The following is a 72,089-nucleotide window of genomic DNA, read 5'->3' as shown; positions in this document are numbered from 1 at the left end:
TTGTTTCAAACTGAATACTTCTTCAATCTTGATGTCTTCACTCTCCTCCTTAATAAACGCCATCTTTATAATAGTTTCACGTGGATCTCAGTCGCTTCACCAGGAGTTTTTCCTGTGTATATAGACATATTGTTATGTTTAAGATGAGAATAATTAAAAGAAAGAAAAGTGTCTCAATAAGCCCCCTAGTTCAGTAGTCATTCAGAGTGAGAGTTAATGAGATAGTTCACCCAAAAATGAAAATTCTGTCATGATTTCCTCACCCTCATGTTGTTCCAAACCTGTATACGTTTCTTTCTTCTGCTGAACACAAAAATTATATTTAGAAGAATGTCGGAAACCAAACAGTTGGGGGGTTTTATCTCTCTCCATACTTTAGAAGTCAATGGGGTCCATTAACTGTTTGGTTAACCATATTCTTCAAAATATCTTCTTTTGTGTTCAGCAGAAGAAAGAAACTCATACAGATTTGGAACAACTTGAGGTTGAACAAAACACTCAAAAGTAGCACTGCAAATTAATAAAAGAACATATTATACAGCGACAGCTCGTATTTAGTTATAATGTTTGCTATTGGTTAGTAAAAGTTGACCTTACACATGGTCGCGTTTGTGTTCTTGTTGCATTTACACGGTTTTGACCAGCATGTGTCGTCAGCGTGCGGCGATTAAATCGCTTCAAAGGGGATTCATTTTGCAAAACAGTTAGTTCAGTTGACTCGGACTTCAGAAAAGATCCCTTTCTCTCATCAATACTTGACAGTAGCCAAAATCTTTTACGATATAGGGAGCGAAATGCGACGCACCTTTTCTGCCTATTTACTGTGCAAATGCTCTCTACACACAAAAATGCACTTCATTAAAGTATTGCATTATATTCAGTAATAATTCCCTCATTTTACATCACTAGTAAAAACTATGCATTTCCTGAAATATGGTTTTATCGATTTAAACACTTTAAATGCTGGAAAAACCAACCTTTTCTCAGCCGAAACAAAACAGCATAGGAGCGCGGCGCAACCTTACGACGTCATATCGCCAGACCAAAATAAGAGTCCTGCACGCACGCTGCTTTCTAACAGTACTTGTATGTATTTGCTTTCTTGCAATCTCTTGAATAATGAACATAGAAAGACAATAATAACATATCAGTTATATCAAATCAAATAGAAGAACGAACAAATACAATGAAAATAAAAATAAAAAACAGAACAAATGCGAATCTCTAAAATCAAATGATATACAATATATATATATATATATATATATATATATATATATATATATATATATATATATATATATATATATATATATATATATATATATATATATATATATATATTATCATGAGTTATATTCCAATATTAGTATTATTTTTATAGCAGGGTCAAAATCACCATAAAGTGCCTTTAAGACTTCACAATTTCCTAAATAAAATCGGAGATTTTCAATTTAACTTCATAATGTGTTGGATTAAGGAGACCGTAGGCTGCTAGAAATGCATATTGGTCAAGCTCCAGACCCTTTTTATAAATTAACTGCAAGCTGACAAATTTATACGAGAAAACCATACAACATGTCCACCCTGTCATGGACAAATTCAAACTATAATAAATACACTTTCAGTGTGTAGTTATTATAACAATTTAGATCTGCAGAAGGATGTCCCTTTCCCAACAAAACATTTTAGTTAATGGTAAAAGTCCTTTGATAATAATTAAATTACTGCCTAAATATGTATTGCTCAATATAATATGTGATAGATGCACTTTTTTCCCCCTAAATAAACTTTAAAACAATACTAACTGGCCTTCATTTGGTTTTGTTAACCTGTTAAAATAATTTGTTTATTTTCATTAAAGTTGAAGATAACAGGGTGGACAACAAGATGACAGGGTGGAACTTGACATGACAGGGTGGACAAATGCTTTAATGGGTGAACTAGAAGAGAACAGGAACATTAGAGAAACAACAGTAATAACAAGAAACCACTTAATTGTCACACTGTGCCCTTCCACATCCATGATGACACCTGGGTTAACACCATTGTGATAATTGACAACACACCACTCTCCGATGTGCTTTGACTCAATCACTTCTGGTGTCAGTTGAATATCTTGTGCCTTTCCACATGCGTTGGCCTTATCAGATGAAAGTGGAACATCAGTGCGAGTGACCTCCTGAAAATTAATGCAGGTGCAGTCCAAAAGAACCTGATGGATCTTCTCTGTGGCTCCCCTGTGCCCCCAGGGGCTCCTGGGAGCCTTCCAGGACATTGAACTCCAAGCTGGTGACCCCAAAATCCCAATAGGGTCACCTGTGGGGTTGTGGGGTGCTCATCCTGCTAAAATAAGTGAATTGGGATTATTCAGGGGGTGGCCCTTGGGGGCGTATTAAAATATCTTGTTTATACCATATGCATCAACAATATCAAGGACCCTTATATTTTAATTAATTTAAATCATTTGATATTTCCGATATTTCAATCTATAATCAAATATTTAAAATATATTAAACATTATTATATTTAAATAGTATTTACATTTCAAATATTCATATAATTTATATATTTATATTTAAACATTATTTTTGTTTAAAACACTCAATGTTTGAATTTTATGTCAATTCCATAGCATTTCTTGTTTTTACTTTATGCTTCAATGATACTCAGGACCCTTTATATTGTAAATTTTTTAAATCATATCATGTGTAAATAGCTAAATGTATATTAAATATTTAGAAATATGTTAATTAATATTCTATTCATTTATTTATTGTATTATATTTAAATAGTATTTTATTTTACTAAAAAGTATTTTTTTTATTTTAATCACTCATAAAAAAAACTTGTAAGTTTTACTGTGAATGACAAAAAAATGTCTTGTTCATACCATATGCATAAATTATATTCAGGACCCTTATATTTTAAGTCATTTAAATCATATTTAACGTATAATAAATTATTAAAAAATATATTAAACCTTTTGTTATTTTTAAAAATATCGTATTGTATTGCAATGTAATGCAATAAAATTACTAAGTTATTGTAAAACCTTATATGTCATTATTGTTATTTAATAGATATTTTTTGAGTCACTCATTCTTGGTATACTGTGAGTATAGCACAAATATCTAAGCAGGAATGTACACAGACATTAGAAAAAGTAAAATGTATGTTTATTTATATACATACTAGGGGTGGCACGGTTCAGGGAAAAAAAACGAACCGCTCGGTTCACTTGTCTCGGTTCGGAGCGTGTGGGTCGCACGGTTCGACGCATGCGCAATGTATCCTCGTGCCCGTATGTTACCTCAGACGGCGGGTGTCCTTTCTGAGCGAAATAAGAGGTGTGTGTGTGGACACATACAGTAAAAGAATAAAAGACATCAAAAGACAGTAAAAGTGGAGTGCTGCAGGTCCTGTCACGTGTAAAAATGGCAAGTGGGAAAGATAAGGAAGGCTGCCCGGAGTTGGAGGATGCGCCAGCATCACATTAAGTCCGGTGTGTGGAAACCTTTTGTATTTCATGTTACCTATGATGACGGAAATAAAAGAGTAGATAGAACTGTGACTGTGTGCAAGCATTGTGCAAAATGCATTCAATATGCTAATGGAAACACGTCTAATATGTCAGTTCATCTGAGAAGACATCGCGCCAATGTGTCGGTAGACAGCGCAAGCAGTCAGCCAGTTAGGAAACAACTTCTACTGTCCGCAGCATTTAAGCAACCTCTCAGTGATACGTCGGACAGGGCAATAGCCATAACTAAAGCATTTATAGCAAAAGATATGCAACCGTACAGCGTGATTGAGTGTGAAGGATTTCGTCAGCTGATGAAAGTACTCGAGCCGCGGTATAATATTCCATCCCCCCGACACTTCGGCACCACTGTAATTCCAAAACTGTATGACGAGACACGAGGAGAAATTGACAAAGAATTGTCCGACACAGCCCATGTAGCTCTCACTACAGATGGATGGATGTCCAGGGCCACTGAAAGTTACCTCACGGTGACCGCTCACTATATTACTTCGAAGTGGGAAATGAGAAGCTGCGTTTTGTAAACACGCCCCATTTGTGAAAGACATACCAGTGAGCATCTCTCCGAAATGCTGACAGACGCGGTGGCGGAATTGAAATTGGAGAGGGCCAATAGCACGATTCCTGTTACTACAGATAATGCTAAAAATATAGTGAATGCTATCGATTTAGCAGAGGGACTTGGGCCACAGATCGGGTGCTTCGCACACACAGTTAACCTTGCAGCCAAGAGTGCAATCTCACTAAACCAAGTATCCCTACTCCTGGGGAAGGTTAGGAAGGTGGTTAGCTTCTTTCACCGAAGCACAACAGCTGCCCATGCCCTGAAAACCAAGCAGGATATGCTGGAATTGCCTGTTCACAAACTAATACACGACGTAACAACTCGTTGGAACTCCACATATGACATGTTGGAACGTTATGTGGAGCAACAGGCTGCCATCTATTCTGCCCTGATGGACAAGGATATGAGGAAGAAAGTCAAGGACATTTCCTTGTTAACTGAAAGTTAGACAAAACTGGCAGAGGGCCTCATCAATTTTCTCAAACCTCTGAAGAATGTAATCACACTCATGAGCACAGAAACATCCCCCTCAGTTTCAATGATTATCCCACTGCAGAAGATGAAGATGATACTCAAATCCATGACACCAAGTGCAGAGGACAGTACCACCATCAGAGAAGCTAAGGCAGCCATCACTAAAGACCTTAAAGGCAGATACAATGACCCTGGTGTTCAGGATTATCTGCACAGAGCCACAGCACTGGATCCAAGGTTCAAGTTCCTGCCTTACCTGGAAGAAGCCTGTGTTCAGAAAATCTATGATGATCTCACCATGGACATTAAAAAGCAGGTAAGGTAAAGCAAGCAAGGTTTTTTTTACTTAAATTTAATGTATCATCAATTAAATTATCCTAATGATAAAATGCGTTTTTGTGTGTGTGTGTGTGTGGGGGGGGGGGGGGGGGGGTAAAGCATAATTAAGTTAAGCATATTTAATCTATTTGTGCCTTTGTAATATCTTTCTATTCCCCACTGCCCAGTAGAGAATAATTGTTTGCTGCCATGAGAGCTATTTGTTGTTATAAACATTTCCAAAATGGCTATTTTGTCATTTACTCATCAGGGTCAACACAGTGAAGCCCAAGCGGCCAGTTCATCCTCAGGAGTGGAGCCAGGGCCATCAGAGACCTCTCCTCCTCAGAAAAAATCTGCCATGGCAATGGTATTTGCAGATTTTTTTACAACAGAGGAAAGAAGCACAAAGCCTTTGTCAGACAATCATGAAGAGGTCACCTCATACAAGGCCACAGGCTGCATCTCTGTGGATGAAGACCCACTTGCATGGTGGAAGAGCAATGAGCATAAGTATCCTCATATTGCTAAGTTGGCCCAACGTAACCTCTCTGTCCAAGGTACATCTGTGCAAAGTGAGCGTGTTTTCTCAACGGCAGGGGACATAGTCACTGCAAGTAGGTCTCGCCTCTTGGCAGAAAATGTGGACAAACTTATATTTTTGCAGAAGAATATGAAAATTAAGTGAACAGAGCAGTGTTGTTTTTAAATGGTGCAGTTTTTTTTTTTTTGCAGTATATGCAACATTTTATATTGATAGCCAGCATTTTTGTTTTTAATATTTAAATATATACAGTGGCACTTTAAGTTTAGATAAGAACTCCAGTCATATGTTTCCAAATACTGCACTTTAATTTCAAGTGGAAAAAAAATTTCACTCTCAGGGAATAGAATCATTGTTGATACTGTTTTTGTGTTGAGCTGGTTGAACTTATGCTTCACTTTATGATTATGGCCTTTGCTATTGTTATAGTCTCATTATAGGCAATTATGTTTAATGTATTTTGACTTGTTTAAAAGACAGAGCTTTAGGAGTTCCTCTCTTTTTCTTTTAAAATATACAACTTTTGTAAGAGCTACACTGAAGTTTTCAGTTTGATAACTGCAAGTTAATTCTTCAGTTCAATCTTTGTGTGCTAAAAAGGCACATGCGTTCCTGTAGAGATGGCATTCCATATTCTCCTTTTTTTGCTAAATAAATGAAAAGCATGTCATCAATGTCTTCTCTCTTGCTGTATCAAAATCTCACCTGTCTTTCCTCAAAGATGCTCCCAATAATGATCTTAAAGTCAAGTCAAATTCAGTTTGTGCATGATTAAATGATATAATTTTTTTAATCCTGTATCCTAAATTGTGGATAATTAAGATACATATCATATGCTGAAGTAAATTTCTGGAGTGTTAACGATTAAAAGAAAAAACAACAACACGAACCGTACAGAACCGAAAACCGTGATCCTAAAACCGTGATACGAACCGAAGCGTGGGTTTTGTGAACCGTGCCACCCCTAAGACATACATATATGAACTAAATATATATAAATTATTTATTCAAAATAAAATAAACAACATACACATTTAGTCTCCTTGCCTGTTTTGTCTTTCCTGTCTTGACTTCTTCCATCCACTGTGCCACAGTCTTCCCAGAAACCTTTGCACAGAAGTGGACACCCCGGAACTGGCTGTGGCCAAATTCTTTGGTTTTTGACTGGGCACACTTTTGGCAAAGGAACTGCTGAGGTGTTTGCCGTTTCCTAGGGTTCAAACCTTCAGCCTCAGCTACTGCGGCTGCCTCTGCCAACTCCTTTCGCCGCCACGCTGTGGTTCTGGGCACTCTCTTGTCATTTGGTGCAGCTGGTGGAAGTGCTCCTACAACAGGTAGGGGCGCAGCACCAACAGGTATGGGTGTGGCTAGAGATGCAGAAGGTACAGGTGCCGCTGAAGAAGTATGTGAGGTAGCAGGTACAGATGCAGAGGCAGGTATTGAAGTAGTGGCAGAGTGGGCTGTGCCTGGAGGGACTTGAGGTCGAGCCCACTGGAGGAGGCTGGCCTCGAGAGCACGGTGCTGCCTGTCCGGATGCGTCCTGAGGCATTTCAAACTCAAAGGATGAGTGTCCATACTGGATGGCTTCCGGTAGTTTTGGCAGTACCGGCAGGAGCAGTTCAGGGGCCACCAAAGGAGCAGTAAAAGGCTCAATGTCCTGCTGCAACACCTCCCTCCCCTGAGGAAGACTCAGCTGCAGACAGACCCAGAGATTGTAGGGCCGCTGTCTGTTCCTGAAGGGGCTGCAGGTCATTGTCCTCAAGCTCCATAAATTCAATGGGCTCATCAAGTCATATGTCCTCAAACCCCTCATCACCTTCCAAATCACCCTGCAGGTCTTCATCCCGAATCCCATCTGGAATGTCAGGATCAGCAACTAAGTTTTCCTGAAATGCTCTGCTGGTTTGTAAATACAGGTATTCCACACCAATGAGCTCTCCTGTAGAAATAGTAGAAATACAGAGTGTCTCACATATATGTTTTAATAACACATGGGTAAAAAACAGCTAAAGTAAAATGTCTGCATGAACACAATACCTGTGTATTCACCGGGGCTGGTGTAAACCTGTGTCAGTTTCAGACCCAGAAGCTGCTGGCTCAGTGCATTACAGTACGGCAGCAGCGGGCATTTGTACTTGTACCTAAAAACTAATTCAGAAATTAATGGGAAAAAAACAAAAAAACAGTGCAAACACACACACACAAAAAAAAATGCTATTTTTGAGTAATGCAAACTTGGCATGAAGCGATTCAAGTGCAGGTGTAATGACTCTAGGGATGTTGAGCCACTTGAACAGTGGTACAAACGTAGAAGGACCCCTTCCTTGGTCACCTGTCCTGTCTTACTGTACAGCTGTACACCTGACGGGTCCTGGATACAGTCTATGTGGTGCTGCTGGGTCTGCCAGATCTCCTGCATCCTCTCCTGGTCAAGGAGCTTGATGCCCATGGTGTCTGTTGCCGCCCTGAAGTCTTTAAGCAGCTTTTCAATTAGCTGCTTGGTCTCCTGGGCCCCTCGAGTGCGGCGACGGCAATGCTTTGCCAGTTCTTTGGCGGTGGGCTGGCATCCTGTCAACCGCTTGGCCTCCTTTAGCCTCTCCACATCCGAAGCATCTCATTCGAAAATGCGAGCGGTGAGGCGTTTCATGAAGGGGCCATAAAGCGGGTGGACCTCTGCATGAAGTGCCACACATCATGCCTGACAATCAGCTGGACCCACTCAATAAACATTGCTGCCGCCTTTCCCGGTGGCAGAGCAACAGTCCCGGTCCACGTAGAGGACTTGGGGAGGAGCTTCTCCTCTCCGGTAGAGCTCCATGAGTCCAGAGCACATGGGGAGCAGGCCATGACCCTTTGTCTCGGTGAGGACACACATGAGGACCTGCCCAAACTCGTTACCCACATACGTGACCCATGCTGCTGTGCCAGCGGCCTCACCAGCAAGCTTCTTAGTGACCTGAAATAGGATGAAAAAAAGTATTAATATGGAAAGACCTGTTAGTTTACATTGAAAAAATATATAATTTTGTGACTGAAAAAAAACATAAGAAAAAAAGTTGATGTAGCCTACACATATCTCTACAAATGGTGATGTTATGAGCATGTGTCTTTTTACCTTTTTAGTGGAATCCATCTTCAGGATGGTTCCATAGATAGAAGTCACCCTGGCCTTTAGTTCCGGCAGCCATGTCAGTACGACTTTGGCGTAAACTGAAAGCAGCCATGACGGACAATGCACAGGTATCAGTTGACGGTGACAGTTGGGCTGTGTGCAAAGCAGCCTGTAATACCACAAGCGGTAAGGGACCCACAGGTACAGTCTGGCATGATAGAAGGAGTCAGGTGATGAAGGAGGCTGTGAATACAGAGGACAGGGCCCAGGAGGATGCCACCAGAGACGCAAGTTTAGTCAGCATCAGCCTCCCAGACTTGCCTCTGGTGAAAAGAGCCTTGCTGACCCACAGATGCTGCTCTTTGGGCAGGGTCTGTCTCCAGCCTTCAGGCAGCAGCAGCTGTAAGGGGAAGAAAAAAAGAAAAGGGAAATTAGAAACATAGTGGCACCATCAGTGTTATTTTCTATGATAACATTAATACAATTACTACTGCTAGATATTAGTACTAATATTTAACATTAGTATTGTGCTAAGATTAGAGATTGCAGCTGTGCGATGAATGATGCGATGACAAAAAGATGATGATAAAAAGGTAGATGCTCAAAGCTGAGCAGGTTGGTAAAATGGCAGCGAAAAAAAAGAAGAAAAAAAGCCATAGTCTAAAAAGGTGCCATTAAATTTGATTAAAAGCAGAAAAAAAGAAAGCCCCGTTAGCCGGCACAACAAGAAGATGTTATACACCTACCTTAATTGTTTCCAAAAAACCTCCATCTGAAGTTTGATAATACATAACAACAAAACAGGTTATATACAGGGCGTGCAGAATTATTAGGCACGTTGATTTTCTGATCATATTTTTTTTCCAGGCACATTTGACCAATTCCAAACCACAGTAACCCTAATAACTACTATTGATTTAGTATTTAATAATGTAGAAGTGATATATAATTGTTCATGAAGGCTGGAAATGAAAATCACCTTATATTCAGGTGTGCAGAATTATTAGGCATGTTTTCTTTTACAGATAAATTGAGCCAAAAAAGAGATTTAACTCAGACTGAAAAGTCAAAAAGTATTAAATGCCCATGAGAAGGATGCAATACTAATGCAATACTAGACATTGCAGTTAAGGCATGACCATTGGACAGTGAAATGCTCGTTGGGTCAGCAGGGTCAGACAAAAACATGTGGCGGAGAAAAGACACCTGTTAACTGCAAAAGAATTAAGAATTAAGGTGAAGAATTAAGGGTGAAACCATCAGGAACCCTTTAGTCTCCAGCGCCACCATTTTCCAGAGCTGCAACCTACCTGCAGTCTCCAGAAGTGCAAGGTGTCAGGATCTCAGAGACTTCAGTTAGGTAAAGAATAAATGGCCTAAAAAATGGCCTAATAATTCTGCACTCCCTGTAGTGTACATACGCACGGTATTCTTAAATTAACGTACAGATTTTACATGGTGTTTGGGGGGGGGGGGGGTGGCGGGGATGGGGACAATCAAACCGTGTCTATTGACTTTGTATTGCGTGAAGCGTCCTCCTTGTCATTTTTTACTTTTTTGTACATTTTTAACAAAAAAACAGAACAATCTATGTTCCAAATGATGCACTATACACTATGTACTCAACCATGTAGTGTATGAACTTTACATGGTTATTTTGTCATTCAACATCGGAATCTGGTAGTGCCTCCCCCTCCACTACGTAATTAAAGCTGCGACAGTTGAGTGCATGAAGTGTCCAACATTCCACACTTCATTTTTTCTGTTAATTTAGAGCATCATCCCGGTATTTAAAGTGCACTTTTTCTTATTGGACTTTTCAGTGTGAACACACTACTTACACTATTTATACTTAAAAACATTATAGAATAGTGGATACGTGTACGAATTGGGACGCACCTAATGTCTAAAACTGATATGTGACAAGGTGTACCGCTTTTACTTTGGAGGAGCAGGAATGGCAAGAGTAGGGGCTGGTGATGTATGAAACAATGAAAGACAATGTGAAATAAAAACAGTTAGTCTATGAAGCTTAAGTTTATGTGTAACAATCAGAATAAAGAGAATATAAAACTATGAAACACCATATGAAAGAAATATAAAGTTTATGAAGTGCACTAAGCATTATAAAGAGAGTGTGAAACTATGAAAAAAGAAAAACATAACATCTATGATGTATATAGTAATCAGAATCCATAATAACCTGAAAACAACCAGTAGTACAAAATGTGAAATTACAAACTGCCGCTAGAGTAGAATTCAGTACATTATGCAACTATGAAACACTTAAGCATATTACTTGATGAGGCCAGTGAGTTGTCCACAGGAGGCTGTGGGATCTCTGCTGAGGCTGCTACTGTCTCCGATTGACTCCAACCTGGTGGCGACTGCTGGGACCTAAGGTCGTCTTTCTTTCACGGCTCTCTGCCTCGCCCTTCTTGTCACAGTAGACAACTTAATAGTTTCCAAAATAAAGAGACTTTTATTTATGATTATGAAAGTGTCTTGATAGTTGAGGGGAGAAATTCTTTCAAAGTATTTTAACATAAGACTGCAACAGAACAAAAATAGTGAAAATAGTGAAGGGGTCTGAATTCCTGAATGCACTGTACAGTAAATCTTTACCTTCTTTCGGTTTGTGTAGCTGGCACTATAGACAACAATCAAACTAACTTTATATACTTCTTTTTTATTAGGGAAGGAAAGAATACCTTCTGAAATGGCACCCTTGCAGTTTATGGTATGTATGACAATCTTCTTTCTTCTTTAACTCCGTTATGTTTTCAACGCTGTTTGTTTGTCTGTAAGCATGATTACGCAAAAACTACCAGCCCAATTTTCATGAAAGGTGTACCATGGGCCAAGGAAGTACCCATGACATTTTAGAGCGGATCCAAAGCACTGGGCACAGTTTCACATTTGCCAACTTTGGCTCGTGTGGGTGTAGGAAGGAAGAAGACGGGGTCGGCGTGACTGGGACTGCGCTCTTTATTACTCAGAACACTTTCAAACATAAAGTACGCACAAGGGCGTTTAACTCGCGAATACTCAAATACTGTAGGTAACGTTTCACTCGGAATGAGCTTCGTTTCTCTGTGTAGAGGTAGGCAGCAACAGCAGTCCCGGTCTCTTTCTCTCGAGTCTTTCTCCCGCAGCTGCTTAAATGCGGTCTCTCCACGCCTGCAATCAGACACAGGTGTTATTCAACTGCACTTGACCTACTTAAGCTTGGAACATACTCTGCAAGAACAAAGAAATTTGTTCGTTTTCTCGAGGTGGCAAGAACAAGAACAAAGTTCGTTCCGGTGTGGTGCCGAATTCTGACCCCCTGCCAGATTATTACCCCCTAGTATTGGAAGGTTTAGGAGTAGGTGTGGGGGAGGGGTTAGGATTAGGGGTGGGGTTAGGATTAGGCAATCAGGTAGCGACTTCAACGAGGGGGGTAATAATTTGGCAGGGGGTCGAAATTCGGCACAACACCGGCCAGGACATTACATACTTCACGAGAAAAGCAGGTGCCGAACATCTCCGTTTCTCCGCATTAACCCCGCCCACTTTAAAATTCTGATCAATCACACAATAGTTCTCGGACACCCACAAGAAAAAAGTTCTGCTCAGACAATAGCTGTGTCCCAATTCAAGGGCTGCATCCTTTGAAGGCCGTGTCCTTTGAAGTGCGCGGCCGACGCAGCCTTCAAAGGACGCACCGAGACTCGTTTACAGTGGAAGGTATAGCGGATTGCGTCACCGCGGCGCGACGAAGACTGTCCCAATTCGTAGGTCCTTCGAAGGCTCCTTCAAAATACGGCCTGCAAATGCGCCCTTCTTTTCCCATGAAATGAAGGATAGTTGGATGGATGCTTCGCAGCCTTGCCTACCCCAGAATTCCTTGCGCGCCGCGACGTCAGACTTTTGAAGAGAAATTGCCAGATTACACTTTTAAATGCAAGTATTGGGTTTCAATTTCCTCCAGTAATCTAATGTATCTACTGATAAAAATAAAATGTTGACTAATATGTTACCAACATACGATTTTATATAGTTTATATTCTTTATTATGCACATAAATGGGCCGAGGTAAACATCTTTAGTTGTTTTGTTTTTAGGCAGTTGAATATAACTTTAAAGTCCAGTATAAATGTTCATTTCAGTTCTCTTCAACGGCAGCTGTCAACAGTTGCTAAATATTACAAATAATGTAACGAAATACATTTACTCTGTATTTGAGTATAATTGTGAAGTACCTCAGATTTTTATTCAACTTCATCTCAGAGGCAAATATTGTGGTTTTATGAAAAACTGACTTTTTACACATGGATATTACATTTTGATATAAGTTATCGTTTAAAAAAGAATCTAAAAATAAAATACACTAGAAATATGTCTTATAGATCAGAGATAGGCACCGTTGGTCTTGGAGGACCGCTGTCCTGCAGAGTTCAGCTCATAGAACAGTTATGCATGTTAAAATATTTTGTTGTTTGCTTTGAGGATGTGAGTTAATTTAATTTATTCTTCCCTCTTTCTGAAAACATCTTAGCGACATGGCAGCCGTCGAATAAGTCAGCACTGCAAACCTGTTGGTAGACAGTGGAAAATGCACTGATCCCAGATGATGTCCCGCTGACCCAGAGAGGCTTCACCACGGTCAATAAAGCCCAGCTCAATAAAAGACTACATAAAAACATTTTCTTCCATCTGTTATGTACAGTTAATTTTAAAATTTATTTAGTTTTTCTAATCTTAAACGTAACTTATGTAGGCCTAAAAAGTTGTAAAAAGTACTGTAAATAAAAATGTAAAGAACAATTTATTTTTTCATTTACAAATTAATTGACATGACAAAAATAAATGTACAGAATTATTTATCTTATTAACAAATTAGATTAGATTAGATTAGATTAGATTCAACTTTATTGTCATTACACAAGTACAAGTACAAGGCAACGAAATGCAGTTTAGGTCTAACCAGAAGTGCAATAGCAGCAAGTGCAGGATATACAATGGATGCGTAAGTGCAGGACATGGATATGTACTGAATATGTATAAATATGTATAAATAGAGAGACGTTATTACTATAAACAGAACTGAATTTACAGGTGAATATGTACAGTGAATAAATATACAGATGGCTATTACTATAAACAGAATTTACAGGTGAATATGTACTATGAATACAATATACAGATGGCTATTACTATAAACAGAATTTTACAGATAGAGGTATACAATAATATGTTAGGCTAATATGAGGAATAGCAGTGGATTAGGGTAGTGCAATAAATTATGGACAGAGCTATCCGGAAAAAAAAGTGGAAAGTGCAGTGGAAAGTGGTTGCATATTACATTTAGAAGTACAGTGCAAAAATGCAAATGTAAACATTGGTACTATAAATACAGTCGGCAGTGCAAATGAGCATAATCCAGTTAAGATATGGCAGTGCAAGATGCATATGTAAACAGTTGTTACTGTGATAAACAGTCGGTAGTGCAAATAACAAAGTGAAGGAAGATGTGAGGTAGGAGAGTTATCAGTTTATGAGGGAAGTGGATACACGGGGGTTTGAGTTCAATAAAGAGACAGCTCTGGGGAAAAAACTGTTCTTTAGTCTGCTGGTCCTGGTCCGGTGGATCCTGAAACGCCTGCCGGAGGGCAGGAGAGAAAACAGTCTGTGGGCTGGGTGAGAGGAGTCCTTGAGGATGTTGCGAGCTCGATGCAGGCAGCGTTTCCTCTGGATGTGCTCGATGGCAGGCAGTGGAGTCCCTGTGATGCGCTGGGCAGTTTTCACCACCCGCTGCAGTGCCTTGCGCTCCGCAACAGAGCAGCTCCCATACCACACTGCCACACAGTTGGTCAGGATGCTTTCTATTGCGCAGCGATAGAAGTTCACCAGGATAGCCGAGGAGAGCTGATTCTTCCTCAGTGTCCTCAGGAAGAAGAGGCGCTGGTGAGCCTTCTTGACCAGGCTGGAGGTGTTGGTCGTCCACGACATGTCCGCCGAGATGTGGGTCCCCAGGAACTTGAAACTGGAGACACGCTCAACAGCCATTCCATTGATGTGGATGGTGTCGTGTGTGCCTCTTGACTCTTTCCTGAAGTCCACGATGAGCTCCTTCGTTTTGGTGGTGTTGAGGATTATAACTTGCATAACAAAAATAATGTGTAGAACGGTAATATTTCATTTACACATTTTAATTTACAAAACCAAAATTTTAGTTCTCAACAATCTCTCAAGAAGAGAAAACAATCAGTCCATTCTCTCCCTGCTCTCTCCTGTCTCTCTCTCTTCCTGTCCTCCCTCAGTCTCTCCATCAGCTCATCCTCTCGTCTCGTCTCCTCTTGGTCATCCACTGCTGAACTTGGCCCTGGTGTGTCCTCAGGGATGATGGAGCCAATGAGGACAGGGGGATTGTCCCAACACCTCAATCATGAAGACAAACCATGGCCAAGTTCCCCACTCCCTCACCTGTCCCAGGACACTTTCAATCCTAAGGCAGAGAAAATAAACATGTCTGTCAACAACAAACACAACAGCACAATACATTTCAGTAAAGATGTGTCTATTAACTTGCATACTTTTTATTTATTTTTTAAGTTGTAATAAGTTTATTTTTTTTACCTGCAAGGCAGGGGTGCAATCTTAAGAAAATTAAAAAATTTGATTCATCAGTAGCCTACAAACATACAAAATACTCCAGAAATCATATTTATAGATACTCAAATTCTATATTCTCGATTTTTCCGGCCTGGTAAATAAATACTCATTTGCTGCCTCATTTTAATAAAGCTGCTAAAAGTAACTTGATCCATAACAAAACGAAATATTACATCAGATCACCTAACGAATAAAGCTGTGCCGTGGTAACACAGAAATAAAGACCACCGGCTTTTAAAACGTTTCGTTGGTTATTTTAGTAAATTAAAACACAATAGGCTACTTACATGTATAAGTGTTCCTCGGCCGCGGGATGGGCAGAGGAATACACTGCACAGGATCCACTTGTTCTGGTTGGTTCTATCCTTCGCGGCCGGGGAGAAGGACGGTGGGTAGGGTTGCCAGGTCTCTGCAACAAAAGTAGTCCAAAACTCCCAATGCGATTTTCTCCATCGAGCGGCCGAATTCTCCACTGCAGTTGTACGTTTGGGGGTGTTGGAGCGGCGAAATCGTACTTATGGGGTAGAAACAAACCCGCGGAAATAATTTTTCACCCGCGGCAACAACTTAAAAGTAGTCTAATTCGGCTGAAAAAACGGGGACTTGGCAACACGGACGGCAGGCTGCATTTGAAGGCTCCTTCGAATTGGGACAGCCTTCGTCGCGCTGCGGTGACGCAATCGGCCTTCAAATGCGGCCTTTGAAGGATGCAGCCCCCGAATTGGGACACAGCTAATAGCTGTGTCCCAAAGTGAAGGGCGCGCACTTCGAAGGCCGCATTTGAAGTGCGATTGCGTCATTGCAGCACTACGAAGGGTGTCCCAATGTGAAGGCTGCACCCTCTGAAGGCCACATTTGAAGTGCGATTGGGTCACAGCGGCACTACGAAGGGTGTCCCAATGTGAAAGCTGCACTTCTGAAGGCCGCATTTGAAGTGCGATTGCGTCACAGCAGCGCGACGAAGGCTGCCGCAAGTCTTTTCCGCAAGAATAAAAATAAGTAGGCTACTTAAATAAAGACTTGGATGTAAATATATAAATGTTTAAAATATATTGTAACAGTGACATTTAACATAATAAATAAACAATAGTTGCAACTTAACAATTAAATATTTAACCGTATACAGATTTACGTGCTGGTCCGGTCTCCCATCATCGCAGGTTTTGAAGCATGTCAAAATCCAATAAAACTCATAAAAAGCAAAAAATAAATAAAAAAATTCTGATTCATTTCTCTCCTCACGAACGTCCGCTGTCAGTCACACACCTGCTACAGCCCATTCAACGACGCTCGGTTCAGTGTTGCCAAGTCTAGAATCGGGAGGCATTTACTGTTGATGTGGTTTGTTTTGTTTGTAGCCTATAGTCGACAGGTGTAAGTTGTCTATACTTTAGCAATATTTGTACTGGGCGCCCCCGGCGCTTTGGCATATTCTGGCCCATTTTGGCCGTGATTCCGCTACTTTTGATTAGCAATTGGAGGGGTTTTGTTGTGCAGACCTGGCAATCCTGTCCCTCGGTTCGCCCTTCATGCACTTCGAAGGCCGCATTTGAAGTGCGATTGCGTCATAGCGGCACTACGAAGGCTGTCCCAATGTGAAGGCTGCACCCTCTGAAGGCCGCATTTGAAGTGCGATTGCGTCACAGCGGCACTACGAAGGCTGTCCCAATGTGAAAGCTGCACCTCTGAAGGCCGCATTTGAAGTGCGATTGCGTCACAGCAGCGCGACGAAAATAATTTCCCAATTTTAACTTGCATAAGTGTTATTTATTTCTCAACCATTCTCTCAAGAAGAGGAATCAGTCCATTATCTCCTTTTTTGCTCTTTTTTTCTTTTATCTTTCTTATTTCTGCACTTTCTTTAAATACAAATTAGATTTGCCCGGGGCTGTTTTTTCGTCCCGCTCCCGCAATAAGATCTAAGCACCGCACCCTCCCGCTCGCGCTTCAAATTCACTCCGTGCTCACGTGCTATAAATTATTTTATTCCCGACCGATCCAGCTAAATTTAGATTTCGTTTCCAGAATCTCTCTTTTAAATGTCCTCTACAGAAAGAGAGAGAGACTGGGGATAACATAAGTAAAAGGCTATGTTGGCCAAGCAATCATTTATTTATTTTTTCTTATAGGCATACTTTCAACACCTAAAATATGTCACAGACAAAAATAGGCTAAATCAAATACGACATCTGTCACTCAAAACTATAAGTCAAAATGCAAATAAACGAAAACTGCTGACTTTACTGCAAAATAAAGTATTTTATATGAATGAATGAATAAATGAATGTCGCTCACTGACGACGGTCCATTATACCGAAAGTCTCCTCCAAAGGCTGAATGTAAAGTCGTGGCCGGGATGCACAGAACAATTTCTCTATATTATTATTATTTTATTTTATGCAAGTTATTTGTAAATTAAACCAAGTAATTGCTGTCTATTGTTAATTTTCGTTAACTTGAAATGTGTAGGCTAAATAAAAGAGAAGTGGTTGTTCTGTTTATTTTTGTAATGCAATTTATAATTTGTAGAAAACATATGTTCATGCATATATTTTCTTGTCATGTAAATTAAAATGTGTAAATGAAAATAAATTGGTCTATACATTACTTAAAGTACTTTTTACAACTATTAATAGGCCTACAATAAACATCAGAAACAACAGAAATTTTAATTAACAGCTGAAACAGAAGAACACATTTCTACACTTTCATTGAGCTGAGCGGGAGACGCTGGTGGAGCTGGACCGGGATGGTAATGCACAATAGAAACCCTGGTAAGGCCTGTGTCAGCGGGACATCATCTTCTTCTGGGATGAGCGCATATCTCCACTGTCCGCAGGTTTGCGGGCTGAATCGGTCGACGGCTGGCATGTCATAAAAAGTATAGCTACAATTGCATCTGAGATTATGTGAGTTGAATAAAAATAAGTACTTAAATAAAGACTTGGACGTAAATACATAAATGTTTACAATATATTGTAACAGTTTCATTTAACATAATAAATAAACAATAGTTGCAACTTAACAATTAAATATTTAACCATATACAGATTTACGTGCTTATGGTCCGATCTCCCATCATCGCAGGCTTTGAAGCATGTCAAAATCCAATAAAACTCATAAAAAGCAAAAAATAAATAAATTCTGCTCCATTTCTCTTTTTAAAATCTCCTCAAGAATGTCCGCTGTCAGTTGTCGGTCGGTTCAGTGTTGCCAAGTCTGGAATTGGGAGGCATTTACTGTTGATGTGGTTTGTTTTGTTTGTAGCCTATAGTCCACAGGTGTAAGTTGTCTTTACTTTAGCAATATTTGTACTGGGCGCCCCTCGCGTTTTGGCATATGCTGGCCCATTTTGGCCGTGATTCCGCTACTTTTGATTAGCAATTGGAGGGGTTTTGTTGTGCAGACCTGGCAACCCTGTCCCTCGGTTCGCCCTTCATGCACTTTGTGCACTTCGAAGTCGTGGCCTGGTCTGGCCTTCGAAGTGCGCACCCTTCACTTTGGGACACAGCTCTCGTGTCAAGAACAAGCTGCGAGAACTCCCAAACCAAGGCTCCGAGAACAAAATGACGTCATTTTGTTCTTGCAGCCCTGGGAGCGAGAACTTTTTTCTCTGTTCTTGCGTAGAATGTTGCAGCCTTTACTCACCGCTCTGCTCCGCGCTCTCTCTCTCCCGCTACAGACCTCTCAAAACCATGCCCCCTCCGCCACACCAACATTGTGCGACACAGCATTTGGTCTTGGCAGGGGTCTGCGGTCTTTGAGTGCCCCGCTAGTATATAATAAATATGATATAAAAGTATAATATAAAAATGAAATAAAATAAAATAAAATAAATTCCTTTCCTTTTATGGCCCAAAATAGTTTGTAGTTCCAGTAGTCTACACAAAAATGCCACAAAAAAATAAAAATAATAATAATTTAAGTATTTGAATTAATATGCAAACAAGAATGTAAAAACTAGGAAGCTACAGCAAAATGCAGTTAAACGAATAGTTCACTACTCCCCGACACTGGTAATTGAGACTTATTTTTTTCTCAAAGGCCCCAAGTTGTACAAAGTAGGGACTAATTACCATTAATTACAACGTATATAAAATATGAGGGTTACACCAGGTGTATTGGAGAAATATTTCAGGATGACTACAAGATTATATTTCAGTTAATCTGTCCCTGCAGGGTTTGTGAAATTGCACTGTACTTTGTAGAAAAGCTTGAGAAAGTATGTCTTATCCATGTGATTTACATAAAGTCGGCCATTTTTGTCACCATGTAAGTGATAATGAATGGTGTCAAATGACAGCACTCCCTTTTTCTTTTTTTTTTACTAATTTCGTAAGTTGTTGAACTCCTAAAGATAATACTTGTTACACATAATTTACCATACATATGCTTTCTGTTTTCATTTCAGTGGGAAAAAAATGGAGAAGCACCTGGGTGTAGGAGGATTCCTTCCGTATGTAGTGTGTTTCAACATTCTGTTAGGTCTGCATGTTAGAAATGTCAACCCTAGGTCTAAGCTTAATATTGTGCCTATGAACTGCATAGGGTCAGACAGGCCTCAGCAGGGGTCATGTCGATTATTTCTTCAAATATCAGCAAATGAAACATATGTCATACAGGACATAAGGAAAAACTTATTTGTCAAATTTGAGACCTCTACTTGGTTGTGTATTGCCAGGAGGCGGAGCCAAAGAGTGAAAAAAATAAATGTCTAGGGGGCGCTACAGATTCTGAGAGTGTGTGAGGTGTAACTTCACATCTCTCCCATAGACTGTAAAAAAATATGGACGTAGTGTCCGTGACGTCAACCGGAGGTTTCTGAAGAGCGTTTCTGAAGCCTAGAGTAGGGTCGATCTGGCCGTTGCCATCTTGGCAGCGCGTCACAGCCTCACAGTGCGTCACTCCCGGATAACAGAAAATGGGCAAAGAGACGGGACGTGGGTGGAGCTGAGGCGGAGCTGAGGTGCGCTAGCTCACGTGAAGGTCGAGTTGTCTAATATCCATGGATGGAATATATTGGCGGTTGATTTTGAATCACGATTACTTTCCAGTTTACTACTGAGGTAAGTTAACCTGAAACTACACAACAAAACTTGAGATTACTATTTATTTGTTATTTATATTATAACACACAAGGTTTAAAACACTGCAGAACTTTTAATTCATGTGAAGACGTTTATTTGCAACACAGATAACATGTTACTTTATAATTTGCATCTCAAACAAATAATATGAAGCAAATAAATTAACCCGAGTTTATGAGTGTGGATGTCACCTGATTATAACGTTAACTTGTCATGGCGGTCATAACGTGAATTATCAAGGGTTAGATTCGTATTAACTAAATCTACAAATGTTATTAACTTTGCGTTAGTGTATTAAATCACTTAAGTTAATGTTTTTTTACAAGATGTTTACTTTCTTTTGTTGACCCCAGGAGTTGATAATGACCATTCGTGACCATCACACCCACCACGTCTGCACACAGCTTAAACTGTAAGTAGCCTACTAGTCTTGGCTACATGACATTTGACAGCTGATTACAATGTCCGTCTTAAAATGACAACAAACAACATATAGACTGTCATCTATATTTCGAGGTGTTGCTCGCTTGATCTGTTTTCCCAAGTATGACATAAATGTCAACTTAAAAAACTGAGCTACATTTCATTGTTATATTTTTACCTAAAATTTTCATTACCTAAAGCATTTATTAAACTAATTTATTTTCCTTCCATAGCCACAGTGTGGATCATAGGTGACAGCTATGTCAGACGTGGTGTCCAGAGAGCTGCAGAGACCATGGGAAGAAACCTCAGTCTGCCAGGCGTCCATGTCTGCTGGTTTGGCTGAGGTGGACTGCGGTGGAGAGGACTTCTCCCCTTCTTCTCCCAGTCCCTGCGAGGAAGACCAGCACCGGATGTCCTCCTCATCCACTGTGGCGGAAACGACATGGGGGAGGTCAGCAGCGTCCGGCTGATGAATGCCCTGAAGGAGGACCTGCACCAGCTTTAGTGTGATAAATTAATCAGATTTTTTTAAGTGTCAAGAAGTTCTTAAAAGGGATAGCCTAGTTAACCCAAAAATGAAAACTGACTACCATAGCATTTTTTCCAACAAACTACTTCATACAGGTTTGCAACAAATTTAACTTCAGATATGGGGTACACTTATTATCAGTAGTGAAAACATAAGATAAGGTGGAGTACAAGCTAAGCTAAGCTAAGCTAAGCAATAGGGTACAAGCAATGGCAGAGTAGATAAAAAGATAAAAAGACTGTAGTATACGTTGTTTGTACGGGAAGAAGGAGGCGGGAACCGGCGAACAATCAAAGTATTTAATCAAAAATAAAAACAAAATAAATATGGCGGCGGCAGCCCCTCACGGCCGACTGCCGCCTACACACAAACACAAATAAAACACAAAGTGAAAATAAAGGCTGCAGCCCCTCACAGACGACTGCAGCGGATAACACAACTAAAATAAAACATAACACAAACTCCAGGCCTGGTCCTCTCTCGTCCCTCACTGTCGTCGCTCCTCCTTTATACTCCCTCTCTCCTCCGCAAGGGCCGAGATCGCTGCGGCTCGCAGCTGGCGCTCATCCTCTCTGATGAGCGCCGCCTCGTCCCGCCCTCACGGTCCCTCGGCCTCGCTGCTCGCCACAAAGACATGATCAGAAGGCTCCACATCGGATGTTGGATACAGCAATCAGCTCCTCTGGCACATCAACAAACACCATGGGTATGGTTACTGACAAAGCACACAAACAAGCAAGGGACGTCACATCCTACATGACAGAAAAATGACAAGGTTAAAAAATACTGGTAGAACAGTATGGCCTGTCTTGGTTAAAAGCCCACTCACCACGACAAGGTGCAGGCCAAGAGTGGGTACATATAACATATAACATGGGACAAACAAACAAGTCACTACAAAACAACACTGGCAAGATGAGAAATAGAGAACACAACCGATACAACACTGGTAATACAATGGTGAAAGCTGAGGGCGGGCGATAGGAACCTTAAATATGAACATTTCGCCCAGCCCTTTTTTATAACAATGTAAAATACTACATTAATGTATTACCGTAACACTTCAATAACCTTTTAACCAAGTTGCAACTTAACATGGAGAAAACTTTTTTTTGTTGAGTTTTTTTTATTTTTTTATGTCATTAACTGACACAGAAGTCCAGAAACTATCCACAGAAACATTGACCAAGAAGGTTGCATATGTATTTCACATAATAGATGGCAAAAAGATTAATATCACCTTAGGCCCCATTCAAGAGATATTGAACAGTCCTTAATGTGACAGGAAAGCCCATATAAACTCTGAGTTTAATCAGCAATATCTGTGTGGGTTAAGAAAGGCACCAAGTATAAAGGCTCTTTGTACAACTTACAATTGTGACATTATTGCATGTTACCGTAGCATCGCAGCATTCTATGATTTGTAAGAGTTGGGCCCCTTTCATGCAGACTCCAACTGAAAATCATCCTGGGAATCGGTGGGGTTCTCTGTAGTTGATGAATGGTAAAAGCTTAGAGGAATGGTAAAAGATTAGCAGACCACAATAAAAGAATCACTTATCATTAAACGTGGATGTATGAATATATAAATACATATATACACACTGTACACACACTATATACAATCATAACAACATTAACATACAATAACAACAACAACAATTATGTACAACATGTATACTCCCCGTTTATGCAGGCTCTAAATTAATGTTATAATTTGAGACAAGACATGTACATACTTCCTTTACATTCAACATTGAAAGTTACTTAGACCCCTTTCATGCGGGCTTCAAGTAACATTTACAATGTTGTTCAAAGAGAGCTAGGCACAGTACCATTTTCCATGTTCAACTCTGACATATATTTAGACACAAAGATAAACATGCCACACACACACACACACACACACACACACACACACACACACACACACACACACACACACACACACACACACACAGAAATGACCAACCACCTTTCCCTTAATCTCCATAAAAATTGATTAATTTGGTACGTTTTTTTCAGACGACCTTGCCTACTTTAATTTTATCTGTCTGCCGCCTTGCTATATGATTTAATCTAACTTTGCAGTACCATGCAGAAGCCATCTTCACCAGAACATGTACATGGTTTGCTTCAACATACATGTCAAACATGTGATTGTGCAGCTGTGGGAAGAGATTCTTCTCAGAACAATCAGAAAGAACCTGGGTGACAATGGCTGCTGTTGTTCCTCTTCCTGCTGGCTGCTGTTGTGATTCTGCTAATCATTGTTTTTTAGAAGCCGCTGAAAGCATCTTTCTGTAGCTTGGAAAACAGCAGTGATGTCTGGAGATGGTTTCTGTAGGCCACTTTTTACTTCCTTCAAAGTAAGGAAACGATGCAAGTCTTCTGAGGTCAGTGTTTGTGAGCAAGGCATGCAAGTAACCTTCTCTTTCATCTTTTTCACAATGAAGCCTGTGATGTAAGAGATTGCTGCTTCCTTGTACTCAGACAGATTGTCAATATCTGGAAGGTCAGAGATGGAGTCATCCTCAGGCATAAGCACTTCCACAGGCTCCACATCCACCCGGCGAGTGATGTTCACAGTCGCAGTTGTTGAGTCAAGGATGGTTGTATTGTCACGAAGGAGACAGTTGCCTGTGCCCCTTTTCACCTGGTGCCTTAAAAGGAGGCGCTTGTATGCCCCTCGGAACTGCCTTACATTGGGGTTGTTGTTGTAACCTCCACGTGCTCTGACTGCAGAGAAGAACAACTCCAAGTGGTCCTGACTGAGTTTGTAGGTCAGAAGGTATCGGCATGGGACAGCTGACTGCTCTACCAGGTCTTCGTAGATGCCCATCACACTCCTGCCACAAGCAATGAAACCATAGATGGGTGTCTTTTTATGTGTGCTATGCACATGTACAAGTGTGTTGTCTCTCCCTTTCAATTTGAGCCCACGGAGAAGTGACTCTGCTTCTTCTAAAATAGCCTTAGCACAGTTTTTAGTAGTTGCCTTGATGGGTGCTTTGTGTCCTTTGCCAAGTGGGTTGCGGCTGTTTAGGACATCAAAGGCTGCATCAATTGTGCGCAGGAATTGAACTGTGGCTGCACATCCACTGAACTGGGGATACTTCAGCTCCTGCTCACAGTACTCTTGGACATCTGCGACACTGCTGCTGAAAAGCTGGGCTGCAAGATTGACCTTCATTTTCTGATTTCGCCACTGAATATGCGCCATTTTTAGTTTGTTGCCAAGACGCAGGCCTTCCTTCTCCTGAAGCTTGTGGAGCTCCTCAATGTACCGCCACCTTATCTGCTGACCATCTTCTCTTACCAGAACCTCAACTGTTGAGAAGACATTCCGAAGAAGCTTGAGCATGTGACATGGATCCAAGAGCACATGGACTTTTTGTGTGTGATCCTCAGGATGGGGAAAGTAAGGTCTCATGTCCATGATACCCAAGTTAGCACCAAGCTCCCTGATCATTGCCAAGTTTTGGGAGGGTCCATCACACGTCAAGGAGACAACCCTAAATTCAATTGCATGAAGCCTGACAAGGCTCTCTCGGATGATGCTTGCTCTCTCTGGTCCGGTCATGCTGTTGATAAGAAAATAAGCAATGGGAATCTTCCAAGACTCATTGATTGCAACAACCATGAGGACCAGTGCTTGTGTTGCCACAACATTTTCAATCTCACCACCGCCGATGTCAACATAGCCATGAATTTGGTCCCCGCCAAACTCAGTTTGCTTATGAATGGACATTTCATCCATCATCAATGAGCAAACTGTGTTTTTTCCAACTTTCTTCTGCTCAGCAACATGACTTTTTAAAGCTGTGAATGAAGCAACAGTAAATCCAGGATCTGCAGAGATGCTACTGTACCATTTTCGTATGGTCTGAGGATGAGGCAAAGCGGAAAGAAACTTCTCTCTCACATAGTCATAGGCCTTTGGAGAGTAGAAGTGCAGTGTAGTTGCAAATTGCTTCAAGTTTTCGCAAAACACTGACTTTTTCTTCTTTTGGATTCTCTGAAAGATCTTCCGGGGAACATCATCCAGACTTTCAAGAAGAGAGGCACATTCAGTTGAAATTATAAGTTTCTTTTGAAGCACTTTGATTATATCTTTCGAGGAAGAAACTCTTGCCTTTAGTCTCCTTGTCTGTTGCGCTTTCAACCTCAGTTGTTTGCAAGCTACACATAGCTTGTCCTTTACCTCATCAGCCTTCCTTTTAATTGTTTTCGGTGACTCTAAAATATGGTAGGAGTGATCACAATGGCTAGGCAGCTGTTCTGACATAGTGTAAGAGTGATCTAATGAGTATGATTGTTTCCCACTCAGACTTGCGTGTGGAACTCTGCTACCCGAAACAACTTCCTCACACATATTCGCTGTCAGAGCATGTCATCATGCACAACATCTTGAGCAACAAAGGCCAGTTCAGATGTGTCTTCCATCATTATGACATTGCTCTGTTTGGCCGCAGGGCTGTTGGCACTACTGTCATTGACTACATATGCAACCTCCTCATTACTTTTTACAGCAGAAATATAGATGCCACTTACCACCTCATTAAAACTTACCAAGAGTCTTCTTTTTGGCTGTTGTTCTTTGCCCTTGGAGAAAGAGAAAATGGTAGGCACGGCGGTGTCCTTCAGGCATGTCCTTCCCTAATAAAAATGACAAGAAACATAAAAAATATTTTTGCATCAGTGAATTTATTTTATGGTCTATGGGTGAAACACTAAACTTCACTGGTGTGTCACTAATTTCGCATTAAAGGGTTAGTTAGTTCATTCAAATATGAACATTTTGTTATTAATTACTCACCCTTATGTTGTTCCAAAACCGTAAGACCTTCGTTCATTCGAGTTATACAGCAGCCGATGCTGTTCACATGAGCACAACGCATGCGTGTGATGACAACCCAGGAGATGCACTGTATTTATATTTTATATTTACATCGTAAACTGCATAGGAGACTGGCTAGACACAGGCTAGAACGAAATTGTTGAATACATTTATTATTTTGTTTGTTTTGCACAAAAAGTATTCTCGTGGCTTCATAACATTAAGGTTGAACCACTGGAGTCACATAGACTATTGTAATGTTGTCATTACTTTCTTTCTGGACCTAGAAAGTGTTCATTACATTGCTGTCTATGGAGGGGTCAGAGAGCTGTCGGATTTCATCAGAAAGCTCTTCATGTGTGTCTGAAGATGAACGAAGGTCTCACGGATTTGGAATAACACGAGGGAGAGAAATTAATGACAGAATTTTCATTTTTGGGTTAACTAACCCTTTAACAGTGACCTGTAATGTAAATTAATCAGAGATGGATAAAGTACACAACTCTATTACTTTACTAAAAATAAAAGTACTACTGGTCAAATATTACTCTGTTACAAGTGAAAGTTCTAAAAACAGATTTTTACTTAAGTAAAATTACAGAAGTATTTGTTTTTAAAAGTACTTAAGTATCAAAAGTAAATTTCCTTTTTTATGTCAATGCATTATTTTCAAATGTAGTGAAGTTAAAGTAATACGTTTCCAGAAAAAAATAATACTCAAGTACAGATACTCAAAAAGTGTACTTAAAGGTCCTGTTCTTCGTGATCCCATTTTTCAAACTTTAGTTAGTGTGTAATGTTGCTGTTAGAGCATAAATAATACCTGTAAAATTATAAAGCTCAAAGTTCAATGCCAAGCGGGATATTTTATTTAACAGAAGTTCCCTTTCAAAGCCTACAGCGAACGGCCGGTTTGGACTACATCCTGCTTTAATGACGTCAGTAGAACAGTTTGTTGACTAACCTCCGCCCACAAGAATATGCAAAAAAGGGGGCGTGGTCTTGTTGCTCTCCCACGTGGAGAAGAGGAAGTGTTGCGTTCGTAGAGTGTAGAGTTTGTCGCCATGTCGTCGAGACCGGTCTAGATGCTGTTATTTTCATCCCTTTGTTTGGCCTTCAGGGACGCTGTACTTTGAGCGCATGCATCTCCGTTATGGTAAGAGGCGTGACCTTTCCGGGCAACGTGCGCTAAGCTGCTATCGAATCACAACGCGGGAACCGCTGGCACAATCAGAACTCTTTACGTATTTCTGAAGGAGGGACTTCATAGAACAGGGAAATCCTCAAGCCGTTTTTAGGACAGTGAAAACAGCGGTATACAGATAAGTAAATTGTGTGTAAAATACTGTTTTTTTTACACGCGAAACATGAACACGTGTTATATTGCACACTGTAAACACAATCAAAGCTTAAAAAAAACAGGAAAAACGGGACCTTTAAGTACAGTTCTCTAGTAAATGTTCTTAGTTACTGTCCACCTTTGAAATGAATGTATGACGGTCAATACTTCATCAATTTGAACAAATTATTAAGTTGCTTGACTCTTTATAAGGTATGAAACAAGGTCTCTGTACCCTGAAGTCCGTGGTGAAATGATGTCTCTCGAAGTGTTCACTGCACAGACGAGAATCCTTGTTAGGTGTCCAATTCTGTCGTTTCATATTGAGCATCCACTGGTCCAGCCTGAGATGGTCTGGATCACATAGAGGAAAACTTTACACAGACAAATAGATAGTTACCTCCTTCACAGACTACTTTGCATGCAAACAAAGCATTTTAAATTACTACAGTGTCCAAAAGGTCGTAATAAATGTAGTTTAGCTTAAAAAAGTTGTCGGACTTCACAGTCTTCATTCTGTTGCTCTGTTCTGTCTATTCTTGAGTAATTAATTACAGGCCTATTTTCTACACATATTTTAGAGGACATGTCAATTATTAAAACAAATACTTCCAACATAGTTTGTGTAAGTAAATCTTACGCTATTTATAAAATGCAGGCATAACATTATATGACAACGTTTCAGAAAGTTTAACGTTAAATGGTTTCAGCCTACAGCTAATCAAAGTCTGTCAGATTCTGGAGTATAACGTTAATAAAGTTTTAAATAAAATTATAAATGATAAATAAATGATTTGACATAAAATGAATAAATAAAATGATATTAGAATATCACTCACCGGAAAAAATGGAGCCCAGGCTTCTTGGACGGTCTGTTAGTACAATTAACCCCACAGCATGCCATATTATATTATGATTGTGAAATAATCCCAAAAATTGGATTTTGGCTGGATTTTTTTTTTTTTTTTACAGTCGATGAAATTAGCTGAGGTAACGTGACAGCTAACAGAGATCAGACGGCTAATCATTAATAATGACAGCAGCGGGAATCCACCTGTCACTCAAAGTGGCCACGCCCTTAATTATGCAGAATTTAAGGCTTTATATAATGTAAACGAATGAGTTATAAAAAAAATTCACCCGCCTCACAGTTGTCATGAAGGGCAAAATTAGCCGTATAGACCAAAACCACAATTTGTACCAGGCTGTAAACATGTTTTTTTTCTGCTGTAAAGTTGGGCATTTTAACATGGGGCTCAATGACATTCTGCTCACTTCTGGAGTCTGTCCCTAGCGGCCAGTCGATAAATTGCAGTTCGAAACACTTCCGTATTGGCTGCAAGAGAAACTGGAGGAGGTTGCCGCTTGATCTCTCCCTTACTTTACATCATAGTTGGACATTATATAACAAAATTTCAACATTCTGCAAGGTCTGTCAATCCTAGGTCGAATATATGCCAACATTTCCTAATGTAACTGGTGTAATGATAGATTCTTGTCTATTTAGAACAATGTTACAATAATCTATAGGCATTTACAATATACCTATCTGTGGAAGATAATTCATCGCACAAACAGATTTTTTTTTTGTAGCACGTATGACTCTGTGGCATTAATAAGAGGCACAAAATGCTACAAATTTACTCTAATCCGGGATCTCATTTAACCAGTCTTCAGGGAATAGAGGTCCTAAAGCAAAGCTGTATCTTGAGGAAACGACTTGAAACTTCTCTTCCACATCAGCAAGCCTTTCCTGAAAAGGACACCGTAGCCCACAATGCCCCTCGTCAGTTAAACTGCCTAGGAGGAAATATAAAATGACGACGGGCCTATCAGAATGCAGGAAAAGTGGTACAAGTGGGACAGAAGTGAAACCGAAGATCGGCTCGCATGGAACGCAAAACACCTTCCTCCCTTCTACACAGGCATGAAATTTCTCTGTACATCATCTGTCCAGGTGTCAAACTGATTGGATTCTTGTGGTTTCTTTTTACAGCAGCAAGTGCAGGTACCTACAGTGAGAGATTAAAAGTAAATCAATAAAATTACTTTTAACCACAACATGTGAAAAAAGCATCAGATCAGGAACTTGAATTTGATTGGCTCTTGTTCGCACCGTAATCACTAGGAACAATTTTAGTTCTAGGACTTCCTTTTGGGGGAACTAAATTAGCTCCTACTTCAGAGTAGTGTCTAAGCCAGCACTATAGGCTGATTCAGAATGCAACCAGAAAAATTAGTTCTCTAGGAACCACCCTGCTGGCTAGTTCCTATAACTGAGCTTCTAGACCTATGCGGTGCAAAAGCCCCTTATGGAGTACGTTGGATTATGGAGATGAACATGGAGAATGAAGGTAATGCTAGGAGGTAGTGATGTGACATTTGAACTGAGGTGTCGGAGCTTGTGTCGAGAATAAATGGGCGTGCCAGATGAAGTCCCGATTCAAGGCTTGTGTTGTTAACGGAGAAATCACGTGACCAATGACAAACAAGGCCTCGGTTTGCGTGGAATACGTCATCGCTTCGGGTTCGAAACTCGCGCCACCTTGTGGTTGTTGTGGCTTTACAGAGAAGTGTCAGGAGTAGTAGAAGTGTGTGTGTCAGAGAGTTATAGAGTTGTGTCATTGCTGTTATTGTGGTTCATATGTGTTAGGGCTATGTATTATTACATTATACTATTATACTACAGTATACTACATTATTACATAGGTTTTCTCTAATAGAGATTTTCTCTATTATTAGGTGTCCTTTGGCATCTGCTGGATGGCACGGTTGATCACAGTATAAATAAATAATTAATCAACAATGTGTCTGTGTCTTTGTGCAAGTAAAGTCAGACGGAGAGAGATAGAAGAAATTTCCCTTTTTAACACAGACATGTTTCACGTTCAGATGAAGAGGGGGTTACCACCTGAAAAGGTTTGAGACGCAGAAGGAGGTGTATGATATCTGGCCCAGGTTGTTAGAGAGAAACTTCCTATGCAAGTTCCTCATTGTGTTGGTAAGTAATCTATTCTGCATTGTTGTCTTCAGCCGAGTGACTCTTTGTTTGCGGCTAGTCGTCATTCGACTGACATCATCTCTAAGAAAAAAGAATGCAACTTTCTTTTTAATTCAGTTCGTCTGACACACTTCCTCCCACAGTAGGTAAGATCCACATGGTACTTTGCTCTCTTCTTAGAGTAGCCAAAAGCTGTCAGGGCATACTTCTGGAGCTTGTATTTCTTCACTATATTTCCAGTGACCACTTTTGCAATCAATAAATTTTTGTATTTTCTTCTGATATCCTCAATCGGGAATGTATGGAAAAGAAGAGCTCATTTGATGGGAGAATTCGCTTTTTGATTATCAACAAAGCATTGAATTTTGCACGTGGCGAAATGGATGAACTTCTTTTTTGTACAGAATTTAATTAGAAAAAAATGCAATTCATTCAATCAGTGGTGCATCGGTGTCTGTGTGTAGGAATGGGTGTGTTTATTTGTCTTGATGTTTTAGAGTGTCACCTTTTCACTGCTGTGAGCTTTTTCAGAATTATGACTGAATTACTGAATAGATTTCACATATTCTCAAAACTTTGCTCTGTGTTACAGACACAGTGGTTCATAGGTGAGTGGATATGTCTATATCACATTCTTGATGTTTTATAGTGTCATCCCTTCACTGCTGTGTATATTTTTTCAGTATTGTGTCCGATTTGTAGATTATGCACACAAAAATTCTCAGTATTTTCGTATTTTTGTCAATTTCCCATTCATTTCCTATGGTCGGTCATTTTTGACCGAAGAACATGAGTGTGACTATTTTCACAGTATTTTTTTTTACCATTCCAATTGAGCTGTGATTTTAAAAATTTCAAAACATAAAATTCTCTGGTCATAAATGACCGAAGACCACTCAAGGTTAATGGGAAAATAAACAGTTGATAATTGTCCTTCAAATAAATCTAAACTTTCTAATGATTTCAGTATGTAAACTTCCATGTTCTAACCTGGATGGGGCCTGGCTCAGGCTGATTTTCAGGAGCTTCAGGAATATTAGGAGAGTTGGGTGGTGTCTCTGACTGTAGCAAAGCACTGGCTCTGGTTTGGTTTTTGCCTTCTCTCTCTCACTTAGATCATTAATAACCTTCTTCTTTCTAGTCTATCTGTCTTTTTTTCCATTTTTCCCTCTTTCTCAAGGTACTTTCTTCTTCTCTCTGGGTCAGCATCACGACATTCCATATATCTCCTTGCTATCTCAGCTCCACTTAGACTCATTCCTGGAAAAAAAAAAATGTAAAAATTCAAAACGTTCTTTTACAAATTTTGTCAGTCATCGGAGACATAGCGGTGATAGGCGTCAAATCCGTTGTGGATACAGAAGAAGTTTACACGCTTAGAGTGAACATTCAGCTCTCTAATTTTTACTATTCACATGCTAGTATTTTTTTTAATTATTAAACATTTCTAGTACATATCTAGTAAAACAGTGCTTGATTTACTGTGCAGTGACCGGGAATTTGGAGCTCTTGCCGGTTGTTTCACCTTCCACATTGGAATAGAAAGTTGGAGAGTTAATCTCTCATGAATTTTATTATTATTTGTCCTCGTATACATGTATCATGAAAGCATTTATTTTGTTTAAGCCTGGAGCCTGAGCTGTTAGATGGCAACCCTCCAATGTGCCAAACTCCCAAACCAAAGAGGTTCTGCACAGAGATGATTGACATCCAAACCCAGCTGTTGAAAGACGTTGCTGCACTGCGAAAAGTTAGATAAGTACCTTTTTGTTTTCGCTGCAAATTATCTCTCAGAATATGCAGCAGATACATTACTGAGTTTCTTGGCAGCCTATGAAGTCTAGGCAGAGCAGATCTGCTCGATCTCTCTCTCCCTATTGGCAACCTAATAATAGCCAAGTATGGTGGTTTATATAGTATGTTAGTTTAGTAACAGTTCAAGTACACAGTAGTTTATATGTTATACGTTTTATCATTTTGTAAGGTTTAATATTTGAAAAAAGTTTTAATTTCATAAAAAATCGTAACATTTGGGGATTCACGAATAGTTGGCAGTTATCCTAACTTTAAGAAGTTATTTAATATGATTTTTAAGAACATTCAAGAATTTGAAAGTTTTGTCTTAAGAACAATCTCAAGAATAAAGATAAGAACATTCTTAAGAAGACTGGCGGCAATCAGGGAAGACTGGGACGTGTGTGGAACGTCTGCCACTCCTCTACAACCCAGGGCCAGATGTCACAGTTGATAAATGTCTGATGCCTTCCAGAGGTCGCTGCACTTTCAAGTAGGCAACTATGGTATTAAAATATGGGCAAAATGTGATTCAAAAACAAGTTATCATTGGAGAATGCTGGTCTGTACTAAAAAAAGCTGCAAGTGGGCAGACTGAAAGAAACCAAGGAATGTGGGTTATGTTGGATTTAAAGAGCACCTATCATGGAATTTTGAAATTTACCTTTCATGTAGTGTGTAACATAGATCTAAGTGAACAAAAACATCCTGCAAAGTTTGAAATATGACAGCGCACCGTATATAAAGTTATTTTCTTTCAAAAGTAAGAGTCGACTCTGAGTCATTTTTAAGAATCGTTAGAAGACCGAAGCTTTTTCTCTGACTAGATGACGTCAACTTGTCAAGTTATTTGAATACGATACGCCCACTTATTGCGCTCCAAGACAACAGTGAAAACTAGAAAACATCATGGCGACGAGACACTGTGTTCTGAAGTGCGGCTCAAAAGCAAACTTTTTTCATCTGCCCAAGGATGAGCATTTGAAGACTAAGTGGCTTGAAGACAAACCATACATCGTCGCGATTGGGTGTTTATTAGTCTTCAAATGTCTCTATTTGCATGTTTCGCGATCTCAGGAAGCTTTTATTATGGACTTCTATTATGACACATGGTATCTTCTTCTACATGTGCACAGAGCGCCCTCCGGCTGCCAGTATGAATTGAAAACAACACATAAGAGACTCACTCGCTCATGATTAGGCTGTCTGCGCATTTTGAGGAAGTATTGAATAAAAAATATTGAAGTATTGAATCCTCTGTTTAGAAATTTGACACAGACATATGAGAATCTATCAATATTTCTCCTCATATGCACACTTTTGAACTAAAAGCCCTGAGGGATGTTGATTTGTCGCGAGTCTTCGTGAGGAGAATAGAGGAGTTTTTTTTATGAATGAGATCAGCTGTGGCTCATATTACAATCAAGCGGTACCGACGCGGTTTTCATATTCATAACTCCTGACACATATTAACAAATTACTGTCACTATAAGACTTTGATGGGCGTTCCGTTTCCGAAAATATCTGCACAGACTATACCAATCACAACTGACTGGGTCATCGGACCAATCACCGCAGATTAGTGTCACGTAAAGGCGGGGTTTTGAAAAGTGAATCACTAAAGGAATCATTTGAGAATCGCTGTCAAAACAGGTAAAAATAAATGCATATTATAAGAAAACTAAAGTCTTTTTTGTCATTGCATGCATGCAAAACTGTTGTTGGGGACTTAAATAAAACAATATTTGGAACATTTTAAATGCCATAATAGGTGCTCTTTAACAGAAGGTCTCCAGGGTCACACAGTCACGTGTGACAATTTTTAAATGTAGTATGCTCTTGATAATGAGCTGCTAAAAAGGAAGGGGGGTTGTATATTTAATTTAGACAAGGTATTTAATTTTTTTTTGGGGGGGGGGGGGGGGGGGGGCTTTTCCCAAACTATATTTGCTATACTGAAATGAGTGAAATCGACTGATAAATGTTTAAATAAATTGACTCTAGACATTACTTTGTGAAGACAGTGACATAATGTTTTTTAGCCAAATCAGAACAGTAGTCATGTGCATGGGTCAATTTTACCCACTGGTGGCTTTAGGAATACAACTACCCCTGGTGGATAAAGTGTTAATAAGGGAGACTATAGCAGTGGTTTTCAAACCTGGGCTGTGTTTAACTCCACTTTTAGACATACACTCGCAAATTTCCCTAAGTACTTCCCCTCAGGGGAATACACAACGCCGTTTTGAAGTGTATGCATTCAACTTCGTCAAGTGGACGAGTTATTTGGACAGACCCTCGATTTTGACAGAGGGTAAATAAAAATAGACAGACATCATATTCTGAACTGAATATTCCATTACAGATTAGTAGCAATGATTTTATTTTTTATTTTTTTACTGAGAAAATTGAAAGTATCAGGAATACAATTGTAAGACCATTTTATGATTCAGCCTCAATTATCGGCCCTCATGAAAAACGGCAGTGCTTAGAGCTTCTTCTCAATATTTATTAATTCATCTTTATCTCTAGGTCACGTCTCAAGCTGGCAGTTATTAAGCCTTTCATGAACCCACAATTAGATCCAAATTAATTTGCAAATCACAGACCAATTTCAAATCTTCCATCTATGTCTAAAATACTAAAAGAAGGTTGTGTCCGCTTAATTGTGCTCCTTTCAAAAAAATGATATCTATGAAAAATCTGAGTTAGGATTCAGGCTCCATCATAGCACAGAAACTGCACTCGTTAAAATTACAAATGACTTACTACTAGCTTCGGAACAAGGCTGTATCTCAATACTAGTTTTACTTGATCTTACATTTAATCATTTAGCAGACGCTTTTATCCAAAGCGATTTACAAATGAGGAGAGCAATAGAAGCAACTAAACAAATGAGGGGCAACAGCATGCAAGTGCTGTAACAAGTTTCAGTTAATCAAGCGGAATAAACATAGTACAGATACTTTTTTTTTTTTTTTTTAAACACAAATAGAAAAAGAATAGAATAGTTAAGTGCTAGTCTTTGTTGGTCAGGTGCTGCTGGAAAAGATTTGTCTTTAGAAGTTTTTTGAAAATGGCTACAGACCCGGCTGCTCGAATTGAGATAGGCAGGTCATTCTGAACAAGCCAGTTTAGGTGTATGATCTTAGTGCTGCGTACGATTCTATAGATCATAAAATACTCTTAGACTGACTACAACATTACACTGGTATTCAGGGACATGCATTAAGGTTTAGATCGTACCTAACAGACCATCGCTATTTTGTCTATTTCAAATCTACGATAACGTCTGTAAATTATGGAGTGCCGCAAGGATCTGTGTTAGGCCGAGTTCACACTGGACGATTTTGAATCGCCGACAGGTTTCGCAAAATCGCAGACAAATGCCCCAAAATCATAGGCAAATGAAATGATGTGAGTGACAATCACGCAGTGTGAATGATCAAAGACACGCTCTGAGAGAATCGCCAACGAGTCGCGACACCCGTGAGATATTTGGCATGCTAAATATCTGGACTTGTCTGCGATTCAAAATCGCCTTGTCACTTCTTGCGTGTGTTTAGTTGGTTGTGAAATGTAGTTTGCGGACGGTACGGGACAGAGTTGTCTGCGATTCTTCCTCTTGTACAGTCATGCAATGTGAAACCCCCTGATGCCGATCCATTGTGCAGTGTGAACACAGCAGCAACTGAATGCTACTCCAGATAGTCATGCTGTGTGAAAAAAGCAGTGATCCGATGAGTTTGAAAATTGTGCAGTCTGAACTCGGCATTAGGCTCTCTGCTATTTTCAATATGCTGACACTTGAGAATATTATAAGAAAACACGGAATTAGTTTCCACTGTTCTGCCGATGATACTCAATTGTACATCTCATCATGACCAGATAAAATCTGTAAATTAGCCAAGTTGACAGAGTGTTAAAGATATTAAATATTGGATAACCTATAATTTTCTTCTATTAAATTCAGATAAGACTGAGGTATTACTTATTGGACCAAAAAACTGTACACAGAATCTCTTGATGTACTGTTATTTCATCCTCTACAGTTAAAGACCTGGGTGTTATTTTAAACTGCAACATGTCTTCCAAAAATCATATTTCATAAGTTACAAAACTTCAGAAACATCGCTAAGCTACAGAACATGTGTTCTACAACATCTGTTTCTGATGCAGAAAAATTTGTTCATTCATTCATGACCTCTAGACTAGATTACTGTAATGCACTACTAGCTGGCTGTCCTTCATCATCAATAAACAAGCTACAATTAGTCCAAAATGCAGCTGATAGAGTTCTTACTAGGTCAAGAAATATGATCATATAACACAAATTTGATCATCTCTGCAATGGTTACCTTTTCAAGTTCTGTATCAATTATAAAGTATTCCTACTTACCAATAAGGCCTAAACGATTTAGCTCCTGTGTATTTAAGTGATCTTCTATCGTCTTACAAACTTGGGGCTTCTGGTAGTACCTGTGGCTGCAGACTTCACCACTCTTCTGACCTCATTTGACCTTAAGCGAGTATCTACTGCAGCTACTCACAAATCAGGTAATCATCTGGACCTTATCTACACGCGCTACTGCTCCACCGACGACCCTTTAGTTACTCCATTGCACACCTCTGATCACTTTCTCATCACTCTTAACCTCCTACTGACTCCTGACACAACACACACTCCTCCCCAGATCACCTTTCGGCGTAATCTACGCTCACTCTCTCCCTCCCGTCTATCCACTATGGTTTCATCCTCACTCCCTCCACCTGCTCAGTTCTCAGCACTGGACACTAACAGTGCTACTGACACTCTTTGCTCCACTCTAACATCTTGCTTGGACAACCTCTGTCCCGTTTCAACCAGGCCAGCCCGCACCACTCCCTCTGCCCCCTGGCTGTCTGATGTTCTCCGCGAACATCGTTCTGGGCTCCGGGCGGCAGAGAGGAAGTGGCGAAAAACTAAAAACACTACTGACCTGACCCTGTATCAGTCTCTCCTTGCTTCTTTCTCTGCTAATGTCTCCACTGCTAAATCTACATACTACCACAACAAAATCAACAACTGCTCTGACTCTCGTGCACTTTTCAGAACATTCTCTTCACTCCTTTGTCCTCCCCCCCCCCCCCCCCCCCTCCTTCATCAACTCTTACAGCTGGCGACTTTGCATCATTTTTCACAAATAAAATCTCCTCCATCAGCAGCCAATTCTCCGCACCACAAACCGACACGCACATCTCAACAACCATCACACATACGCTCCCCTCTTTTTCTCTGCTCTCTGAAGCTGACATCTCCAAACTCATCCTTTCCAACCACCCCACTACCTGTCCACTTGACCCTATCCCCACTCACCTCCTTCAGGCCATCTCTTCTTCTGTTACTCCTGCACTCACTCACATTGTCAACACCTCTCTTCACACCGGGACTTTCCCCACAGCATTTAAGCAGGCTCGGGTAACCCCACTGCTTAAGAAACCCTCTCTGAACCCAGCACTTTTAGAAAACTACAGACCGCTATCCCTTCTGCCTTTCATTGCAAAGACACTCAAGCGAGTTGTTTTTAACCAGCTCTCTACGTTTCTTGAACAGAACAACCTCCTGGATATCAACCAATCTGGCTTCAAAAGTGGCCACTCAACTGAGACTGCCCTGCTCTCGGTTACCGAAGCACTGAGACAGGCAAGAGCGGCTTCCAAATCCACAGTACTTATCTTACTGGATTTGTCTGCTGCTTTTGACACAGTTAACCACCAGATACCCCTGTCAACTCTCATGGAGATGGGCATCTCAGGAACTGCTCTCCAGTGGCTCAAGTCTTACCTCTCAGGTAGGTCCTTCAGAGTGTCATGGAGAGGTGAAGTGTCTAAGTCACATCATCTAGCCACTGGAGTTCCGCAGGGCTCAGTGCTTGGACCACTTCTCTTCTCCATCTACATGTCATCACTGGGAACTGTCATTCAGAAACATGGCTTTTCCTATCATTGCTACGCTGACGACACTCAACTCTACTTCTCATTTCAACCAGATGATCCCACGGTTGGTGGTCGTATCGCTGCCTGCCTAACAGACATTTCTGCCTGGATGAAGGAACATCACCTGCAACTCAACCTTCCAAAGACAGAACTGCTTGTGGTCTCAGCCAACCCAGCACTTCATCATAATCTCTCCATTCAGCTAGGATCATCAACCATAACTCCGTCCAGGACAGCCAGGAATCTTGGAGTTGTGATTGATGATCAGCTAAAATTCACTGACCACATTACTGCAACATCCCGGTCCTGCAGATTTGCGTTATACAATATTAGGAGGATCAGACCCTTCCTATCAGAGCAGGCCACACAACTCCTGGTCCAAGCTCTTGTTCTCTCCAGACTGGACTACTGTAATGCTCTTCTAGCGGGCCTTCCGGCATGCACTATCAAACCCTTGCAACTGATCCAGAATGCAGCGGCAAGGGTGGTCTTTAACGAGCCGAAGAGAGCGCACGTCACGCCTCTCTTCATCAATCTCCACTGGCTGCCAATAGCTGCTCGCATCAAATTCAAGTCACTGGTGCTCGCCTTCAAAGCAACCACTGGCTCTGCACCAATATACCTAAACTCGCTTGTTCAGACTTACACACCCTCCAGGAGCTTACGGTCTGCCAGTGAACGACGCCTTGTAGTGCCATACCAAAGAGGCATGAAATCACTCTCACGGACCTTTTCCTGGACTGCCCCCACCTGGTGGAATGACCTGCCTATCTCAATTCGAGCCGCCGAGTCTGTGGCCATTTTCAAAAAACGGCTAAAGACACGTCTTTTCCAGCAGCACCTAACCAATCAAGAATAGCACTTAACATTCCATTCGATTCATTTTCTGTCTGTCTAATTTATTTAAAAAATAAAAATAAAAAATAAAAATTTGTTGTGTGTTCTGTGTTAGATTAACTGAGACTTGTTACAGCACTTGCATACTGTAGCCCTTGACCGTTCTAGTTGCTTCTATTGCTCTCATTTGTAAGTCGCTTTGGATAAAAGCGTCTGCTAAATGACTAAATGTAAATGTAAATGTAGTACCTAGCATATCTAATTAACTAAAGGAGGAGAGCTAAACTCTGGAATAGCCTTCATGATAAGGTTTGGGGCTTAGACTCTCTCCCAGTTTAAATCTAGATTAAAGACGCATCTCTTTAGCCAAGCATTCACATAATGCAATTCATAACCCTGTACTGCCGTTTTATCAGTGCACATTAATATCTTAATGTTATAAACAGTAGCTATGTTAATTATTTTCCATTTGCTTTTCTGTTTTATCTTAAGATGACCATCCCTAAGTAACTAGAGCCAGTTTGGATCCAGCCTCTAATGAAGACATGTCAACTCCTGACATGACTTCAGATGATGCAAAAATTTACAAATGCTAAATGTTCTACCGTAAATCCTCTAATATTGGCCTGTGTTCCATTAGCGGCCAGGTCTCCAACATTTTTTTTATAACTAAAAACCAAACGAGACAGGAATGGTTAAACTTTGGAGCAGTAAGGTGTCTGTTGCCTTTTGTTATGAATCAATAACCTAATTATCACCGTGTATGGTTAAGTGTTTACAATGCACTTCCGGCAGCCTATGTTTGCTACGTTTTTGTTACCATATTTCTACACTGGAATTTAGCCTGAATTACCGGTATTTGTTGTTAATGTTCTGTATGCATACCATAATGTTATGGTAACTGTACGTTTTCAATAAATGAACCTAGTATTTTATAGGTTGAAATAGACGCAAAATCTCATTTTTAGTCATTCTACTGGTAGTTTGATTTGCTCAAATAGAAATTGAGGCCTGCCTCTAATTCTGGCCTCCTTCCAATAAAGGCCTGGACCGCGATGTGCTTGAGTAAAATAAAGGCCCGGGCCTATATTAGAGGATTTACGGTATATCAAATAATTTGTTAACAACATGTACTCATTGCTTCAATGAGCTTGTCGTTTTTGTCTTAAATTATTACATTGTTAGTTAATTGTGTGATTTGTATAAAGTACATTTCTGAAGTCCTTAACATGGACAGTCACCTCTGATAACAAATCACTCTACATTGTAATGTAGATGCATGTATTTGCTGTAAAGCTGCTTTGAAATTATATGTAGCCTATTCTGAAAAGCGCTATACAAATAAATGTGAATTGAATAATGGGTGCGTAAATTATGCAAACAGCTATTATTTCTTAAGCTCATAAGCTGCATTAATGTGTTAACAACCTGTGTTCGCACATTCTATCAAATATACTTTGAAAGGATATGTCAGAGGTCTCCAATGAAACACTTAGAATCAGTGAAAGGACTGTTAGAATGTTTAGCTATTACCAATAACCAACCTCCAGATGTCACCAGATGAGCCCTGTGGGGTTACAAATTTATACATTGTTATATCTAGGTTCAAATGTAATTGAATATAACTGAAAACATTATCTATATTTGTGTTTTACATTTTGAAGTAGACTTGAGGAAATTCTAAGGAGATTACATCAGGCTGTGTAAGTGGTTGAGACATTAAGTCTTTTGTCTGTATGCACTTCATGACTATTTACCATGACAAGTTTAGAGCAATACTGCCTGAGTGATTGGATTAGCGTCTATGCATTTGAATGACACTGTTATGCTGATTGAATTACGGCTGATGAGACTGCTCCCCTGCTGTATAATCCCTCCCTTTGGAATGTATATAACCTATCAGGTATGCTGTTTAAATCAGACTGTTTTCGGACGACCTGCAGCACAGAGAGTTCTCATTAAAAGAATCACTTCTGTTTTGATCCCGACGTCTCCTGGGGCCTGTACCATGAAGCCGGTTTAGCTGGCTAGCCAGATATGTTTAAGCTTAGTTTGTGCTAATCCTGGGTTTTAGGTACCATTAAAGTGGTTTGGCTTTTAGCAGTGTTCATCTCCATAGTAACTTACGCTCCAAGGCTAACCTGCTCCAGGGCAGGTTATGTTCTGGATAAGAGATCTCAAACTGAAATTGGACCAATCAGCTGTGAGCAAAGTGACACACCTCTGATGCAATAAAGTCACTCCCCCTGTTTCTACTCCAAATTAAAGGTCACTACATAGCAAATGGTTTTTAAAGACTAAAGTGTCTGGCTTTTAACTATGCTTATTTATAACAATAATATTTTTTAATGATTGAGTTATAATTTATGTAATTATTATAACTGTATTCAATTACACATGTATCATTTTAGTTAATCAATCATTAATAGGCACTTAGTTGAAATTAATATAAATAGCCAATACAAAGGTCATACAAATAAGCTTTAAAAAAATCAATAAATAAAGCCATACAAATTACTACATTACTCAATTCTCTACATATCAACTAAACTAACTTCATAACTTTTACTTGCATTGACGTAGTGAATATTTTCTTTAAGTTGTCCTCTTTTATAGACAGCTCTTTTCTTCTTGCTGTGTAAATTTGTTTAAATTCTTAATATTTTTCAATCATGTAATATTCTGCAGAAGAGAGAAATTAATCTTGCTGCTTCTCTCGCGAGAGGTGAATCTGTTTCACTGATCCACTGCTTGTGATTGGCTGTTCACTACTGATGTCACAGCTAAACTCCTAAACTCAGGATCAAAGCCTGAGTTGACAGATAAAGCTGATGATCAGCATCATGGGACCAACAAAGCCTGAATAGATTGGTTTGGTTTTGTCAACTCTAAACTAATCCTGTAACCCTGAGTTTGTTAAACTACCATCATGGTACAGGCCCCAGGTCTCTAACCTTCAAGAAACAACAGAAGTTCACAACAGATGGTGCCTTGTGACCCGGATATAGAGTTTCCAGCTTCCTCACCTGAAATCCAGATTGAAACTTCAAGCTCAAAAATAAAGATCTGCCTACGTTCCAGACTGGAATCCAGAGCGAAAAAACTTCCAGCTGAAGATTTTCCAGACTGAATCTTTCAACCAAGGGTTGCTGTGAGTGCTGATCTATCCAAAAGAACCTTAAAAGACCAGTACAAATTTGTTTATCCGCTGGCTGCCAGGGAAGAGTTAACGGACGGCTGTAGGGTTTGGTTAACTAAGTTATCCTCTGTTGTCAAGCAGAAGAGATTAGCCTCACAAACTAATAATTGTTCTGTTTGAAATAGGGAAGATTAGCATTTAGCTATTATTTGTGTTTTGCGTTACCCTCTAATTCTGTTTGAAATAGGGAAGATTAGCATTTAACTAATATTTGTGTTACCCTCTAAAAAGTTTGTTTAGAGATGAAAGTTATCCTCTGTTTGTCAAGCAGAAGAGATTAGCCTCACAAGCTAATAATTGTTCTGTTTTTTTTAAATAGGGAAGATTAGCATTTAGCTAATATTTGTGTTACCCTCTAAAAAGTTTGTTTTTAGAGATGAGTCATCCTCTGTTTTTTTCGGCAAGGAAGAAATGTTCAGCCTCTGTTTCAGGCAGAAGATATTAGCCTCACAAGCTAATAATTGTTCTGTTTTTAAATAGGGAAGATTAGCATTTAGCTAATATTTGTGTTACCCTCTAAAAAGTTTGTTTTTAGAGATGAGTCATCCTCTGTTTCAAGCAGAGAAGATTAACATTTAGTTAATATTTGTGTTTGTCCTCTGTTTTGTCAAAGAAATGATCAGAGAAGTCAGTGTTTGTGTGTGTGTGGTAACAAAGAAATTCAAAAATGTTTAGAAAGAATTCTAGACTGACCCCCACAACTGAAAAAGGTGGTCTCGCAGCTCCTTTGGACAGACAGTGATTTCATATCACAGTTAGGAGTGCAGATGAATTTAATTGTCACAGAGAAAGTTAGACAAAAACTAACTCAGAAATAGGAGATCCATCCAGACAAGAATTGGTCGATTGATGAATGTAAAAAAGTTTTAGGAGCATGTATTCACAAGAACAATGTGAAAGGCATTATTTGTTGTCACAGAGAATTTGGTTTAGCGCTAGCCTGTTGATTCAGTGAAATTTAGCGTCACAGCCCCAAACATTGTTTTACAGCGTGCACCAGTCACAAACCCATCCTCATGTACGTCTGCAATGACTGAAGTTTTGTTAGAGGATGAAATGACTCATGATTGTGTTACGCTTACATACGCAACTACGAACAAAATAGCAGAAACTCCCATTGAGAATGCAGAATTGGAGTTGTTTGTTGATGGTTCAGCTCAAGTGATTGAAGGTAACATTACAGCAGCTGCAGTTTTGTGTCAGGGAAGGAAAAACTGGAGTCATGTGTCACACTATAAAGTTGTTCCCCCACCAACAGGGATAGGGTAGGACACGGACCAGTGAGAAGCCCAGGAAAGAACTAAATGCAATAAGCATTCGGGGGCCAAACCTGCGGCGAAGATTCCCTTGTAGGCATCCCCATCCACTAGTCCATCCTTACCTCACTGTTTCTTTAGGTGTCACAGGAATTAAGAAATAGGGAAAGAAGGAACAACAATCTATACTTCAAGAAACAACAGAAGTTCACAACAGCCCCAAGAGTAACCATATTCATGTCCTGATTGAAAACACCTTTACCTGTGCTAAAAATGAATCAAATAATTCATATTAACTAAGGTTGTCAATTTATTTAAAATCTTTCATTTACATGGCACAGCTAAACAAAAGTTTAAATAAAATTTGATTAAAAAAGAAAAAAAATTTCCTTAAGGCAAAGTAAAAAGAGGTGAAAGAAGCAAGTAAAAGTTGAGAAGGAGAACAATCATATCTGGCCCACATTCAGCTGCGGTTTGAATGTAGCTTTGATTTTACACAGATGCGTATTTTCAGGTGCCATTTTAAATTACTAGGCCATTTAAAACCCTTCTTCCAGAGTGATTGCCACTTGCCACAATCAGAACAGTTTCTTTCCAGAATGAGTTTGCAAATGACAATTCAAGTCTTTTTTAGATGTGAAGCTCTTCTCACACTGAAGACACGAGAAACGCCTCTCTCTTGTGTGAACTCTCATGTGACTCTTGAGGTTTCCTTTAACCGTGAAACTCTTTCCACACTGAAGGCAGGTGAAAGGCTTCTCTCCAGTGTGAACTCTCATGTGAATTTTAAGAGTTCCTTTTTCTGAGAAGCTCTTGCCACAGAGTTTGCAGGTGAAAGGCTTCTCTCCAGTGTGACTTCTAATGTGGGCTTCAAGTGATTCTTTATATGAAAAACTCTGTTGACACCGAGGGCATCCGTAAGGCTTCTCTCCAGTGTGAACACTCATGTGGGCATCAAAGGTTACTTTATATCTGAAACTTTTTCCACACTCAGAGCATGTGTAAGGTTTCTCTCCAGTGTGAAGTTTCATGTGTTTCCTAAGGGTAACTTTATGATTACATCTTTTTCCACACTGCTGGCATGTGAAAGGCTTTTCTCCGGTGTGAATTCTCATGTGACTTTCAAGGTTTTTATTTAATCGGAAACTCTTTTCACACTGCTGGCATTTGAAAGGCTTCTCTGCAGAGTGAATTTTTACGTGCATGTTAAGACGATTCCTGTCTGTGAAACTTTTTCCACACTGATGACATACAAAACAGTCCCCTTTTGAGTGAATCCGGATGTGCTTACTTAGGGTTACTTTACGCCTGAAACTCTTTCCACACTGATCACATGAGAATGGTTTCTCTCCAGTGTGAATGTTCAAATGATACCCATGGTTTAGTTTTGTTGTGAAGCTCTTTCCACACTGTTGGCAGGTGTAAGGCTTCTCTCCGGTGTGAATTTTCATGTGCCTTTTAAGGGCTCCTTTTCGAGTGAACTTGTTTCCACACTGTTTGCAGGTGAATGAGTTCTCTCCAGTGTGAATTTTTATGTGGACGTTAAGACTTCCTTTTTGAGTGAAACTCTTTCCACACTGTTGACAGGTGAAAGGCTTCTCTCCAGTGTGAATTACCATGTGGGCGTTAAGGTGTTTTTTCTGAGTGAAACTCCTTCCACACTGCTGGCAGGTGAACATATTCTCCACATTGTGATCGCTCATGTGGATTTTAAGGTTTTGTTTTTCATCAAAACTCTTTCCACACTGAGGGCAGGTGTAATAACGGTTAGATTTTATCTTCAGAGCGATATTTTGTGAGGTATTTTCAGTCATTGTGAATTTTTCTCCAGTCATGAAATCATGATTTTTCTCTTCCATTTCATTCAGTTCTTGGATCTTCTCTTTCAGCATCATCAGGTCTAAAAATAAATGACACAAAGCAACAGACATTAAAACCAGCACCATATATGCTAGATCATATATGCACCAAGGTGCTAGGGTTACAGTGTAATTACACAAATAAGTACTTAATATTATTTTAAAAAAAACATACTATATGTTCAGGTTTTGGTAAATTTCTTGTGATTAGGCATAATTTACTGTTATCAATATAGTAAGTAGATGTAACAACAGTTACAATGTTATAACAAGGACACTGTAAAATAAAGTGTTACCAGTGTTTTCTGTAGTCTCAGAACTTCTCAATATTGTTAACTCTTTGCTATCTTTTGGGCACTTCCCAAAAACTTTCAAGCTGGCACTTATCAAATCCCTTATTAAACACAGCTTGAGTCAGGTCTGCTTTTGGCATCTGATCGCAGCTTTATCACTCTTCAAGTGCTATTAGATCTTTCGCCACTATAGTCCAAGGCATTCTCTTTTTGTTGCCATTACTGGACAAGCATCATCACTGTTTAGGTTCTATCTATCAGACCGCTACCACTTTCTTTGTGTAAATGAAGAGACGTCTCATCAAACACAAGTATGGAGTGCCACAGGGCTCAGTATTAGGTCCTCTGATTTTCTCCTTGTACACTGAAGCCTAGCTTTTTGGTATAGTAATATATATTAACCATAATTTTTACTTAGAAATTCTAGTTCTCGTTAAATTTAGTAAAATTTGATTAAAGTATATAATTAAAGTAAAATTTTAAATATATACACATTTAATTAATGTAATAAATTAACTGGGTAGAAAGAATAACTCATTAAATTTGCTTGAAATATTTACATGTTTTATAGTCACTGCACATAAACCTAGAAATATTAAGTAGATTTTAATCTAAACATGTAGCGCGTTTGAATCAGCGCATGTGTGTGTTTGAATCAGCCGCATCAGAAGTGCATTATGTTTTCATCAACTTGCAGGTTAAAAAGTTTACTGTAGTTATGCAGGCACATGTAGTTTTTTTCTGACATTTGGCCAAAATCTCATTTTATTAAAGACGAAGTGCTACACACAGGCTATTTAAGACAGTATTGACAGCTATGACTTGATGACAAATGCTAAACTAAGACACTCTTGTCTGCTCCTCAAACACATAATATTAGTTATCTATTGTGTTTCTTGAGTAAAAGAAAATGCTGTACTTATTCAAACAAAAAGTTCCCTTTCAGTTGGGGACCAACAAATAGGAATCTCGCTGGAGAGGCCTATCTACTTCGAGTTTAACTAACCGAGCCAATGCAATATTTGCATTAGCTGCCCTGCAGCATCAGCAACTGCCTCCACCCAACAAGGGTCGGGGAGGTTGTTAAGACTATATTTTCAAGGATCATTTCTACAGTTTTTTGAAAGTGTTTGTCTTCCAACCCACGATGAAGAGTTGCGATTCTCCTTTCAGAGTGTGAATTGGGTGCAGAGCAGTGACATTGGTCATGAACTCTGCGTTGTTGATGGCCGCTCTGTATTGCTTTTTGCAATACTAAAGAAAGGGGTATGTTCTGAGTGGTGTTTGGCTTTTAAGTCTCATTTTGAAGTTGTTGTTTTTTGGGGGTCTGTAGCTCCTATAAAGCAAACTTTGTTAAAACGTGAAACTTTGTGCAATGAGGTGGACAATTGCAAAGATAACCCAGCCCTGGAAGAACCTAAGTTCCAGTTTAAATCCCTAAGTTCTTGGTTAAATAAAAGATAATTTCTGTTCACCCATTGTTCGAACATTGTCTTATGCAAGATACAATATCACATCACTGCGAAAAGTTGAAATGTTTGCAGCGATGTGGTATTGTCAGGGATAGACAGCAGATACGAAAATCTGATTTTATGGAAAAAGTGGGCCAGTCAATGAAAGGGAACATCTTGGTTACGCATGTAACCCGCGTTCCCTGAAGGAGGGAACGGAGACGCCACTTCCCGTCGCCACAGCTGCTGTACCACCGCTGGGTGGCCGGGTCACCCACTTGGCTCTTCAGCAAAAACCTAAAGATGCTCTGCATTCTGCTGCTCATTATATACTCGTGCTGCGAAGCAGAGCAGCTGATGCAAATATTGCATAGGCTCGTTTAGTTACACTCAAAGTAGATTGTTCTCTCTAGCGAGATTCCTATTCGTCGGGGCACTTCATTCACGATAGAGGTGTGCGGAGTTATGTACATACAAATTAGGCCTTTAAAGTTATGGTTTTTTGAATATTCGCTTTCATCAAGTGAGAGGAATATAGCTGTTTGAGAACGTAAACGGTCAGTGTATATTTTGGCCATTTGATTTTCCTTATAGAAACGGGTATTAAAAAACAAAAAACGGCTCCTTTTTCGTTTTTTCATTTTTTAAACAAAACGGAAAACGGTTTTTTTTTTGTTCAGAAGTAGAAAAATTAATAAACGGCTTGAATATTCGATTTCTAGATGTGGGGGGGAATTATACACGCCTTTCTGCTGATTGGTCGGCCGAAGATCAAACTGTTCTGTCATCAGTTCTTCCTCAGTTCCGCACAGCAGAATAAAAGTCCTGCGCTGCTACAGCTGTACGGATTCTTAACGCGTTTATTGCAGCTACATTTAATATTTTATTCTTCAAACAACCAGACTAACGAATGGCTCGACACAACCTGTACCGGGGCAGAGCCTATACAGGGCTTTCTTCTATGTAGATATAAATTCACATAGTCCTACACTTCGCATAAGCTGGGCATGGCAGGATAGGCCTATATGACGGCTGTCATAGCCTACCCTGGTTGCCCAGTAAAAATAAATAAAGATATGAATTAATTAGTTGTAAATTAAATCGGCTATTTTAAACACTGATACAAATAAATAGATTAAGATATACATTAATTAGTTTTAAATTAAATATTTTAAACACTAATAGGCCTACAAAAAGGAAAGAATCATGCGTTGACATAGCCTATGGCCCATAACGTTCACGCAAAAAACTGTCATTCTGACTAACTGACAACCAGAGAACAGAGATGTTAAAAAAAAAATTTTTATTAACATTTATTATAATTGATATCTCAAAGAATGCGCTTGTGCACTGAGCGAGCTGCTGCACACACACAGGAGGACTGCAAAACAAGATTTTCACTTGCCATTTCGGTTTGTTTCTCATCAGCAAACCCTATAGAAGCTATAGCCTACCTTCAGAACACTTGGAATTTAGCCTACGTCATGAGTTGCATAAGATTATTTTACAAATTTTGAAAAAAATTGATGGGCAAATGCGAGCAAATACGTATTCTTGACTCGTTTATCGCAACTTGCATTTCATCTCTTTCTCATTAAACTACCAGACTAACGAATGGCTCGACACAACACGTCCCAGGGCAGAGCCTATACACGAGTTTATTCTGTGTAGACCAGTGGCTTTAGACCAGCAAAGTGCCAGGGGGTCCGCAAATTTGCAATATCATACCGTATTTTCCGTCACGTTTTTTATTATCATGAAACATGCTGTGATTTATTCCAAAGTGACTAAATAATGCATTTAACATCAAATAATCGAAATGTTGACTTTTAAAAGTAGACTTGTTCGCTGTAGGCTATTTTGTTTCATGTTTGTGGTGTGCGCCAGATGTTCAAGGAGACCGAGGCGCACACAGCGCATCCTGTTTTATCTATTTTTAAAGGCATGACTTTGTAGTCATTTTAAATGTGCCCAAATAAAATTACATATTTTACTGTTTCGATGATGATTATGATGTCATACTCATCTGTAGCCTATGATGATGACAGTATTAGGCTAAGTTATTTCCCCTGCTGAGGAAAACATCTCATTTGGTGCCGGCGCCCTCACATTATTATCAAAATAAAACACAGACAGCCAAACATTTAAAAATATTCTGCTTTATTTAATTGGTCTTTTGTACAATGGTCAATGGTTACAATTGGTCTTTTGGGCAAGTAGAATGCGCATAGCCTGTGGTGTTGTTGTAGCTATTTTATTTACTGGTAGCCTATTTTATACTAATTCTGAATGTAGGCTAATAATAAAGTGCAGTTTTAACAACGATGCAACGCGCCCTCTCTCCACATGACCAGGTGTGACACTCAGGTGCAACTAACTTAATTTCTGGCAAATAGCGACGGTCGATTATAAAAGTTGCAGGCTATTAATACAAAAATCAGAGGATGGAAGCCATTTGCACACACACACACACACACACACACACACACACACACACACACACACACACACACACACACACACACACACACACACACACACACACACACACACACACACACACACAATATTGTGTGCATTGCCCCACCCACATTAATTTTGGGCTGAATCACTGTTATAATTAGGCAATGGGGTCCTTGTAAATTTAAAATCCACTTATGGCTATACGCATGTAAAAGAGACATAGGCTAGGCTATTGTAAGTGTTTATTTCATAAATGAATGTAGGCTACCTCGCATCTCCCATACACTTCTTTGGCCTGTTTTGTTTGGATGGCCAACTCTCACAATCTGTGTGAAAGCTGCGGGACACACAGGACAGCGCGGGGAGAACGCACATGATGTTCTTTGGAAGTTTCTTGGCAGAGAAAATAACACACACCGTTTTGCTCGACATCAATTAACACTCACTATTAAAGATAAACTCAAAAACAAAAGGTAGCTATAACAGCTGTGTATTTCCTGAACACTTCACTAGGCCTACTGGTCTGTGCTTGACTGTTGGCGTGTTTATCTGCTTTAGTTTATTTAATTCATCGCAACTTAGGCTATTGGAACTGTGTGAACTGTTGTTCTCCGGTTGTCAGTCAGAATGACAGTTCTTGTGTGAACTTTATAGGCCCAACATACCCAAGTCAATGCATTATTTTTTTCCTTTTTGTATTAGTGTTTAAAATATTTAATTTACAACTAATCATATTAATTTATATCTTAATTATTATTAGTTTTTAAACACTGGGCAACCGGGGTGGACAGCCGTCATATAGGCCTAGCCTGCCATGCCCAGCTGATGCGAAGTGTAGGACTATGTGAATTTCTACACAGAAGAAAGCCCTGTATAGGCTCTGCCCCGGAACGTGTTGTGTCGAGCTATTTGTTAGTCTGGTTGTTTGATGAATAAAAGATTAAATGTAGCTGCAATAAACGCGTTAAGAATCCGTACAGCCGTAGCAGCGCAGGACTTTTATTCTGCTGCGCGGAACTGAGGAAGAACTGATGACGGAACAGTTTGATCTTCGGCCGAACAACCAGCAAAAAGGGGCATATAATTCCCGCCTACGTCTATAAATCGAATATTCAAGCCGTTTATTAATTTTCCACCTCTGAAAGAAAAACGAAAAATCAACCTGAATTCTTGTTTTTCGTTTTGTTTAAAAAACGAAAAATGAGCCGTTTTTTGTTTTTTAATACCCGTTTCTATAAGGAAAATAGAATGGCCAAAATATACACTGACCGTAAACCTTCTGCAATGTTGCAAAGTCGAAAGTCCACAGTTACTGTCTCCCAAAAGAAAGAATCGACTCTGAACCATCTATACGAGTTGTTTGTATTTCAAATCCTACTGCATGACAGTTCTACATCACTAGAAGAGACATTTGCCTATAGACATTCTGCCAATTGTATGTTGTACGCTGTCTTCCCCCAAATCGGAGTTCAACGCAGGATTCACAACACGGTTGCTCTTGAAAGATGGGTCAGTACCCAATTAATTTGGACCAGCTTTTGGATAAGAGGAGGAGGAGGAGGAGAAGAAGAAAGAGGAAGAAGAAGAAGAAGAATAACTCAAGATTGAGCTCAGGTGCATCCTGTTTCCACTGATCATCCTGGAGATGTTTCTACAACTTTGAGTCCATCTTTGGTAAATTGAGTTTATTGGACATGATTTGGAAAGGCACACACCTTTCTATATAAGGGCCCACAGTTAACAGTGCATGTCAGAGCAAACCAAGCCATAAAGACCAAGTAATTGTCTGTAGACGTGAAAAAGCGAAACGGAGGAGCTGGTGAAAAAGACCAGTGCAACATCCATTATTTGAACTTGATTCGGATTTAATCTGTCCGATGAGCAGCAGAAAACTATACTCTGTAGAGTGTGTGGGGCAACAGTTCCGGCTAAGAGAGGTAACACGACTAATCTGTTCTACCACCTCAAATAATTGCCTAATACTGGAAGAATTTAACTAATTCACAGTATCCATTCCTTTATTAACAAGACACCAGTTTTCATTGCATTAACAGAACAAAATGTTTAAAACCAAATAAGTTACATTAGGCTGCAGGTAAGAAACTTTGTTTGAAATATGTTTTTACTTAAAGTATATGTGCATTACACAAAATAATTTTCTTTGCCTAATACTGAAAGTATTGTCAGTGCAGTGTCTGTTCCTTAACTAAAAAGACACCGGTTTTTCCTGTTCTCTGCATCTTGGTGGCTTTTAAGAACCAAGGACAATCAAGCAGAATTTTTTTTTTTAAATGCTGATGGCTCGCTCGCACTCACAGGAACACGTACAGAGTAATGGCCGAGCTCAGTATTTTGACTGAAAAATAACGTTTCTTTCTCGCAAAACCTTATAGTATGCCACTGAACACTTTCCATGTATGGCGCGTCTCCCTGTATCATTGCGTGATACTTGTGTATCCTTTTCGTAAAGTTTTAGCCTGGTCGCCATTCACTGCCATTATATGGAGGAGCGCATGCAAGGCGTTTTTTAAAAATGTCTGCTTGTTCTTTAAGGCGAGACACTACAGGTGAATAGAGATTTTTTTTTTTTTATGAGAAAATATCACTGTGAAACTTCTCCTTATTACTGACATAAACATAAGGGGAAAAACATATTCAGTTTTGTGTAAATTAATGTTTTAATATGCAAATGAGGCCTTGTATCCTTAAATATACGCTCATTTGCATATATTTCCCATAACAACATCTGGAAATTGGAAAGAACCAGGTTTAACATTCTTGGTTCCATTTGTTGACATATTAGATGAAAGGGCTTTTACAGAGGGGATTCTGGATATCTTATTTTGTGCTTTAGTAAATTAAAGAATACTGACAATAGCTTTAAAAATATATATATTTTTTCCTTTTTTGAGTAAAAGGACCTATAACTCAGGAAAGGAATGATATATCAACAAATCCCTGTAAAAGCCTTCAGAATATAGTTCAGTATAAGACTGGAAAAGTTGGTGCTTACAGGTGCTACTAAAGTGGATATATCTGACTCCGAGGGTGAGAAAAAACGGCTTTCAAAGTTTTATATTGTATTATTTCATACATTTCTATTAAAACCCCCAACATACAAACAAAATATATTTTCAGTTTATTAATATTAGTAGTATATACCATTTAAAACACATGGAAATTGATAAATTAACAAATTATTAATAGCAATAGCCGTAAGCTGAAGAGAACTACCTTAACAAACACACATAAGTCACAAAAATTGCAAACGAATTGTGTCTGTTTGTTGAATGTCCATCTATATCTAAATGTATCTAATAAACAGCTCCCTGTCTGTTTACAGCCTAAATGTCCATGCCTGCACCATATGTAGGCCCCTCTTCGATCGCCTGTCGGTGTCTTTTCACCTTTTTGGCTGTGCTTACGCTTTGGCGCCTGCATTTCACACGGGTGGACTGAAAAATGTTCGCTTTAGAAAGTCTAACCATGTCAGTGTAACTGCATGTATTTACAGTGATAACTGTACACTGAAGCCACAACTTATCCATGACAGCCAGCATGGCAGAGGCACCTTCATTAAAAGTGGCAATAGCCATACTGGCTGCAGCCTCAACCCTGCTTTTCCCCACAAATACTGTTTTTGGACATCGGGCCCATATGACAGAGTTGAGGCACTCATTTGCATTTTGAGTGCCTCCATGCTGCATGCACTCTAGCATACTGTCACTGGACATTCGGTGGTACACAGGGATAAACTTCTTTCCCACTTCACGTGACAAAGTTTTTCACGTGATTGTGGGACTCTGGTGTTTCTCCATTCTCCTCTGCTCTCCTGTACCAACTGAGGTCTGAGGATGGACCGACTGCACCTTGTATATAATGGATTAGCAGCCCTGTAAAAATTTTTCAAGGCCTTACATTTAGGGGCAGTCAGCTTGCCCAGACCCTTGCACCCTAATTTACCTAATTTACTTAGTTTCCTAAGTGCTGTACCGATGCGCTAATGGGCATGATTTTTGCACTCCAATTTCCCAATTTCATGTCCAGGGTATGGGTTAAGGGCAACCACCTCCTTAAATGCAGCACTATCTCCATCTGACAGCATCTCAGTTTATCGCACCTGGTAACGACTGACTGACCCACATCCTCTTAGCTACCTCCTGCTCAATTGCTTTCCTTGAGCCTGCAAAATTTTTAGCACAGTCAGTGTGTGTCTCCCTCCAGAATTCAAATTCCTGGCCTGTTATTTTTCCTTCTCGCTTGGCACTTTTCTTTAAAGGCACATGCATGACAGTAGGAGGACAAGACCTCAAAGTCTATTACTAGACCTGTAAGGACGTCAATGCACACACCGATGCCATAATTTTATGTGAAATCTCTTATGCCAGGTTCCATCAAAAGACACACTGATGTTTATAACTGCATCTTCATCCTCTATCAGTAACCTTGCTATATCTGCATCAACCTCCGCGGGCATGATTCTGTGTTGATCGACGTCAATTATCTGCCCGGACAACACACACCACTGATTAATTCGTTCATTCATGCGTCGTGAATTATGATTCCTGTGTGGCAGGGCTGTCATTCCCTCCAACAGACTCTCTCTTTGGATTAGACAGCGCTGTGTATGAGACTGAGAGCTTTACAATGATACCAGGCATGACATCGTTTCTGTGAATGGAGACGGCACGGGAGCTCGCGTTAGAATGCTAACTTTTGGTGATTTCCGGAAGAAATCTAAAGGCGCAAGTTGACAAAATATAATGAAATGACCACCTTAATGTGTAATGTTGACATTTTTTATTTTGACATGAAAGCTTACATGTTAAAGGGATAGTTCACCCAAAAAATGAAAAATCTGTCATCATTTACTCACCCTCAAGTTGTTCCAAAACTGTATGAGTTACTTTGTTCTGCTGAACACAAAGAAGATATTTAGAAGAATGTTTGTAACCAAGCCGATAGAGCAACCATTGACTACCATAGTAGGGGGAAAAAATACTATGGTAGTCAATGGTTGCTTTGCTCGCTGCTTTGTTACAAACATTCTTCTAAATATCTTCTTTTGTGTTCAGCAGAACAATAAGACTCATACAGGTTTGGAACAACGTGAGGGTGAGTAAATGATGACAGATTTTTCATTTTTGGGTGAACTATCCCTTTAAGGGAGCAAACTGGCCCAAAATCTCAAAATTGACCACTGGATTAAAAAAAAGGATGTTTTCACCTGCCATGTCTCGCCTTAAAGTCTCTGCAGCTAGTGTACTTGAATTTTATTTATCTGCAACATTATGTTGTATAATTACAGTTTTGCACAATAAATGTTCTCAAAACTACATACGTTTCTTTCTGTTTTAAAAAAAACACATTTAGCAGTTTGGCTTTTCTTAGGGTCTATGTAACTGGTTCTGAAATGGTTCTATTATCATTTATATATCGTTATCGCAAGAGGCTGCAATGTGTATCGCAATATGGATTTTATGCCATATCGCCCATCCCTAGCTCTGTCCTGCCTGTGTCCCAAATCCCTGTCAAAGCGCAGAACCCGACAGGCCCATATGATGAAATAATTATCATTGTGGGGAAATTTAATTAAACTTGACTTTGTTACTAAATTTCTATTGCTTTCCTTGATCAAGCACTTTGTATTTGTAAAAGATCCAGCCCTGTTACCATCACAGCCTAACTACGTGCTCGCATCTTTTTCATTTTGCACATGAGCCACATGTACCTTGCTTAATCGAAAAGCAACAAGTTTAAATTATTATCGACAATTAATTCATTTTCGATTAATCGTTAACATCCCTATCCATGGTGCGAAACTTTCATACAGTTTCATCTCTAAAATAATGTTGTGTTTGCAAGACACCGGTTTGATGCATCAATTGCTGTTGAGAAGAAATAAAATGTAATTTACCTCACTCACATAAAGGTTTTCTTTAAGAATTTTTTTTGTTGTTGTTTCACATGCAGCTGCATAATTAAGTGATAGAAATGTATGGTTTTCAAAGTTTTCAGTTGTTACAGAAAATAATTGTTTTGTTTAGGCTACTAAAGTATTTGTCTGGTCATGTGACCTCAACGAGTCTGTCCAAATAAAATCCCTTTAATTAGGACACAGATTACATATTTCCAAAATATTATTAATTTCTGTAGAGCTGGATATTTTAAAGTGTCATGAAGTGTCATGTCCCCCCCTTTGACTTTGCTTTTTAACTCGGAATAATGAAATTGCTCTGAAAAACAGAGCACTTGTTGTGAATGTTTTGTGCTGTTATTGTTTTCAGTGATGTGCAGCCTTTTCCATGACCCTTTAATAGGGGTCAAATGACTGAGTTAAGCTTTGAGAATGAAACCAACCTGTTTGTGTCTCAGCATCTTCCTGGTTCACTCTGAATGTTTCTTCAATCTTCATTTCTTCACTCTCCTCTTTAATCAACGCCATCTTTATAATAGTGTCACATGGATCTCAGTCGCTTCACCAGGAGGTTTTCTGTGTGTTTTGACACTCTGTCATGATTAAGATGAGAATAATTAACAGAGAAAAGACAAATCCAAATAAATCTCTGTGCATCTCAATCTGCTATAGTTCAGTATCACTGCATTAACAGAAGCTTCATATTTCTTTGGTATTTAATGACTTTGTAACTAATGCTGCCTTCACGTGCTATCGGAAATTTGATAATTCCGACTTCTGAAGTCGTGATTACGAGCTCATTGCATTCAAGTTTCAGAATGTGGGGGAGTTCATGTGCAATTTTTACCTCGGAAACTCGTATTTACGATAATTCCGATAGCACGTGAAGGCAGCATAAGTTTTTATGATCATTGCAGATATATTACATTTAAAAGATTGCAATTTCATGAAAACATTTGTAAAGTTTTCGTCAGCACTTCAAGTTTAGCCAAACAATTAAAGGCTCCGTTTCTCCATTACTTCAGTTATTTATGTTTACAACAAACTGATTAAAGATACAGAGTGAAATGACACGCACGCTTTCTGTTACTCATCACAAAAACAACGTTCATTAATGAAAATGTTGCATCCAATAACTCATTCATGTCACCGTTCAAGCTAGTAAACTGAAGTATTAATGCTGCCTTCACGTGCTATCGGAAATTTGGTCATTCCGACTTCTGAAGTCGTGATTACGAGCTCATTGCATTCAAGTTTCAAAATGTGAGGGCGTTCATGTACAATTTTTACCTAGGGAACTCGTATATACGATCATTCCGAGAGCACGTGAAAGCAGCATAATAGACAGAATCAGAGATTAGGAAGAACATCTTTTACATCATCACGTATTACGTATCACAACATGAACCAGTGATTCGGAGAGCTTATCAAATGGTTAAGTAAAACTATGAAAATGAATGAATGGTTTGCACGTTAAACGAGTTTAAATGAGCAAACGCACAAACCTTTCTCTAGCCGAATCATAACAGATGCAGTTGCGCGGCGCGGCTTTACAACGTCACACCTCGACCAAAACAAAAGTCCCACTGCTGTCTAAGATCACAAAAGTGTGTAGAAAAGTACTTACAATACAGATAATAAATTTTTTGTTATACCCTGTTATACAGTGACTTTTCTGTCTCTATGATTTACTTACTCATATTTTCTATAAAATTAGTCACATATTTATAAGAAATGGCTTAATATATATATATATATATATATATATATATATATATATATATATATATATATATATATATATATATATATATATATATATATATATATATATATATATATATATATATATATATATATCAATCTTTTCTTTTTTTTCCCTTAATTTACTGTGTCCCTGAAGTCATCTTCTCTTCCAAAAAAAAAAATCACAATTCCATTGAGACCATTTTCAGAAAATTATATCATTTAATTTTCCTGCTGGAAAGTCAACTGTACAAAGTGAAGCAAGCTCTCACGTCTACCTTTTTTTTTTTTTGCTTTTAAAATGTCATCCTGCTTGTCCCACTCTTAAAGTTCCACCCTGTTAGGCTATGTTATGAAGAATGTTTGTCCGGTCAAAAATATGTAAAAACAAATCTGACATAGTTATAAAAGTTCTGTTTATCTGTAGAAGGTTAGCTAGCTAAATGTTGATCCCTCGAAGAGCTACGTCTAACTTATCTTAAAAATGTCCACCCTGTTGATTCCGCCCTGTTAGATCTATAAACCTAACAGGGTGGAAATTCTAATAGAATAAATCGTATTTAGTGTATATTGCAAATTCTATAAACACATATATGCATATATAAATATTATATATAAAACCATGTTATATAGGTGCAGTGCCACACATTACTGATGGCAAACCATGCAGGACAATGAGGGAAAACTCATCCACTGTTATGGTCTTCCACCCTGTTAGGTGTCATTTTTAAATAATAATTTGACAGCAACGTTAAATGTTTTGCATACTTATGTTTTATTTTGGGAGGTGAGGATCATTAACAGCATATACAATGTATGTTTTTGAACACATTTTTTTTATTATTTACCATCCTGTTGGCAAAAATGGGTACAAAAAGTACCTGTTCTTAATAATCAAGACATTCTATTAATCAATAATAGTTTTGTTATTGTTTCAAGAATTTAAAAAAATACCATGATGGCATAAGGGACATATACTATCCAAGAAAAACTTGTTATTGTTTAACATTTACATTATTAACATTTTGTCATAACTATGTATATGTCCCTAACAGGGTGGAACACCTTCACGGCCCGTGTCTGAACAATTAATCTACCCATAATTATTTTTTTTTTTAGTCCCTGAGCTTGACCAATATGTATTCCGACTAGTTAAACATGTCACCATTTTGGTATAATGCTAAAAACATGAAAATCATGTTTTTTTTTTTCAAACATTTATGAAGCCAAAATGTTACTGCATACCAGGAATGACCCAGCTACAGTTTCTAACTGTGTTGCTATTTGATTAGAAAAAAGAAAGACAAAAGTGAACATTGGCCTGCATGGTAGCCTAATGAGGGGCCGTCAATGGTCTTGCTTTGTAAATTAACCCTTATTGTAACAAATTATATAGTTAAACAATTACAAGAACTATATGTTAGTTCTAAGGCTGAGAACAAGTTAGAAAGAGCTTTAAAATACGGACCTTCTTGAATTATTGACTAAACAATCCCCCCATAACCACGCCCCCAACAAAGCCCCGCCCCCTCTGGTGAGTACCGGCACTTTATTTTTTCCACTTCAAGCTCTGTGTACAAGTATCTCTTTATAGTGGAATAGTGTACCACAATTCCAGTGTCTGTCAGATCTTTCTTGAGGGATTGTGCAGTCAAAAGTGGGTTTTGACTTGCTTTTCTCACAATCCTGCGAGCTGTTCTGTCTGATATTTTTCTTGGTCTTCCAGATCTTGCTTTAACTTCCACTGTACCTGATCACTTCCATTTCTTAATTACATTCCGAACAGAGGATATTGGCATCTGAAAATGCTTTGCTATCTTCTTATATCCTTCTCCTGCTTTGTGAGTGTCAACTATTTTCAGTTTCAGTTTTCTACACAACTGCTTAGAAGAACCCATGGTGCTGATTGTTGGGGCAAGGTCTGATGAGTCTGGGCATTTAAAACCTTTAAGATTGACATCACCTGGTCTTTCCAGACGATGATTGAGAACAATCCATGACACTGTCAGGTCTCAGCTTTCCAAAGGGAGCAGTACAAGGTATTAACCCTGCAGGGTGGCCAAACTTTTGCAAATGCCATTTTTTTGTTTTCTGTTATTTTGAAAGTGTAAATGATGGAAATAAAATCTAACTTTTTTGACATATTATAAGAATGTCTAATCTGTAATTTGATGCCTTTTTTAGATTTTTCCATCTTTTCTTGGCTTCTTTATGCACATTAATAAAAAAAATTTTCCCTGGAGTGCCCAAACTTTTGATCCCCACTGTAGCACCTATCTTTAAGGGCGCTACAGCACCTTTGTCATATGGTGCTATGTAGAACCACAAGAGGTGCCATATAGCACCAGCAGTGGTTCTTAGACTCGTAAAGTCGTAATCATAGAGGAACCTTTTTTGGTGCTATATAGCTCCTATTCTTAAAGAAGCTTTCTAGCTCATTTTTCATATTAGAGGTGCCATATATTGTTTGTTTCGAGGGCTTGGAACCAGAGGGGCGTAAGTGGCATTTGACAAACTTTACAGGAGAGCCAAAACAAAATTTTGACCACACTTCAATTAACTGTATTTATTAACCTTCAACCACAACATTGCAACCACATACATACTTATATGAGTAAGTACTTAAGTGAACATATTATGGCATATTAACAAGATGAACATATTCTAAAACCTTGTAAAATCTTGAAAATAAAGCAAAAACTTCAAATACGCCTTTTTGGTACCAAACATTTCCAATTCTTCTAAAGAAAAATAGAACGTATCTGCTGATCAATGCAGAAATTACTGGTCAAAACATTGGTTAAAAACACTCTAACTTCATAACTTTTCATTTTATTTAAAATACTGTATACATAGTCATTTAATTTCAACATTTCAAACTGTTTAACATTTAATTTCTAACAGTTTAATTTCAATTTTCATTCATGAGTTCACATTAATGTATTTCATTTCAAACAGTTTAACATTTATTTTTAAACAGTTTAATTTCAGTTCTCTTGTTTATTACACATTTCACATTTTAGTTCACTTATCTGTTCACTCACTGCCCACTGTCAGAGTGTTATAGAACTCTGCAGTGAGGAATAGAACATAACATAGAACATAACAGTGAGGAATACTGCCATTGGTGCAAAGGGTGAGTAGGTATTTTTTCTGTAAGGCACTGATCCCTGGAGGACTTTCATACATTGAGCTGGGGTGTGTGGTTCTGGTGCCTCTTGTTGCCTGTTGTGCCACCATCAGTTTTCGGAAGGTTGGGGTGGTGAAATCATACTTGAAGAAGATTGTTTTTGGTTCATCTTTCGTGTAGCGGAACCATTTAATCTTCTGCCAATTAACTGATTGTCCCTCATCTTTTGTTCTGTTTTTGAGTATGTGGTTGGAGAGGGACTTGAAGTCCAGAAAGTCCTTGTGTCCAAGTTCATGTACACTGTATGGGTCGTTCTTTCTTGCCATTCTCACAAGTGTGTAGTAGCCATCAGGGGAGTCAATAGAAACCTTTCTTCTTGCAGTTTCCACTGCAGCATGCACACTATCACACTCCATCTGGCTGAAAGCAGACTCCATGTATTTATGGCCAATAGTGGACTTGCGCCCTTCTGGCTCCAAACAATGTGTAGGCCATACATGTATTTTTTAGAGCCAGAATGGCGTAAGTGGACATACGCCCCTCTGGCTCCAAACAATGCTCAAACTTTTGTGCTAGGTCTTTGTTGTTTTGTTGCTTTATTCAATACAGGTTTATTTCTGATGCGTCTTTTTGGCACAACTAGATAAAGCTCATCAAGACCTTTAATTTGATATATAGAACTCATTTTCGGCCAAAATGCCACTTACGCCCCTCTGGTTCCAAGCCCTCGGTTTGTTCTTTTATATATATATATTTTTTTTTAGATAGTAGGGCCCATTATCATGCCAGATACTATAGACGAGTCAATATGCTTCTAAATTACACTTTTACTTAAAAGGTGAATGATAATTCATAATTTCTTACCAAATTGTGGCTTTAAAGATTCAAAATACTGTATTAAATGCTTACTGAAAAACAAAATACATTACACTTTCAAAACCTTTTAATTGATTTCTTTCAGCAGCAAATAAAATCGGTGCTGACAAGTCAGGGAATATACATATACAACATTACCATATACTCCCCTTTTGCACACATACAAAATAATGCAATAATTTACTTTATTTGGAAATTTTAGTTTTTAACTGATTAATGAGTGAGTGGAATTGCTCAAAAACTTTTTAATACAACCACTTGCAAACTGATTTATGTTATGAAGTCATTTGTAAGCATTTCATGAATAAAAAAACTAAACAATATAGAAATTGGAACACTGGAAGATAGAGAAAAAGAGAATATAGACCCCTAAAGTCTACTTAAAGACTGAGTTGTACACCCTTCTACATGCATTATAGAGCTCTTATGCTTGCTTTTCACCATTTTTATATTCATTCTACATACACATGTATGATACATACACTCATGCATACATATTAACTAATTGCTAACTATTGCTAATAGCTAATTATATACAAGAAAACTGCTTATACAACCATTTGCAAACTACAATGGGAGTTATGCTCTGAAGTCATTTGCAAGTCCTTCACGATTTCAAAAACGATATAAACTGGAACTGAAACTGGAAGAAAGAGGGAAAGAGAGAATAGACTCCTCAAGTCTAGTCAGATTGAGCTGTACACCTTTTTTACGGTATCAGGAAGTCCGGCTGCATCCTTTCATTTTAGAAAGTTTCCTTTTTGAGTAGGATACTGGACTCCAAAAGCAAAATACACACACAAGAGTAGGCCCAGTGCCATTGAGATGTCCTCACTCTCCTCAGTGATTACCTGGCCATCCAAAGTGAGTAAAATGTTGTCATACTGCAGGGGATGACCCTCCCTACAACCTTTAAGCACCATCTTAGGTGTTGGGATGTCAGGAGGGCTGGTCTGAGCATGGCCCTGGAGGAGAGGAAATAATAGCATTAACCATCTTCTCATATTTATGTATATATTGAATGTAATTTTCTCTTCACTTTGATAGGATAGGGCGGGCGTCCTGGAGTCATAACAGGTAATCTGGGCAGGTTGTTTCCAGGATGGTACAGGGAGTCCAGGGAGTCGGCAGCTTGGGAGATCAGGGCGAAGCCGGCAGCTCGGGAACCAAGGGTGAAGCCGGCAGTTCAGGAAGCCAGGATAGAGCCGGTGGTTCAGGCAGTTCTGGAACCCATGGCGATGCAGGCAGTTCAGGAAGCCATGGCGGTGCAGGCAGTTCAAAGGACTATGGTAGTGCAGGCAGTTCAGGATGTCATGGCAGTGCAGGGGCTGGAGCCAATGTGTGTGTGGCCAAGACACACAAATGCTAGCTCCATTATAGCTCATTATCTCATTATCCAAGGACCTGGTATGGATGAGACAACAGAATTTATCTGTGAAAGTAAACAAATTGGATTGAGCTGCCGTCACGATGTGTCCAGTGAATTCCCAGATCATGTTTTCTTTTTGTGGTCTGGTCTTCTGTGATGCACACAGAAGAGGACATACAAGGGAGGTAAGAGAAACAACAAGTCTTTATTGCAACGATGCCAAGGTCCTTCAGTGCAGATTAAGTGCCAAGTCCTTAAACACAGCCACTGTTTTGAATGAGTGACTTCGGGCGGGCCTCCCCCCGTTTATCATGTCACTTCACCACGTGAAAAGAGCAAGCAGGCTCCTGATTGGTTAACGCGATGCGAACGGACGTGAATTCACTTCAAACGCGTGAATGCACAAAAAGCACCAAATAAAATCACTTGCGTGTATCGCGCAAGACACTCAATTCGCCTCTTTCGCACGAACTGGATGCGCAAATGAGGTGAAATTGCGTCCATTGCGCCACGCTAAACGCGCATCAACGCGTCTTTACATTGACTTAACATGGAAATCACTCGCTCCAGATGCTCAATTCTCATTTGGTGTGAACGCAGCAGAACTTTGCCGTCTGTTCATCTGAGACTAATTTTATGCATTTAAACTTAAAGATTCCTGTAAACCTAGACCTCGACTAAATTCTGTAGACTTCATCGCTAGTTTGACATTGCAACAGTCATTAATTGGCTGTCGATGACAATCAAATTTTACCTCTAACTAAATTGTCAAAAGATTTGGCACACAGTCCTGCAGTGTGACTTATACGATGAATGTCAAATTGTCTTCGTTTTTCAAGACAAGCCGTGATCAAAATTAACGCTTGAGATTGCTTTGTTAGTCATCATTTCAGTCCCATATGTAATGCAGCTGACATGTCACAGAATGTGTAGGTTGATCCCTTTAAATAAAGTGTCTTTTCTCTTGAGAAATTTCAGATTTACAATTTTGCAAAGTGTACTACCGATGCAGCTGAGGCCGCTTCATTGCTGTCCATCTCTCTATCATTCGCTGGATTTCATTGTTTGCCACAAGCAGTTGCCTTTCCTTCTTAAACTTATTTCTCAGTGATTCAAGCAGGGAATCCTGTGAAAAGTGGGGGGGGGGGAAAGTGGGGAAAAACGTATTTTTAATGAAACATTTACCTTCATGCTAACAAAGTCAGTCACATTGCAGAACCTTTGCAGCAAGTTTATGTTGTTGTATACACTTTTTGACCATCTACATGCTGGGTACATGCAAACTTGCCGTATGTTGTTGAATAGGGGAGTAACGATTTACTTGTTTTCTTGAAACTTGTTTACCTGTTTTCTTGCGATCTTGAAACATGTTTTTTAAATCATGAATCGTTAATTTCGGCCAATAATCGATGTAAAATGCTAAGAATCAGATTAATCACTATAGGTGATTCCATAAGGAAACAGAATTGATTAGTTCACCAGTCTCGAGTCTTCGGGTTTGAGTCATTCATTCAGTCCCAGCCCCATTAGGCAAGGCTATGCAGTCACCGGAAACAGAAAAGATTAGTTCATTTCTCGAGTCTTCTCATTCCTGTCGTTCGTTCAAGTCCCCATAGGCTGAATGCAGAAACAGTTAATCTCTCGAGTCTCGTTCTTTTGTCACGTGACGTGACAACCGTGTTGGATACAGAAATCAGTTAATTCCTTTACAGTCTATGGTTAATTCACAATTCCTTACAAACAAGTGAGTAGTTTTTTTAATGTTTGTTTAGTTCAGTTTTTTAGCTAGTTTAATTGATTTTCCTATGAAGCCTGGACACATTGGGTTGTTCAGAACGGATAGGCATAACAAATGTTTATTGCACATATCTTCTGATGATTTTATAATAATAAATATATTACAACATGCAGTCAATAATACGACTGTAATGTATATGTTGCGAGACACTGAACAGGGAAGCGGTCACGTGAAAAAAGAACAAACGACTTGAACGAGAAGACTCGAGAGATTAACTAATCATTTGTGTTTCTGCATTCAGCCTATGGGGACTTGAACGAACGACTCGAGAGATGAACTAATCTTTTCTGTTTCCGGTGAATGCATATTGCATATGGGTCTGGGACTTAAACCCGGAGACTTGAGACCGCTTGAGACTGGTAAACTAATCAATTCTGTTTCCGGACACATGTATTGGATGTCGAAAATCCGAAGCTCTCAGCGGTTTGATGGTGTTTATGCTACAAAAATGGCATAAAGATGTGCCTGGGGTACTGCAACACTGATTCCAGGTATCCTGAGAGGATTTTATGGCTGTCATACTCTCATTAAGCTACGATTAAAGTTAGTGATTTCCTGCTAACATACAAACCGAAATAACTAACTTTTCTCACGTCATGTAACGTTAACAGTGTAGGTCAAAAACCACATAAACGAAGGTCTGCTTTTCAGTACCTCTCCATATTAAACTGGTTAAATGTACATTAATTTAATCTTACCCTGCGGTACATGAACAGTGTTGATGTACAGTGTAGAGATCGTGACGACCGTAACATGAGGCTTATCCCGTTTGCATTGTGATTTGTAAATCCTAGCTTCCAAATTAATCTCCCACATTTATTTTAAAATCTTTTATATATTTAAGTCCCACTTGAATGCTCCTCGATGAGAGGTGGTCCTTCTGTGCCACAGAATTTTTGTATATATTTTTGATATTTCTGTGAGTTTAGATATGTTTAAGGTCTACATTATCTGTCTTACTAAGGAGGACTCCTATTTTGATGGGTATTATAGTCTACGGGTAGTGAAAGGGAGAGTTCGCACTCGTAGTTTATCGGAGTTGTTTTCAGACACAAAGTTTACAGTTTATTAGCACCCCTGAAAAGGCATACAGTCTGTATATGTTTGTTTACTGTTAGTTGCACAAGTGTTTTTGTATAATTTGCTGTGTATGTTAATGATAATGCAACGGAGAGAGAGAGAGTTTGTGAATGAGACGTTAATGCGCAGTGAAAAACGATGTAATAAACTTCATAAAACATCAGTAAAGTTTGGCCATCATTCAGACAGGGTCCCCTACATTCTGTGTCCAAAAACAACTTGGGATAAGGTTTTCTTAGCAACTCCATTTGTTTGTCCGAGTTAGCAACAGTAACTAAGGGGGGCGGGGCTTACCGATAGGTCATTTGTGATGACTGACAGTGATATTTATGTATCGAAATCAGGCTCATATAAATGTCAGGAAAACACGATTCCTGGCTGCATGTCAATATTCATGGATCACTGGATCTTTGCTAAGTTGTAAAGAACACTATATCGAGTCCAACCTTGAGTTTAAACTGATAACTGTTTGTTTTACTTGTGTTTTTCCATATTAACTCCAGTCACGCAGCAGCTCTTCTGCCACTCAGTCCCGGCTGAGGGGGCGTGTTCCGGCGAGAAAGTGACGCCGATGCATACCCTCTATATGCCACACCTTGACGTTATCGTGTGGTGAAACACCGCCTCTGCAGAAGAAAATCAATGCCTACTTCATCACTGCCTGTTTAGCCCCGCCCACCGTTTCGCACATGTAACATAGGCCTAGTGTTAAACAATCGAGCTATAAAGCATTAAACATAAACTGAGTTGCAATGACGAGATCACTGCTTTCATGCTGTGTGATCGGCTACAATGATCATCACTGCAACCTTTCATGCTACGATCTTAATATAATGCCATAGATCTAAAGGTAATGCAACACTTTTCACAATTAGTTAACCATGAGAGCTGTAATAGTAAAAATGCCCTAAAAGAGAGAGTAATACTATTTCAAATGGAAAGACGTTAGCCAATCACAGCAGTGTGTGTTTACACTGAACTCTCACAGCAGACATGCCCCTTAAAACAGGGCATTCAGAGCAGAGGGCTAAATCAGGTTAGGAAAAATACCTTTTTATTTATAAATTATGACATTTTTTGATGTATAAAGCATTCTAACATCATAAGTGCACCCCAGGAAACATCATAAAACAATAATAAAAAATAAAAAAAACGCAGTTCATGACCCCTTTAATAAGGTTGTGTAGCCATTAACACTGTCCTGCACTATATTTAACATGAACTAACAATACTTTTAAAGCCTTTTAAAATTTTGGCTTATGTAAATTTCTACAAATGCCAATTTTTAGGCTATTAAAATAAAATAATGAAGCATCATTTAGAACTAACATGAGCTAACATTAACAATGGACAAAAGTTGTTGTTTTTTTGCCCCTACTCTCTGACCCCCTGAAGGTCACTGTGTAATTTGCACTCTGACTAAGACACATGGGGGGAAGCATTTCACATTTATGCATTTGGCAGACGCTTTTATCCAAAGCGACTTACAGTTTTACAGAGACAGAGACTTACTTATTACAGAGACAATCCCCCTGGAACAACATGGAGTAAAGTGCCTTGCTCAAGGACACACTGGAGGTGACCGCTGGGATCGAACCAGCAACCTTCTGCGTATCAGTTCCATGGTTTAACCCACTGGACCACCATCTCACATATTTCAATAACTCTAATGAATGAATATAAAAATGCAGAATCAAATTAATCGGATCGCATCGTATTTTAATGTGAATCGTCTCGAACTGAATCGTTCCGAATTTGCACAAATCGTTCTTGAATCGAATCGAACACCTATGGATCGTGATTCAAATCGATTTGCTTTCTACCCAAAAATTCACAGCCCTATTGTTGTTACAAGTACACAGGAGGCAGACACAGATGTTAACAGGTAAGGGTAGTTTATTAGACCACAGTAGAGCAGGTGTTGTGGAGCAGGTGAGTAAACCGGTTATTGGTAGATTAGAAGGTGATACGAGAGAGAGAGAGTTACTGTCTTTTGTTTTGTAGATGGAAGGATGCTGGCGCCTGGAGGTCGCTGGAGACTGGAGATCGTTGGAGACTGTAGATCGCTGGAGTACTGAGGGACGGACAGGAACACACCCACACAGCAGACAAGGAACACGGAAGGAAGGAGACACGCTGGAGACAGGTAAGTATCAGTAGTAGAGTCCTTGAGGTAAGCATAGCCTGAAGTATATGCGAACGAGACCGGACGTGGAGTGCTGTGTGGTTGTGAGTCTTGTAGTGCTGGTGATGAGTGTGGTGATGAGGTGCAGGTGATGGTGATCAGTACTCTGGAGAAGGAGTGCGCTGTGATTGGTGAAGGGTGGAACCTGCCGTGTCTGTGACAGTACCCCCCCCTCCACGGCCCGCTCCAGAGGGCCGAGAACCCCGACGCCGTGGTGGACGTCCTCTACCCCGCGGAGCTGGCTTCTCAGGATGACTGTCGTGAAAGGTCTGGAGTAAACTGGGATCTAAAATGTCGTTCCTTGGGACCCAGGAGCGTTCCTCGGGACCATATCCTTCCCAATCCACTAGATATTCCAGCTGACCACCAAGACGTCGGGAGTTCAAGATCTCATTGACCTTGTAGGCCGTACCGTCCTCCAGGATGAGTGGAAGGGGGGGGTTCGGCGGGAACTACGTCAGGTCCTGTGGGAGAAACAGAGGGGTGGTGAGCTTTCAGCAGTGACACATGGAAAGTGGGATGTATACGATACCCTTGTGGCAGACGGAGTTGATAGGTGACTGGATTGACCTGCTTGGTGATGGGGAATGGGCCAATGAACCTGGGACTCAGCTTTTTGCAAGGCAGACGCATTCTGATATCTCTGGTAGATAGCCACACCAGCTGACCAGGCTGGAAGACAGGGGTGTCAGAACGTCGGAGATCAGCAACCAGCTACCGTCTGCGCAGGGCCCGTTGCAACTGATGGTGGGCTGAGTCCCAGACCCTCTCGCTCTCTCGGAACCAGTAGTCCACTGCAGGAACGTCGGAGGGTTCCCCATCCCAGGGGAACAGTGGAGGTTGAAAGCCGAGTACGCACTGGAACGGGGTGAGTCCTGTGGTCGACTGTCTCAGAGAGTTTTGGGCGTACTCGGCCCAACCCAGGAACTGGTTCCAAGAGTCCTGGTGGTCATGACAGAAGGTACGTAGGAAGCGGCCAATTTCCTGTACCTTCCTTTCCGTCTGCCCGTTTGACTGTAGATGATACCCCGACGTCAGGCTAACGGCCACACCTAGGAGTGAGAAGAACGATCTCCATACTCTGGATATGAACTGGGGACCTCTGTCTGATACAATGTCCTCTGGTACTCCGAAGTATCTAAAAACTTGGTTGAAGAGTGTCTCAGCTGTTTCAATGGCAGTAGGCAGACCTGGGAGTGGGATCAGACGACAAGATTTAGAGAAACGATCTACCACTACTAGAATGGTGGTATTACCGTCTGAGACCGGCAGGTCAGTGATGAAATCTACTCCTAGGTGTGACCATGGGCGTTCTGGAACGGGCAGAGGAAGGAGTTTACCAGCTGGAAGATAACGCGGAGACTTGGAAATGGCACACTCCCTACAGCCCTGCACGTACCTTCTGACATCCTTAGCCATCCCTGGCCACCAGAAGCGTTCTTTTAGCAACGAGAGGGTTTCATTGACCCCCGGGTGACCAGTACCAAGTGACGTGTGAGCCGAGTGAATGGTGGGAGTGCGTCGTGTCCGAGTGAGGTACACCAAGCCAGGTGGACAGCCCGGCGGAGGGTTCGTGGAGGCATTGGAGGAGGGGATGGTTTCTTCGGACCAGGTAATAGGACTTACGATGAGGGAGCTTGGAATAATGGGTTCTGGTTCTTCGGTCTGTTCGTCAGGAGCATGCAGACGGGAGAGAGCATCAGCTTTAAGATTCTTGGTACCGGGACGATAGGAGATGGTGTAATTGAAACGGGAGAAAAACATAGCCCAACGGGCTTGTCTGGGGTTTAGTCTCTTGGCTGATCGAAGATATTCAAGGTTTTTGTGATCTGTTAGCACCAGGAACGCATGTTTGGCTCCCTCCAACCAATGCCTCCACTCTTCCAAGGCAAGCTTGACTGCAAGGAGTTCCCTGTCACCGATGGAGTAGTTGACTTCCGCCGGGCTGAGCTTGCGGGAGAAGGCGCATGGATGGAGTCTACTGGGCGTCCCCTGCTGCTGCGATAACACCGCTCCCACTCCGGTTGTGGAAGCATCCACCTCCACGACGAAGGGCCTTTCCGGGTCTGGATGGACTAGTAGGGGAGCGGTGGTGAAGGCTTTCTTGAGTTGGCTGAAGGCGTTGGTGGCTGCCGGGGTCCAGGACAGAGACTTGGGCTTATTGTGTAACATACTGGTGAGTGGATGAGTGATAGAGCTGTAACCTTTGATGAATCGTCTGTAGAAATTGGAGAAACCTAGGAAGCGTTGGAGTTCTTTTATGGTAGTGGGTTCTGGCCAGGTTGTGATGGACTCCACCTTCCTCTCGTCCATCCGGATGCCACTGTGATCTATGTGGTATCCCAGGAAGGAAACGGATGCTTGGTGGAAAGAACACTTTTCGGCCTTGAGGAACAGATGGAACTGATGTAGACGGTTGAGGACCTCCGCAACGTGTTGGCGATGTTCGGCCTGGCTCCGGGAGTAGATGAGGATGTCGTCGATGTAGACTAGGACGAATCGATGGAGAAACTCCCGGAGCACCTCATGGATGAAATCCTGGAATACGGAGGGGGCGTTTACCAATCCATACGGCATGACGAGGTATTCATAGTGTCCAGTAGGGGTAATAAAGGCAGTCTTCCACTCGTCCCCCTCACGTATCCGGATGAGATTGTACGCGCTGCGGAGGTCCAACTTGGTGAACACCACAGAGATGTTCGAGGGCTGCTGGGACGAGAGGAAGGGGATACCGGAACTTAACAGTGATTTTGTTGAGGGAACGATAATCGATGCATGGCCACAAGCCTCCGTCCTTTTTTGCCACAAAGAAGAAGCTGGATGCAGCAGGGGAAGTAGACGGCCTGATGTAACCTTGGGCGAGGGCTTCCTGGATGTATTCCTCCATGGCCTTCTCCTCCGGGATGGATAGTGGGTATATCTTACCCCTTGATACTGGTTCACCCGGAAGCAGGTCGATGGCACAGTCCCATGGCCGGTGTGGAGGCAGCTTGGAAGCCCGTTGCGGGCAGAAGACATCGCTGAAGGGGGCGTAACACTTGGGGACATCGACAGAGCGTTGTTCAACTGGACTTTTGATGGATGTGGCACAGAGAGTCAGATCAGGCAGAGACGAGGATGAAAGAGGAAGTTTTACATTTACATTTAGTCATTTAGCAGACGCTTTTATCCAAAGCGACTTACAAATGAGAGCAATAGAAGCAACTAGAACGGTCAAGGGCTACAGTATGCAAGTGCTGTAACAAGTCTCAGTTAATCTAACACAGAACACACAACTTTTTTTTTTTTTTTTTTTTTTTTTTTTTTTTTAAATAAATTAGACAGACAGAAAATGAATCGAATGGAATGTTAAGTGCTATTCTTGATTGGTTAGGTGCTGCTGGAAAAGACGTGTCTTTAGCCGTTTTTTGAAAATGGCTACAGACTCGGCGGCTCGAATTGAGATAGGCAGGTCATTCCACCAGGTGGGGGCAGTCCAGGAAAAGCTCCGTGAGAGTGATTTCATGCCTCTTTGGTATGGCACTACAAGGCGTCGTTCACTGGCAGACCGTAAGCTCCTGGAGGGTGTGTAAGTCTGAACAAGCGAGTTTAGGTATATTGGTGCAGAGCCAGTGGTTGCTTTGAAGGCGAGCACCAGTGACTTGAATTTGATGCGAGCAGCTATTGGCAGCCAGTGGAGATTGATGAAGAGAGGCGTGACGTGCGCTCTCTTCGGCTCGTTAAAGACCACCCTTGCCGCTGCATTCTGGATCAGTTGCAAGGGTTTGATAGTGCATGCCGGAAGGCCCGCTAGAAGAGCATTACAGTAGTCCAGTCTGGAGAGAACAAGAGCTTGGACCAGGAGTTGTGTGGCCTGCTCTGATAGGAAGGGTCTGATCCTCCTAATATTGTATAACGCAAATCTGCAGGACCGGGATGTTGCAGTAATGTGGTCAGTGAATTTTAGCTGATCATCAATCACAACTCCAAGATTCCTGGCTGTCCTGGACGGAGTTATGGTTGATGATCCTAGCTGAATGGAGAGATTATGATGAAGTGCTGGGTTGGCTGAGACCACAAGCAGTTCTGTCTTTGGAAGGTTGAGTTGCAGGTGATGTTCCTTCATCCAGGCAGAAATGTCTGTTAGGCAGGCAGCGATACGACCACCAACCGTGGGATCATCTGGTTGAAATGAGAAGTAGAGTTGAGTGTCGTCAGCGTAGCAATGATAGGAAAAGCCATGTTTCTGAATGACAGTTCCCAGTGATGACATGTAGATGGAGAAGAGAAGTGGTCCAAGCACTGAGCCCTGGGGTACTCCAGTGGCTAGATGATGTGACTTAGACACTTCACCTCTCCATGACACTCTGAAGGACCTACCTGAGAGGTAAGACTTGAGCCACTGGAGAGCAGTTCCTGAGATGCCCATCTCCATGAGAGTTGAC

At 40.1% G+C, this 72,089-nt stretch overlaps 3 protein-coding genes across 3 annotated transcripts in view; all 3 read right to left on the bottom strand.

Moving 5' to 3' along the window:
- LOC307126198 (zinc finger MYM-type protein 1-like) overlaps positions 1–1,044 on the bottom strand; it is a 14,502-nt gene extending 13,458 nt beyond the window's left edge. The window contains exons 1-2 of the mRNA XM_079816625.1: positions 978–1,044; positions 1–112 (exon numbers count right to left, since the gene is read on the bottom strand). The exon at positions 1–112 is cut by the window's left edge and continues 22 nt beyond it. Coding sequence (XP_079672751.1) covers positions 1–63 — 63 coding nt within the window. The 5' untranslated portion in view covers positions 64–112; positions 978–1,044. The remainder of the gene's footprint in view (positions 113–977) is intronic.
- Positions 1,045–23,519: 22,475 nt separating this feature from the next.
- Positions 23,520–25,544, bottom strand: LOC307126281 (DNA transposase THAP9; the record flags this gene model as incomplete). The annotated part of the gene is made up of 1 exon (XM_079816746.1): positions 23,520–25,544. The coding sequence occupies one exon, from the start codon at positions 25,542–25,544 to the stop codon at positions 23,520–23,522; it is 2,025 nt and encodes a 674-aa protein (XP_079672872.1).
- Positions 25,545–43,786: 18,242 nt separating this feature from the next.
- On the bottom strand, positions 43,787–57,041 carry LOC307126235 (uncharacterized protein). Its single transcript, XM_079816668.1, has 3 exons — positions 56,987–57,041; positions 55,925–56,074; positions 43,787–45,398 (listed from the first exon to the last, which is right to left on the bottom strand). Exons 2-3 carry the CDS (start codon positions 56,007–56,009, stop codon positions 44,077–44,079), a joined length of 1,407 nt encoding a protein of 468 aa, XP_079672794.1. The 5' UTR covers positions 56,010–56,074; positions 56,987–57,041; the 3' UTR covers positions 43,787–44,076.
- Positions 57,042–72,089: the final 15,048 nt, after the last annotated feature.

This window comes from Gobio gobio (assembly GCF_949357685.1).
Source record: "Gobio gobio genome assembly, chromosome: 5".
NCBI classification, from domain to species: domain Eukaryota; kingdom Metazoa; phylum Chordata; class Actinopteri; order Cypriniformes; family Gobionidae; genus Gobio; species Gobio gobio.
The sequence above is the reverse complement of the archived record's forward strand: the minus strand, read 5'-3'. Positions and strand labels throughout refer to the sequence as shown.

What these genes read in the sequence shown, in the direction of transcription:
- LOC307126235 (XM_079816668.1), bottom strand. Translation starts at nt 56,009, where the DNA reads ATGGCGTTGATTAAAGAGGAGAGTGAAGAAATGAAGATTGAAGAAACA. An exon ending in AGATGCTGAGACACAAACAG is followed by an intron (nt 45,399 to 55,924) that starts GTTGGTTTCATT and finishes ATTTATTTTTAG; the next exon opens with ACCTGATGATGCTGAAAGAG.